Source organism: Myodes glareolus, chromosome 24, assembly GCF_982192425.1.
Source record: "Myodes glareolus chromosome 24, mMyoGla1.1, whole genome shotgun sequence".
Classification (NCBI taxonomy): Eukaryota; Metazoa; Chordata; class Mammalia; order Rodentia; family Cricetidae; genus Myodes; species Myodes glareolus.
Window position 1 is genome coordinate 38,668,406 of NC_142049.1, and position 72,089 is coordinate 38,740,494.

Below are 72,089 nucleotides of genomic sequence, written 5' to 3' on the forward strand. Positions count from 1 at the left end.
GCACTGTACAGCCTGGGAACATCTCTCTGTATGCTCTCCTGCCTACCTAAGCCTGTTTCTTCTGTCTGCCCAGGTGCAGACGGGGAGCACTGAGCCATTGGCATGGTCTCAGAGTACTTTCTTCCTGATCCCAAGCAGGCATACAAACATCCTAGTCCAGAAATAGCAGGAGATTGCACAGGCGGCAGGGCCCAGGAAGCCATGCTTTAAAATGGCGCAGCTTTTTTTCTGCCACTATCTCTACGGCACGTCCTAGCAAACAGCAACAAGCTGTCTTAAACTCTCTTTCCCTTTATGTAAAGCCCTCTCAGGTTTTCAAGTGGATTTAGTTACCACATTGTAGAGTCACTCTGTTGTAGAAGAAGCAGTGGGCCATGTTCCTGCCGCCCTGCTCCCCGGCTAGTTTACACCCTAATTAATTACATGGAAACTGTATTCTTTTAAACACTGCCTGGCCCATTAGTTCCAAACTCTTATTGGCTAGCTCTTACATATTGATTCAACCCATTTCTAATAATCTGTATGCCACCACAAGGTCATGGCTTACCAGGAAAGATTCAGCATGTCTGACCTGGTGGCTGGTTCCATGGTGTTTGCTTCATTGCCTTCTTCCCAGCATTCTGTTCTGTCTACTCCAACTACCTATGTCCCGATCTATCAGGCCAAGGAGTTTCTTTATTAATTAACCAATAAAAGCAACAGAAATACAGAAGACCCACCTACATCAGTATACAATATTGAAAAAGAAGAAAGTGGAGAGCAAAAACTGACTACTAGGGAAGAGATTAAAGTATGACCAAAACAAAAAAGTAAAAAAAAGAAATTGAAGGCCTTAGGAAGAAGCAACAGCATATGTAACAGTGGTGCTAAGTATGGCATATGGTTACATTATTTAAACCCTCTAGTGTATATTGTTTTCAAGTATCTGTCTTCTATAATTTCCATGGGATCAGTCTCATAGATATATCAGGAACAGTCTGCCTTGGATGGGACAACATACATAAAGGAGAGTTATTCTTCAGTCACCACATAATGCATAGCATCATGCACTTTTTATTCTAAATTTTCAAAATGTGGATTCCCACAATCATTGTACCATGCATAGATTTTGGCATGATGGTGTAGAAGAGACTTTTGTCTAAGGCAAAATGGAAAGACTGTTGCAATGGATTATGGAAAGGACAAAACCCTGTTATAATACAGGGTCAAGTGCATGTTTGTGTGTGAGTGTGTGTGTGTGTGTGTGTGTGTGTGTGTGTGTATGTGTTTTATAGAAAGAAAATGAACCTCAATGGCATCCTGAAAGTTTGGCGTAGTGAATTGACGAGAGGAATATCAGACTGGATGATATTGTAGCTGCTAGTACTCACCAAGAGAGAATGAATGGAGACTGCTGAAATTGTGTTCCTGAAACTCTGATGTCACCATACTGCAATCTGACAAATGAAGGAGGACAGAGAGATGGTTAGCGATTCCAATTTCTTGGTAGAACTGCTGCATAGATCACCCTGACATCTGTGAGTTTAATCAATCTAAATCCATCAAATGATTGTTGACTGGATGTTTGGCCATGTAAATTAAATATATCTTGGGACACAGAAGTTAACTTTGCAGTGCAGTGTTTTATCTGTTGATGAAGTAGAAGTCCTAGAGAACTGAGATTCAGAAATTTCCCTTCTGTGGGATAGAAAATTGATAAAACAATCAGACACTATTTTAGATGTAATGAGTGAATAAAATCACACATCAGCATATAAGAACATATAAGAAGGAATTTAAAATAGACGTTTCTGCTAATATTCAGAGTTCAAGGACTGTAGCAGCTGAAACACATCGATCAAAGATGATAGCAGCAATGTATTAGGATTCTAAGAGATGAAAAGACACCTATCCCACTATCACAAAAACATTTCCTTTCATTACAAACAATTTATAAGAATTGTAATTTAACCTATTGAGTTTTATTGTTAATATTCATAAAAAATTTTGGTATTGACCTGGAAATTTTTGAAATTACTTCTTTTCACAATGAAAATGTGTTATCATTTCGAAAATGGTTAGTGTGTGACCTATTGCTTACCCAGAGAAAACAGCCATCCTGCCCAGGGTTTCCTCGCTCTGTGGTTCCCATGCTACACTCAGCTAAGGTTGGTCTTCTTGTTCCTGTTTCATGAGTTGGACCTTTATAATAAGACAATATAGTTGCTGTATCTTGGAGTTAGCCTGGGGTTCTTTGACCTGTGTCATCAACAGAGGCAGGGAGATTTCTGTGAGTTGAGGCCAGCCAGATCTACAAATGTCAGTTATAGATCTCTAAGTGCCAGGACAGGTTCCAAATCTACAGAAAAATAATATTTCAAAAAGCAGAAAACATCAACAAATATCCTGCTAAAGGCAACCTGAATCAAATTGGAATAGGACATTCCAATTTAGCTACCCTTTACTTCTTGAGTTACTTTTTTACTAGGAGGTATTTTAGCTATAGAAATATTTGTATTGATAGACATTAATAGTTTGAGTTTATTTATCAAGTTATTTGTGAAGGCACAATGGGAATTTGACTCAGATGTATGTGGAACCAAGTTACACACTCTCCCTTAACCCTTTTAAAACAGAGTCTTGTAATAAATGAATAAGATCTTTCTCCATCCAGGCAAGCAAGAAAGGGCATGCATGACAGAATGTGTTTATCAATGATGAGTAGTAATATTATGTCGAAGAAGACAATCTAAGAACCAAACAGCTGCTTCTGCTGTTGCATTAATTAAATTGAAAAGAGTTCAGACCAAGTTTAGCATTTTCAAGGTTACATGACAGCATTATTTGACCTACGGTGTGGTGACTGATTGTTTTGCTAAGGCAAAATTAAATTTTGATCTAAAGTGTTTTCACTTGATATTTGGAGATGTGGTTAGGAGATTACTTTGTTAATTCTTTGTATCAAAGCAAGAAAGTCTTTACACTCCCCGTCCCCACATATTAGACTAGGGTATATAAGATATTTGTATAATAAATTTGAGGCAGATCACAGTATTCAGTGGATGACTTTCCAACTCTATCTGTTGTCTCTTGTTGATTTTTATCTTAATCTTCATCATTCTTCTCAATTGTGGACAAACAAGTCAACCAGGACCCTGAGACTTATATTATTAAAATACTGGGTAGATGCAGATATTTTTCAAAAATAGATTATTTGTAACTAGTTTGGTGCAGTTGTTTATTAAAATTATCATATGTGAGATATGTTTTGTTTTTCCTTTGGCTGGCATTTGCCAGTCTAGGGTAGCTAACAATGAATACTTGGAGAACTTCCTATTACCATAGTACTCTTATGTCCTGGAGTCAGATAATACCAGCATGCATGCCTTTGAAAATGAGCATTCTAAAAATATATTTTAGGTTTACATGTTTTCAAACAAGCATATTAAAGACTGGACTTTGCCTTGTTATCCAGAGTATATTCTTAAAATCAAACATAAAGTCACTTACTTGAGTATAACCCAAACACAATACTGCTATCTACTCTAAACTACACTGTAATACCATTCCTTCCTATTAATTATACAGTCCTCTGTGTTCCTCCAGTTTCCAATTCTGTTTTCTGAACAGTGGATATATAAATGATAGCAATGAGCAAAAGACAGGACTATTCCTTTACCATCCCTACACACTCAATGGTCTAAGAATGTGTCATAAAGTAAACTCCCCTATAAGGCAACTCAGAATCAGATAGATTTTGGTAATTAATACTGGAGTTAAGGCTTGAATTTTTTAACCTGTGTTAATTTGTGTGTCATTTTAAAGTACCAAGTAAATCACATATAAAGCCAAAAACAGTATTTTCATGCACCTTAGTATTAGTGAACTGTGGTTTCCTTGCATAATTAAATGTAGTAGACAGAAAATTTAGTAAAGTAATTTTTCCTGTTTTTCAAGTTATCGTTATCTCATTTAAATATTTATACTCACGGGGCATTTTACTCTTTGGAATTGTGTTCCTGTGTTTATATAACTCACTGAATGTGAGGGGCAGCATGAGCAAGACAAAAGATTTTAGAGGGTATTTTTAAAAAAATATTTGATATAAAAGTTGAGGAATGTAAAATGCATATTTTAGATAATGATATACTATGAGTTCAAACAACACATAACAATTTTATGGATATAATCTTTCAATGAAACTTAGCATAGCATCTAACTACAAAGAAATTTAAAACTGATTAGTTGACAGCTTCTTAGTCAGAAGTTCATACACTCCTTATATTTCTTACCCTATTAAGTGGAGTTATATTTATAATCTCCTGAGAGTACATAGCAAATTTTTCATATTGATATGCTTCCAAATACACATATTATATTCTAAATTTTATCCTATATATTAAGGCAGCTCTAGATCAAGTCTAAACCTGTAGCAGAAAATTAAGATTCCTGATTTATAAATGAAATATTTAAGGAATAATTATAGATATTTTAAACTAAACATACACATAAATTAATATTTCCCAAGTATTATTCTAAATACATTTTCATCATAAACTTGTTAAATATATGTAAGATTAGATTTGTGTATCTCAGTAGGCTTATAAATAAATTGCAAAAAAGGCATTTGCACGAAAAAGGCAAGACCATGGTGAACAATATTCCTTTAAAAAGTTTCAGTATATATTGCATGGACTGGTTTAATAAATAAGCTTTATGACTCATACATAGACATGAAAAATTAGTTGGGAGAATCAGACTAAGTGTCTTCTGTGGAGAAAGAAGAGTCTCAATATTGTGCAGTGATACAGAGAGAAGGATATGAACTTGTTATACTTAGAAAGTTAATAATTCATATGGTATAGCATAAATAAGAAAATGAGGGTTTACAATCTAGGGTGGAATCAGTAATAAGCATAGTCCATAGAAAGAGCATTTATAATTAATAACAGTCATTTTGTTGTTATTTGGGAACCATCTGGTGGAATAAATTTTCTACCAACAAATGGCATTCCTACTAAGGGCCGGACATTCAACATAAGACATAGAAAAGTATTAAGAAAGAGACAAACCACCCAAAACTGGATCCAAAAACAGTGTCTTGATAACAACTTTCCTTGGCTAAACTCAATCCTAACGGCAAACAGAGGAATGGCTCCTATCAGAGCCTGCTTCTAGGCTGAGTGCTGCTAACTAACACATGTATGGCTCTTTTATGAGTTTCTTGACAGAAAACTTAAATGGGATTAATGAACAATGGAAAAGAGTCTACTGTAGTCAGCATGGACCCAACAACTGCCCTGACCTACAGAGGTAATCAGGACTCCTTGATACCTCAGGCATAAAGTTAGACTCTCATGGACTATGAGAGAAGGATGCAGCGTGTAATGCCTCGTGTCAACACATATGTTAATCTGTATATTGTTAAATTGCAATTTGAGTATAACTCAGACACAACACTGTTATCTATTCTAAACTTCACTGTATTTTAAGATTTAAAAAATTTAGCTAACAGGAATATAAAATATCAACTAAATTATTTGACTTATATCAGTTTCTTCAAAATTCATTATTTATCAATATTAGCCTTTCCTAGGGTGTGACTGATTTGATACCAAAAGACATCTTCAAATTTTTCACTCTAACTTTTTCCAGTAATATAGATATATGTCATGGGCAGGAAGGCAATCTGTGCCAAATCTAACAAGCTAACCTACTCAATGTGGCCAGGTAGATAATGAGTCAACAAGCAGTATCTTTACCAGCAAATTCTATGAAGGAATATGGTTTCTCACTATGTTATAAATATTTATTGTAATACCCAAAGGCAACATTAGCACTACCTCTGAGTAAAAAAATATTTCATCATATTACAACAATATTGCAAAATTATCCATCTGTTCAAATAGCAAAAAAAAAATTGCAAGGTTTCCTCGATTTCTACCAGATCAAACCACACAAATCACCATTTTTCCTACAGTCAGAAAATATTGCAAGTAAAGGTCAGACACAATTTCATGTCATAAGAAATAGGATATCTGTGTGGCAACAGTGTCTTCTAAAAAAGACAAGGTATTAAAAAGAAAAGTTTAAAAGTCTTAAATTAGACAAAAAGTAAAAAATAAATAATAATAATAACAGGTTAGCACAATGACATCACAAATTCTACTTTCAACACAGATGGAGAACTTTCTTATTTTCCCACACTTAGGAGAACAGCCAAGGACAAATACCAGATTCAGATTAGAAATAATCTGATTCTGAGCTACAACAACATTGATAGTCTTTCAAATTCACAAGAATAATGATAATTATGGATACACATAATTGCCACAATGTGTATAGAGTGTGAGTTTGTTAGGTATATATTTCTATTGGCAAAAATAAAATAATTTTAATAAGTAGTTGTATTTATTCGACCATTTGTAGGTCATATATTGTATTGATATAGTTGATCACGTTGAGCACTGATTGTTTCATTGAAAGCCTGCTGGTTCATCCCAGCCACCCGGCTTGCTTAGCCCAGATATAACCAAACTGAAATTATATTAATGAAAACACTGCTTGGCCCATTTTCTCTAGCCTCTTATTAGCTAATTCTCACATCTTTACTTAACCCATTACTATCAATCTTTATATTGCTACATGGCAGTGACTTACCGGGAAAGATTCAGCATGTCTGACTCTGGTGACTCCATGGCAGCTCTCTCCTCTGCTTCTTTTCTCCCTGCATTTAGTTCTGTTTTCCCTCCTTACCTAATTTCTGCCCTATCAAAAGGTCAAGAAGTTTCTTTTTTCATTAACCAATGAAAGGAACACATAAACATAAGGACCTCCTACACCAAAATGTATGTATTTTTACAAAAAGATGTGTAATAATAAGGATATTTTCTAAATTGAAATTTATTTTAAAACCCAGTTCTGAACATGCAAAAGTTGCATATGGTATCTAACAATATCATGATAATTTAGCAAAAATTTGATGTTTTCATTTAGAAAAAAACACAATATACATATTTCCAAAATTTCACAATTGCCTGCATGCTTGTATTAGCGCTTTACATAAGTGTACATGTTTTGACATAGATTTCAGAGTAATAGTCTCAATTAATACTTTTGACCTGTTTTAAGTTATTTTTATATGAACATTTAAATTTTGATATAATACACCAGATTGCCCTCTCTAGATTTTCCCTGTAATCACCAATATCAGTTCTCCATCCTCATGTCATTTATCTGTTCTCTCTTTCAGTGACATCTGATTTCAGGGAAAAGGTGTGTGTGTGTGTGTGTGTGTGTGTGTGTGTGTGTGTGTGTGTGTGTGTTTGTGTGTTTGGATGTGTGTTTGGATATGGGACACTCTTCTAGCACATGGGCATCATTTCAAAGCTAGCATGCATGAGAATATCCATCTTTCTCCTTTCATCATTTCTTTAAATAATATAAGCCATTCTAATAAAATTTTGAAATAATAATGTTCTTCATAATACAGTAGAATATTCTCTGGATGTAATGAAAGAATTATATTTGCAAACTTACACAATTTAAATCAATAATACTAGTGTACATATACATAAATACCAATAAATTTCTGTTTCTATGTGTTAGTATAATAACATTTCACAGCCTTGAAATTTGCCATATGTGGACTGAAAACAGGCAAGTAAATTTCAGAGCTCCTGCATTCACTGCAAATGCCTTAGATCCTGGGAAAACATGATAATATCTGTATATCAGTTGTTTCCACATGTATATATTAGAAATAGATCCAGTTGTTAATATTTCAACTTACCCGTTCAGGAACAGACCCCTCTATAAGTCTGTGAATTTTTTGAACATAAAAACAGAAAATAACATAAGTATTATTATTACAGTAGACACTGATGCTTTTATATATAACTAACTACTCCACTACTTTAGTTCCTCTCATTATATATTTTCATTTTTACAGATTCAACTAAAACTGTAGGATCACTACAGTGTCTTTGCTGATTTTATATAATCCACACATATATCAAAGAAGAGCAACATTCAGGAGACTCCCAACATATCTACAAAGAATTAATAAAATTAAGTTTTGGTGTTTATCTTAAGAATAAGGATTTAATCAATATTTTACACTATGAGGATCTGAGAGTCAGTCTCTTAAACCATTATTATAGCTATAATTAAAATGATACTAATATGTTAAGTTCTGACCCACAACTAACAGGACTATAATATATCAACGTAAAATGCATGATTTCTTCAGCTAATTCAAATGTCATAATTTGGTAAAATTTAGCTCTTCAGAGGGTATTACTGGTTGAATATTTATACACATGTCAAATTCTTACTCTTAGATATTTTTTGGAAATGTAGATATATAACTGAAAGAAGGAAAACTATGCCAATTGCGACAATCAAGACTCTCTATATTGTTAGTGAGAGAGTGATAACACAGACAGAAACTTCTACTGCAACTTTTCTGAAGGAATATAATTTCTAACTCTGCCCTGAATATGTTATCCATAGACCCACAAAAGGTATTGTCTACAACTTCCAGAAAAAAAAATAAAGCAGATAAATTTAAGGTAATAAAGAGCAAAATTTTAGAAATATTAAATGTAAATTAAAGTTAAATAAAAGCAAAGAAACAAAAAAATACTTAGCAAAATAACATCCCCTACTGATATATCAAAAAAAGGTGGAAAACTCTCTAAAGTAGCACACTCAGCAGAAAAGTCACTGACAAATATTGGAGGCTAAGAGAGAAAGGATCATTTTTTTACTGTATAGTAATATTGATAGGCATTTGAAACAGAATTCGTCAATGCTTAATTGGTTATAAAAATTAACAACAGTGTTTACTCAGTAGGAATACTTATGTATTCAATTGTATTACAAAATAAAATATAATAGTTTTATTATGTATCAGAATTTATTTTTACACTTTTAATATAGATATTTTTTAAAGGAGGAAGAATGAACAGGAGATAAAATAGAGTATTCATGTATGAAATTCTAAACTATGTTAAGAAAGTGCACACATGCATGCATATGAATGTATAAATATAATTATGCATAGTCAATCTCATTCAGATGCACATACATGAACTTATATAAACATTAGAAAGTAATTGAGATGATTCATAGAATTTTAGGAGAGAGATTGTAAAACTGAACTCCTTATACTATAAAGGGTAAAAGATTTTTTTCACTCAGTTTCAAGTAGTCTGTTATTTCATTTGTTTATTGACCAAAGTCATGACTAGAAGTCAAAAATAGAGATACACAGACCATTTCAAAAAGATGCTTACAACTGCTATTATGATGGAAAGAACCTGTTCTGGAAGTTCCTACATACATTCATCATCCTCGAAAGTCAATTATTCTGCTGTTATTAGTAAATTTAATGGGATTACATATTTGGGCTACAATTGAAGATTAATCCTGAAATTAGCATGACCAAAATTCTCCACTCACATTAGCTACATGCCTAAAAAAAAATAGTAAGAAGTCTTCAGATATATATTTGTCATAGTGGCCAAAATATCAAGAAACCAAGTAAATATTGTTATTAAGACTATATGATGGAAGGTATAACTCATACAACTTTAATGGCTAGGAACCTAAGCCTACAATGAAGACAGATTACATAAAAATAATATGTTTAATTCTCCCAAACTCTAGGTCCTATGTTATGGTGTTTCAAGCCTTTAAAATTTACCTGGATGTCTCATACTCGTATATTTTAAAGATGGCAGAAATATTGTAACAGATTGAATTTGAGGCTCTTGATTCCAAAGTAACAATGTTTTTCAGCCTCAAAATTACTAGAAGACATACGCATTTAGAGTCTGAGATGAATGTTCAAGATAAGTGCAGCACTTTTTTAAAGCATAAAAAACAAGACACGCAATAACAAAGATATCTATTGTGTTAATTATTTTCAAGGGAAGTATGTAATACCTCATTGCCACCATCAATAAACACTGGATTTCCAAAATGCCCATGATGTCTGATTTCCTAATTAGGAATGGGCAAAATGTAAGAAAGTATCAGGTACAAGAGAATTTATAAGCAAATACAGAAAGACTATGTCAATCAAAACAGCAAATTTGAGACTGTGAAAATCTTAAAAGTAATAAGATTATAAGAAGTAGGTTTCCTCTTGTATACCTTATGCTATTCAGTCTTTGGTGACAGGCAGCATAGTGCGTTCACATGATACTGTGTAATATTGTCAATGATTCTCTTTTCATGAAAAAAAATGCAATGTCATACCAATTTTCACAAGGAAATTCAGAGAAAAGAGGAAAGGGTATCACGCCCCTTGACGCTGTCATATACTAAAATATTAAGGGAATTCTTTCTTTGCAGATAATGCTGTGTTCAAGATAGAGATAGTGGTGCCACAAGTATAGAGAAAGAGAGGTCTCAGAAGCAGGGACAGACATGATACGCAGACCATAACAGGTGACACCGAACTGTAATACTGGGAATGGGCCAGTACCTGACTGCTAATTACCCTGGGATTTTTCTCATATACTTACTAAGAGCAATCTGCCATGTCTGGGCCAAAATACATTCAGATTTCAGTTATAAATATTTGCAGCTGAAGGTGCCATATAGCCAGAGCCTGACTAGGAATGACCTACTTTGCTGACGATATTATTAGCTCTCCTTGCCTCTGACTGAAGGACTGTGTGAATTCAAATTTCCCCCAAACAATGAGAAGAATGATCTCAATTCCACCAATAGGAACACAGCCTGTGGTAACCATGGAGATCCGCATCAGAGCTGCTGACTCATTTCTCCCTCCGATCTCAATGTTTGCTGCGACAGAAAAATATGAAAGTGAAAGTAGACGGCAGGAAATAATGTAGTTTACCTAGGACCAGAATCCAAATATCAAGAAGGGAAATCATTGTGAGGTAACTAGGAGGTGAACATATCCGTCTTCTTGGGTTTGTATCCTGCCTTTCTACATGAAATTTTACATTCCTCGCTGCGGGTGACTGATTGTGATACTGTGGTGCCAATTGCAGCTTAATGTTATTGCATTCAGAAATGCCATGTCATAGTTCCTAACACTTATTGGGGAAGCTTACACTTGAAAAAAAATGTTCAGATTCTCAGGTGCCTCAGGCTATTTGCCAACATAGCAATTATCTTACTGAGGCCTCCAATGGCGCCTAAGATCAGTACATTCCAGTATTGTCATGTATAGACTTTCTAAGAAAATCATCATTTCAGAAAATACATAATCTAAAATGAACCTAGGAATTGCACAATTACGGCTTCAGATTAGAGTACATTTTCTGCACTGCGAACGAAAACGGGTGACTCTTCTCACAAATTCCATGCATTTCCTGTGGCTTCTCTATCCTGCAGGTCTCTGGGGCACATTTTCATCTCTGGTGTTTTTTACAGTGAGGCTTTGACTAAAGTCCAGCTTTCAACAGGACTTTAGTCAAAGCCCCACTGGCAAAATCCCTCAGTGCAGACCTTTTTATGCCATGTAGGAACCAATAAGCAGAGAGATCTCTAATCTAGGACCAGAAAGCAAGGGAATGCATTTAACTTGATGATCTCATCCAGAACTGATGAGTCATCTGTGTCTGCCTCCTTAGCGAGTATTCTGAAAAGAAGCAGAGCAACTGACAGGGGAACACAGGATGACATGCAGTTTACCATGCATTTTGCTTTATAGTTGACAGCAGACAAAACTGGCAAAATGTGACAGGTTGAGCAAGCTGGCATTTGCTTTTGCCTCGAATCTACCTATATACATGAAAGCCTCCTTTCCTGTCTGGAGATTTTTGATTGTGAATCTGTGCTGCCAAGTGTATTTGGCTTCTGATTCTTTCTGATTTTTTCTGTATTTACGTGCGTATTTTTTATGCAGTCAAATTATAATTAAACTTGTTACATATAATAAGATATTTTAAATTTTATACAAATAAGAAATATAAGTATAATTTTTCATGTAGTTTAATTATAATACATAATATATTTACGCTGATTTGAATGCTGTACAAAGAAGTGGGTGTATTGTAGAATTAAATGTATATTTGAAACCCTCTCCCATATAGAACCATCTGTAATACAGTAGCCCATAGTGTCTTAATGATAAAGAAATGAATTTAGTTTAATTGATATCAGGAAAAAAATTAAATATTTTTAAATTGTTAACATTTGTATTTGCTTGTTTTAATGTTTATAGTTATTTCCACATTTGCCTTTGCATGAGTCTGCCTTCATATTTTGGTTTCTTACATGCAATCAATATACATAAATATTGCCTAAATAATTATTCCTAATTATTTATTTAATAAAACACGTAGATTAATATATTAGAAGTTTTCTCTAAATCTCATAAACACTATTAAAACTGAAATACACACACATATACATATTTTTAAATACATAAATACTTAATAAGAGAATTTATTTAAGGAAGTTTGATGTCCACCAATTTCAAGCCATCTATTGTAACATAGCACATTTCATGGCAAGCCACTCTGAAAATAACTGTAACTTTACTTTTCAATTAGTTAAATATGCTTAATAGACCCTTTAATAAGGATTCAGTTTCATTTATCCTGCCATTAGGCATACTAGGATTTCTGAGCACTGGATAAATTAAAGAATAATGCATTTAGTTGCAGTTTTTGATATTTCATTGGGGAAGTGTTTTTTTTAAATATTAATCAAATGCTGATTTCATGCAGATGTTTCTTGGAACTAGAATATCTGAGAGTGGATTTCTCCTTTGACTGTAATGTGTGCCATTCCAGCATAGCTAACAATGAATACACAGAACTATTACAATACTGTCAGGTCGAAAAAATGAAAGTGAAAGTGGATGACAGGAAAAAAATGCAGTTTACCTCAGAACAGAATCCAATCATCAAAGGGGAAACAACTGTGAGATGATCAGGAGATGGTCATATATCCCAATTCTTGGGTCTGTATCCTGCGGATCGCTGATTATTATTCTTCGCTACCAATTGCACCTTACAGGTATCACATTCAGAAATGCCGTGGCATGTTCCCTAAACACATTGATTGTAGAATCTTCCACTTGAAATTTTCAGAATCAGGGATGCCTGAAGCTATTCCATAATGTAGCAATTATCATAGTAGATCTTCCAGTGCTGCATATGATCAGTACATTCCCAGTTTTTGTCAGGTATTGACTCCCAAAGTAAAATTCGTTTCCAGAAAATGCATAGTCAAAGGCTAATCAAGAAATCACAGATATTAATGTTGAAGCAGTAGATTTATAGATTGAAGCACAATCCCTGCACTGCCAACAGGAACAGGTGGCTCTTATCAGAAGCAGGGAGAATCTCAGAAATTCTTTGCTTTTACGAGGTATCTATTGCTTCTGTCTCCTGCAGGTCTTAGCAACAGATTTTGTTCTCTGAGTTTGTTTATAGCCAATCTCCTGACTAAATTCCAGCTAAAAGCTGGACTTTAGCCAGGAGCCTGGCTGGCAAAATCCCTCAGTGCAGACCTTTTTATGTCATCTAGCAACCAATAAGAAGAGAGTTCTCAAATGAAGGACTGTAAAGCACAGAACTGCATTTACCATGGTGACCACATTCAGACCTGATGATTTATCTGTGTCCCTCCTCTTTATGCTTAGTAAAAAGAAACAGAGCCATTTAAAGGGGAACACAGGATAAAATGTATTTTCCCTTTGATTTGCCTCCTGTTAACAACAGACAAACCTGGCTCATTATGACTGGTTGCCACAGCAACAATGCAGCTGCTTTTGCCTAGATTTTAGCTGTATACATGAAAGCCTCCATTTATATCTTTGGTGTTTTATTGTGACTTTGCAATGTCATGTCCATCTGGTTTACGAGTCTTTGGGATCTGCTTTTGTCTGTTTTTATGTGTATTTGTTTATGCAGTTGAATAATAATTAATTATGTTACATAGAATACATGTAACATGTATTATATCTTAATATAAGGTATGAATGCAATGATTCATGTAGGTAAATTACAATACACAATATATTTAATTGCATTAGAGTGTTGTATAAGGAGATGGATGGATTGTAGGAAGAAATGTTGATTTCATGTCCCGTTGAAAATGGACCCGACTGTAATAACGTATTTCATTGTCTCTTAATGATAAGAAAATGAATTCAAGTTAATTCAATTGTTGAACAAAATTTAAATATATTTATTTTCTTAACATTTATGTTTGACTCATTAAAGTCATTATAGATATATTCACCCCCACCATTGCAAGAGGCAACTTTCATAGTGTTTCTTATCATGTGTATTTAATATATATAATATGTGTGAAATAATATCTTAATAAATTTATATGTATTTGTTTTAAAAATTCAATAGATTCGAAATACTAAAATTTCTCCCAAAATTTCATAATCACTAGTTAATCTATACAAATTTTTCTATCTTTTATATATATAAAATATATTTAAGTAAGTTGAAGGACCATTAATTAGAAACCATCAATTGGTACATGATTTCCCTACCTGGCAATCTATGCTGATAATAATTCTAAATTTCTTACTCAATTATCTCAATACTACAAATAGCTGCGCTAATAAGGGTTTGACTTCATTGTCTTTCCTCTATGCATATTGTGCTTTTGAGTACTGGATATACTACAAGAATTATGCATTTTTCCAGTTGTTTGATATTGATTAGGGCAAAAGTGCTTACATATTATTCAAGTAGTGGATTGATGCAGATGTTTATTTAAACTTGTGTAATTGAGATAGGTTTCCTCCAGGGACTGAAATGTGCCATTCTACCGTAACTGGCCATGAATACTCAGAAAACTTTCTGTTGCCACACTTCTCTAATGTCCTGAAATTGATTAATACCAGCATTCCTGCATTAGAAAATCAGTATTATAAAAATGATTTGCAGGTCTTCAAATTTCCAAATTAGAATATTCCTGTCTGAAACTGCTACCTGAATATCTCAACTTTCAATGTAACCATGAAGGCTTAAAAAATAAGATAAGTATAAATCACAGACCACAGAGTTGACCACTCTAAAGATCACTGCATTATTTTAACTCACCAAATTTGATATGGTCCTCTGTAAAAAACAATGTTAAATCATATTTTCATAATTGTAGATAATAATGTCCAGAAATGCACAAATGTCTGTGTTCTTCCTGTACAGTTATTAAGCGTTTAATGTAATAAGAAAAACATGGAAGAAAATCCATGCCCGTTGATCGAAAATAGATTAAAAAAAATGAGGGCACATTTACACTATGAAGAACTACTCTGTGTCTAGTTAAAATAAAAAGAACTACTCAGCAGTAAAAACAAAGACATCTTGAAATTTTCAGGCAAATGAATGAATCTTTAAAAATCCATCTGAAGTGAAAAACCCAGACCAGAATCATAAAGATGGTTTGTACCAAATCATTGCTGAATAACAACTATAAAGCATAGAATAGGGAACCTATAGCCCAGGACCACAGAGAATCTAAGTAATAAGGGTACAATTAACTAAAAAAATTATAACCATGGGAAGAGGAATAAGACAAATATGATGAAAAATGGGAAAATATGGGTAAGGTTAACTGGAATGCAGAAAGTAAGGTCAAAAGTAGAAATGGAGAGGAAAGAACTGGAAGTAATAGGATTGAGAAGATTGGGGATGGAAAGAGACAGAGAGCAATAAAAAAGTTCTATCCATTGACAGAAAATTATGGGAAAAGCTAAACACTAGAATGGGAGGAATTCACAAAGATGATTGGTGTTGGACAATTCTGTATTCTGTCAATTATATTTTAAATAAACACTGATTGGACAGTAGACAGGCAGGAAGTATAGACAGGACAACCAAACAAAAAGAAGAGGTGGGTCAAGGATAACAACAAAATTCTGGGAAGGAGGAAGCCCATTTCTCCCCAGTCCTATTCAGACAAAGAAGCAGGATTTGACCTGCCGTGCTGAAAAAGGTACTGAGCCATATGGCTAACATAAATAAGAAAAAAAATGGGTTAATATAAGTTATAAGAGTTAATAAAATGCCTGTGGTATTGGGACAATCAGTTTATGATTAATATAGAACTCCGTGTGATTTTCTTTGGAACTTGATTACGGGAACATGGCAGACAGAATACCCATTAACCAGGCCACCATGATTCAGAGGATCACAACTAAGACCCTATGCAATAATGGAGAGGGTACTTGAACATCCCTTGCCTTGTATCAGATTGAGGACTATCTTAAATGTCACCATAAAACCTAAATCCAGTAAATTATGGAAGCAGATGCAGAGATCCACAGTTGATCACATGGCTGAATTCCTAGAATCCAGTTGAAAAACTGAAGTAGTAAGAATACAAGCAAAGAAAGCAAGGTCTTGATGGGAATACCCACTGAAACAGATTATCTGTTCTAATTGTAGACTACGAACTCTGTTCTGTCAGTAAGGGAACTAGCATTTGACAAAACTAAGCATTCTGAATGAGAGGGAGTGTTGTATGACTGGGGAAGACTGGAGGAGCAGGGACAGTGGGACCATGATTGATTCATCCTACAAGTTCTGATTTTTGGGATCCCGTTCTCTGGGAGGCTACCTAGAAAATTCTAGATTTAGTGGAAACATAATAAATTAAAAAATGGAACTATGATATGATATGAAATAAACACCTAATGAAATTACCTGTGTTAGTGGTGTGTCTTTTTAAGGCATCAGGTAAATCATATATAAACAAGCAAAAATAAAACAATAAAAATCAAAAGAGATTCTTTTTATATATCTTATAGTTATTTAAATGTGATTCAGCTTTTGAATAATTGCAAGTCATAGACAGAAAAAAATATGAGTACTGGAATATTTCCCTTAACTAGGTTTTCTTTATCTCCTCGAAACAATTAATCACAGTGTTTTTACCCTTTGAAATTGTATTATTTGCTTATCACAGAAAGGGAAGGGCATCCTGACTAAAAAGAAATGTGCCTGTTCATAAATTTCATTTTTTAAGGCAGTTGTAGATCACAGCCAAGTCTCTGGTAATATATTAAGCATCAGCAGAGTAGTTTAAATTCCATGGTCATGTGATAGTTCTTCAGTGTTTACACATGAGCACTGAGCATGAAATCACTTCTGACTAAGTGAAATATGTAAGGAATAAACATAGATATTTTATACTTATACATATATATATATCTATATATATCTATATATATATATATATATATAAAATAATACATACCAATACTTTTACGAATAAAGTTGCAGTGCAGGGAACCCTGACTGCTCTTAGGACTGGAGTGGGAGGGGATGCGGGAAGGGGAAGGGAAAAGGGAGGTGAGGAGGAAGTTGAAATTTCTTATAAATAATAAATGAATAAATAAGAAAAAAATTCTAAAGTGGATAGCAAAAATGGCAATTTATATCTACATCAATACATAAATATGGAAAAACAAAAGCCCTGGAAAGGCAAAATAATCCTATACAATAAGGAACTTGAGGTGGCATTACCATCTCTGTCATCAAATGCGGTTACAGACCTACAGTAATAAAAACAGCTTGGTATTGGCATTAAAACAGATTGGTGACCAATGGAATAGAATCAAAGACCTGGATATTAATCCGCAAACCTATGAACACATGATTTTTGATAAAGAAGCTAAAATAATACAAACTGAGAGGCTTCTGTAAAGCATAGGACACAGTCATTAAGACAAAAAGGCAACCTACTCAATGAAGAAAATCTTCACCAACCTTTCATCAGACAAAAGTCTGATTTCCAAAATATATAAGGACCTCAGGACACTAGACATTAATATTCTAAATAACCCAATTAAAAAATGTGGTAATGAACTGAACAGAGAATTCTCAACAGAATTTCAAATTGCCAAAAGATACTTAAGGTCATATTCAACTTCTTTCATGGTCAGGTAAATGTAAATCAAAACAATTTTCAATACCATCTTACATCTGTCAGAATGGATAAAATTAAAAACACCAATGATAGCCTATTCTGGAGAGGATGTGGAATATGGGGGAACACTCATCCATTGCTGGTATTAATGCAAAATTGTGCAACATTTTGGAAATCAGTGTGGCAGTTTCTCAAAAAATTCTGAATCAACCTACCTCAGGATCCAGCAATACCACTCCTGAGAATAGACCCAAGAGATGCCCAATCATACAACAAAAGCATTTGTTCAACTATGTTTATAGCAACATTATTTGTAATAGCCAAAACCTGGAAAAAACCTAGATATGTCCCTCAATGTAAGAACTGATAAGGAAAATGTGGCACATCTACACATTAGAGTACTACTCAGCGGTAAAAAAACAATGACATCTTGAATTTTGCATAAGATGGTTGGAAATAGAAAACACTATCCTGAATGAGATAACCCAGACCCAAAAATGTGAATATGATATATACTCATTCATTAGTTGATTTTAGCCATGAACAAAGGACATTGAGCCTCTAGTTCTTGATCCTAGAGAACCTAAGTACTAAGGTAAACCCAAAGAAAAACATACATAGATACTCCTGGAAATAGCAATCAGACAACATTGCCAGGCAAAAGTTGGGAACATGGGGGTGGGGGATGGGGGAAAGAGGAGAGAAGGGAGAAGGGGAGGGCTGGGGAATGCTTGGGAAATTGGGATCTTTGAGATGTAGGAAGGATGGATATGGGAGCAGGCAATAAGATATCCTAATTAAGGGAACCATTTTGAGGTTTGCAGGAGGCTTGGCTTTAGAGGAGTTCCCAGGTGTTAATGGTGATGTCCCCAGCTAGAACTCTGGACAGTGAAGGAGAGGGTGCTTAAACTGGCCTTGTCTGTAGGCAGACTGATGATTATCTTGAATATCACCATAGAACCTTCGACTGGCCACAGATGGAGATAGAAACAGGGACCCACATTGGAATACTGGACTGAGCTCCCAAATTCCACTTGGAGATATTTTAAAAGCCAAAGCAGCTCATGTGTAACAGTTTCAAGAAGAGAAATTTTTAGATTTTGTAGAGCAGTTCTGCCTTTGATTTCCCAAAAATGGTATCATGGAAACAGAAAAATTGAGGTGAAAACCCAAGATCATTATAATCTGGAATTAGCACAAAGTATTCTATTAATTTGTTGCAGTTTATAAGGGAGAGTTTGGATTCACACTATGATAGGTAAAAAGTAGTTCCCCTTGCAATGATCAGAAGTGATACAGAACACTCCTATGCACCACAGGAGCTGTTAGATGAGGAAACATTTATGGTACTGTTTGCTTATGATCAGCCTGTGTCTAGAGAGCTATAGAAAGAAGCCGCTAAGTAAAAGGATAAGGAGCTCTCAAGTCCTTTGCTCCTGGTGAGGAATGCTGAGAAGAAGAAAATGGTGGAAAATTAACCAGGAACTAAAAATCTTAAGAGATTTAGCAATATCACTTTCACAGAATTAGGAAAGTCTGTAAATCTCATCAGGAAAGCAGTGTGCTTCCTACCCAAGGGCTAGGTTAGATCAAGCAATACTGCAGAGACCTCCTGGAATAGAGTAACACCTCAGTGTTTGTTCTCTCTCTCAAGCTAGCTAGTTGCAACGAAGGTACCACCTGAGAAGAGGACGAACAAATGTTATTAGCAATAGAGGAAAGATATGTGTAGGACAAATAACAACTTAGGTGCCCTGAGTCCTTTTGAACAACCCAAAGAATCAAAGCAACATGGACATAACTTGCTTCAAATGGAGACTATCTGTTGTGGAAAAACCAAACATGCAGAAAAAATGTTGGTCCGCAGATGAGAGAAATCTGATCCAATAAATTCCCTTCTCTTTTTATATGCTTACTTGTGAGGGACTTCATAGAAAAAGAAATCTTCAATTAAATTTTGAAGTAGCAGCATATACCCAAGTTAATTCAACTGGAAAGAATGCCTGGAATAAACTTCTGTCTCCTGGAAAGCAGACTGAAGTCTTATATACATTTAGTCAGGGTCATGATGGACTATTCCAAGATGACACGCTAATCTCACAGATTAACTGGAGACACAGAAGCTGGACATTTGGGAGATGTATATCAAGCCAATCACAATACTATTGCAGTATAAGTTTGCTTAGAGACAATTTAGAAAGAAAGGTAAATATTTACTGATTACACTTGAGTATCTGCTGATATTGGACTCTCATGCAATCAGTGACATCTTCTTCAAAGGAAAAATATGTTATAGATGTTATCCCTATCAATGAAATCAGTAAATTGGAGATTGATATAAAATTCAAGAAGAGATAATTAGAGTAATTAATGCTTCCATTGCCTTCTCAATCATCCATAACAAAAGATACCTAAAATATTGTTTTAGACATGAAAGATTGTTTTTAACCTTTCCCTGGGTTCCCCAAAATTGTCAAAGAATTTCATTTACTGTTTGATCAGTTAATTTCCAAAATCAAATTAGAAGATACCATTAGAATATCTTGACTCAGGGTATGGTAAAAAATTTTACCTTATGCCAGAAATATGTTTCTCAGGCTACACAAATTATTAGACTTCAATAACCAATTTAAACAAGTTTATATTATATTATCCATTAAAGGATGATGACTTACTTCTCTTTGTTAATGACGTAAGTTTGTATGCAATATATTGTCAGCTTCAGCTGAATCTTGTCTCTGCAGGGGTAGAAATGACCACAGTGAAGTGGAAATTACATTTCTTGAATATTTGGGATATATGTTTTACCCAGAAAAAATTAAGTCAAAGAAATCAGAAATCAAGAGAAAAAATGACAAACTTGGGATGATTTTCAGAAATTAATATGAGATATAAAACCACGGTAGCTTCATGGCATCCACCAAATCCTCTGCTTATCTGTGACCTTTGTGAGGCTTGGTCTAATTTTGGGACAGTTGGCAGTGAGAGAATGAATTGTACCTGTGTCTTTGGATGTTACATAGAAAACTGTACCTCATTCAGGATTGCATTTTTCTGTGTAAATATAGGGAGAGGTGCCTGGTGTTATGCCCAGCTGTTATGCCAAGATTTCGGTTGTTCATGAGAAACCTCCTTCATACTGTGAAAATACTGTGGTGGAGCAGAGTCCAGAGTGAGAGCTGGGTCTAATGTAATTTTTCCGGTTACCAGATTTTCTTTATCTCTGTTAAGTATTTAAAGTCAGGGGAATTTTTCTATTTGAAATTTTGTTGCTGTGTTTAATTCATATCATAGAGTGGGAAGGGCAGCATGACGTGATAGAGCCAAAAATCACTCTAGAAACACTGCTCAGGATGCCTGCATTTCAAAATGCTGTGCTTTTCTTACTGCTATTGCTGTATCAGGAAACTGCTTTTAAAGGAGGTGCTGCAAGCCTCCTAGAAAAGACAGGCAAAAATGAAATCATGATCGAGCCTACTCTGTAATGTTAGCGAGGTAGTGATAACACAATCAGAAACTTCATCTGCAACTTTTCTGAAGGAATATAATTTCTAACTCTGCCCTAAATATATTATCCACAGACCCACAGAAAGCATTGGCTAAAAATTCCAGAAAAAAATTAAAACAGATAAAAGTTGGGAGCATGGGAGTGGTGGTAAGGGTGGGGGGGTCAGAAAAGGGAGAGTGGGAGAGAGAAGGGAGAAGGGAAAGACTGGAAAAATCTTGGGGGAGTGGGAGGGTGGAGAAGGAAGAAGGTTGGATATAGGAGCAGGAAAGAATATATCTACATTAAGGGAGCCATTTTAGGGTTGTCAAGAGACTTGACTCTAGTGGGGATCCCAGGTGTCCATCGGGATGTTCCCAGCTAGGTCCTTGGACAGCAGAGGAGAAGGTGCCTGAACTGTCCTTGCCCCACTATCACACTGATGATTATCTCGAATACCACCATATAAACTTCCTATGATGACAGAAGGAGATAGAGACAGAGACCCTCATCAGAGCAGTGGACTGAGCTCCCAAGGTCAGAAGGAGGGAGAAAATGAGCAAGAAGTCAGGTCCCTGAGGAACACCAACTCTTTCAGTGTGCCTGTTCTAATGGGTGCTAACCAAATCCATCTGGACTGTGAATGAATGAGCATGGGATCAAATTGGACTCTCTGTGGCTGACAATGGGGGCTAAATGGGAAGCCATTGATAAAGAAACTGGGCCTTGTTTTTAGGATATATTCTGGCTTTTTGAGACTCTAGTCTATTTGGATGCACAGCTTCTTGGCCTGGATGTAGAGTGGAAGGCCTTGGACTACCCATTGGGAAGGCTTCCTTGCCCTCTCTTAAGCAGGGAGGGGAGGAAGTTGGGTGTTTAGGAGAGTGGGAGGGGATTGGGAAGAGGAGAGGAAATGTATATATTTGAATGGAAAATTAAAAAAAATTAAAACATTTAAAGTTATGGTATTAAAGAATAAATTTTGGAAATCTTAAATGCCAATTAAAATTAAATTAAATCAAACAAACAGTGAAAAATGCCTAGCATAATAATATCTCCAATGAGAAAAAAAGTCTCTCAAAGTAACACTTTTAGCAAAAAAGCCACTGAAAAATATTGGAGCCTGAGAATGAAAGAATCATTTTTTCTATATAGTTATATTGATAGGCCTTTAAATTAGAAAAGATTAATGCTACATTGGTTACACAAAATCACAACATCTTTTACTCAGTAGGAATAACCATGTATCACAATAAAATATAATTATTTTATTATGTGGTAGGATTTATTTCATTCTTTTAATATAAACATTGTTTTAAATTAGAAAGAATGAGCATGAAATAGCATATATGAAATTTTAAATTTTGTGAAGAAAGTATACACTTGCATGCATATGTATGTGTAATTATAATTGTGCATAATCAATTTCATACATGTAGATATACATAAAATTATATATATATATTAGAAAGTAATTAAGGTGCTTCATAGTATATTAGGAGAGACATTGTAAAACTGAACTCCTTATCCTATGCGGGGTATCACATTTTCTCACTCAGATTCAAGTAGTTGTGTTATTACATTTGTTTATTGGCCAAATTCATGACTATAAGTCAAAACTAGAGATTCACACACCATTTCAAAAATATGCTTACAACTGCCAATACGGTGGAAAAAAAACTGTTTTGGAAGTTCCTACATACTTTCATCATCATAGCATTTCAATACTTCCGATAACATTATTAAATTAAATGGGATTACCTACTTGAGCTATAATTGAAGATTAATCCTGAAATTATCATGCCCAAAATTCTGTACTCTCTGCTACATGTCAGAAAAAAAAATAAAGAGTAAGAAGTCTTCAGATATATATCTGTCATAGTGGACAAAATACCAAGAAATCAAGTAAATATTGTTATTAAGACTATATGATGGAAAGTATAACTCAAACAGCCTTCATGGCTAGGATCCTAAGGCTACGATGATGACAGACTTACATTAAAATAATACATTTTATTCTCCCAGACTCTACTGCAATATTGATATGCTCATACATCTGAGCATCATTTGACCCTCATCAAAGATTTTCCTTTGTCCCTATTTGGAAAACAGCATGATGATGTGCAGGGAAGGTCTTTCTATAAGAAAAAAGAGCCTGCGTGGTCCTATGTTATGGTGTTTCAAGTCTTTAAAATCTACCTGGAAGTCTCGTCCATGCATATTTTAAAGATGGCAGAAATATTGTAACAGATTGAAATGGAGGCTTTTGATTCCAAAGTACCAATGTTATCCAGTCTCAAAATTACGAGCAGACATATGCATTTAGAGTCTGAGATGAATGTATAGGATAAGTTCAGCACTTTTTAAAAGCATATAAAATAAGACACACAATAACAAAGATATCTATTGTGTTAATTATTTTCAAGGGAAGTATGTAATACCTCGTTGCCATCATCAATAAACACTGGATTTCCAAAAAGATCATGCTTTCTGATTTCCTAATTAGGAATAGGCAAAAATTGAGAATCATGCACAAGAGTATTGATAAGCAAATACAGAAAGACTATGTGAATCAAAACAGCAAATTTGAGACTGTGAGAACCTTAAAAGCAATAGGATAGTAAGAAGTAGGTTCCCTCTTGTATTCCTTATTCTTTTCAGAGTCTTTACTGACAGGGTAGCATAGGGCTTTCATATGTTACTGTATAATATTTTCAATGATTCTCTTTTCGTGAAAAAAAATACCATGTCATACCAAGTTTAAAAATGAAACTCAGAAGAAAAAAAATTGGAAAGGGTATGACTCCCCTTGACACTGTCATATAGTAAAACGTTAAGGGAATTATTTCTTTGCAGATACTGCAGTGTTCAAAAAAGAGATAATAGTGCCTCAAGTTTAAAGAGAAAGAGAGGTTTCAGAAGCAGGGACGGACATAAACCACAGACCAGAGCAGGTGACTCAGAACTGTAATACTGGGAATATAACAGTACCTGACTGTTAATTACCCTGGTAATTTTCTCATATAGTTGTCAAGAGCAGTCTGCCATGTCTTGACCAATGTACATTCAGATTTCAGTTATAAATATTTGCACATGAGAGCTGGCATATAGCCAGAGCCTGACTAGGCATGACCCACTATGCTGACGATATTATTAGCTCTCCTTGCCTCTGACTGAAGGACTGTGTGAATTCAAATTTCCCCCGAACAATGAGAAGAATGATCTCAATTCCACCAATAGGAACAAAGCCTGTGGTAACCATGGAGATCTGCATCAGAGCTGCTGACTCATTTCTCCCTCCCATCTCAATGTTTGCTGTGACAGAAAAATATGAAAGTGAAAGTAGATGGCAGGAAATAATGTAGTTTACCTAAGACCAGAATCCAACTATCAAAAAGGGAAATCATTGTTAGGTAAGTAGGAGGTGAATATATCTGACTTCTTTGGTCTGTATCCTGCATGTGTATCTTAAATTTTCCATTCCTCCCTGCGGGTGACTGATTGTGATACTGTGCTTTCAAATGCAGCTTACTGGTATCACATTCAGAACTGCCATGTCACTGTTTGAAATTGTGTTGCTTTGTTTATTTCATATCATAGAGTGGGAGGGGCAGCATGACTTGATTGAGCAAAAGGTCACTCTAGAAACACTGCTCAGGATGCCTGCATTACAAAATGGTGTGCTTTTCTTACTGCTATTGCTGTATCAGGAAACTGCTCTTAAAGGAGGTGCTGCAAGCCTCCTACAAAAGACTGGCTAAAAAGAAGTCATGATCGAGCCTACTCTGTAATGTTAGCGAGGTAGTGATAACACAATCAGAAACTACATCTGCAACTTTTCTGAAGGAATATAATTTCTAACTCTGCCCTAAATATATTATCCATAGACCCACAAAAAGCATTGGCTACAAATTCCTGAAAAAAAAATTAAAACAGATAAAAGTTGGGAGCTTGGGGGTGGTGGTAAGGGTGGGAGTGGATGTCTGAAATGGGAGATTGGGAGAGAGAACGAAGAAGGGAAAGACTGGAAAGAGCTTGGAGGAGTAGGAGGGTGGTGATGGAAGAATGGGGGATATAGGAGCAGGACAGAATATATCTACATTAAGGGAGCCATTTTAGGGTTGTCAAGAGACTTGACTCAAGTGGGAATCCCAGGTGTCCATGGGGATGTCCCCAGCTAGGTCCTTGGTCAGCAAAGGAGAGGGTGCCTGAACTGTCCTTGCCCCACTATCACACTGATGATTATTTTGAATACCACCATATAAACTTCCTCTGACTGACGAGAGAAGGAGATAGAGAAAGAGACCCTCATCAGCGCAATGGACTGAGCTCCCAAGGTCCAGTTGAAGGGTAGGAAGGTGATGCTATGTTAAAATGAAAGCCTTTCTTTTTTGTTTAAACATAAAAAGGGAAAATGATGGAGGAGGGTTATCTGTCTATTGTGTTATTTTCATTGGTCAATAAAGAGACTGCCTTGGCCCCTTGATAGGACAGAAAATTAGGTAGGCGGAGTAAACAGAACAGAATGCTGGGAAGAGGGCTATGAGCCAGACGCCATGGAGCCAGCCACCAGGTCAGACATGCTGAATCTTTTCCAGTAAGTCACTACCTCGTGGTGCTACCACAAGATTATTAAAAATGGGTTAATATCAAGATATGAGAGTTAGTCAATAACTAACTCTCTAGAGATAATGGGCCAGGCAGTGCTTAAATGAATACAATTTGTGTGTTGTTATTTCTGGGACTAAGCTAGCCATGCAGGAGCCAGGCGGGATGAAAAGCAGGCCTGCCCGTAGCTCCTTTCTACAGGAAGGAGAAGATGAGAAGGAAGTCTTGACCATAAGCTCCACCAACTGAGGCAGTGTGCCTGTTCTAATGGGGGCTAACCAAATCCATCTGGACTGTGACTGAATGAGCATGGGATCAAATTGGATTCACTGTGGCTGACAATGGGGGCTGAATGAGAAGCCGTTGATAAAGGCACTGGGACTTGTTTTTATTGCATGTTCTGGCTTTTTGAGACTCTAGTCTATTTGGATGCACAGCTTCTTGGCCTGCATGTAGAGGGGAGGGCCTTGGACTACCCATTGGGCAGGGTTCCTTGCCCCACACAAGCAGGGAGGGGGAGGAAGAAGGGTGAGTTGGGGAGTGGGAAGGGATTGGGAAGAGGGGGGAAGTGTATATTTTCAAATGGAAAAATAAAAAAAAACTTAAAACACATGAAGTAAAGATATTCGAGAGCAAATTTTGGAAATCTTAAACTTAAAGGCCAATTAAAATTAAATGAAACAAAGAAACAATGAAAAATGCTTAGCATAATAATATCTCCTACTGAGGAGTCAAAAGAGGTATAAAAGACTCTAAAAGTAACACTCTTAGCAAAACAGCCACTTAAAAATATTGGAGCCTCAAAATGAAAGGATGATTATTTTCTGTATAGTTATATTGATAGGCATTTAAATTAGAAAAGATCAATGCTAAACTGGTTACTCAAAATCACAACAGTTTTTATTCAGTAGTAATAACCATGTATATAATTGTATTACACAATGAAATATAATTATTTTATTATGTGGTAGGATTCTTTTCATACTTTTAATATAAACATTGTTTTAAAGGAGGAAGAATGAGCATGAAATAACATATAGTACTCATGTATGAAATTCTAAATTATGTGAAGAAAGTATAACATGCATGCATACAATTAGGCATAATCAATTTCAAACATGTAGATATACACAAAATTATATAAATATTAGAAAGTAATTAAGGTGCTTCATAGTATATTAGGAGAGACATTGTAAAACTGAACTCCTTATACTATGCGGGGTATCAGATTTTCTCACTCAGATTCAAGTGGTGGTGTTATTACATTTGTTTATTGACCAATGTCATGATGATAAGTCAAAACTAGAGATTCACAGACCATTTCAAAAATATGCTTACAACTGCCAAAATGGCGGAAAGCACATGTTTTGATGTTCCTACATACTTTCATCACCATAGAATGTCAATACTTCAGATATTATTAGTAAATTAAATGGTATTTACCTACTTGTGCTCTAAATGAAGATTAATCCTGAAATTAGCATGACCAATATTCTGTACTCTCATTAGCTGCATACCTGAAAAAAGAAAAGAGTAAGAAGTCTTCAGATATATCTTTGTCATAATGGTGAAAATATCAAGAAATCAAGTAAATATTGTTATTAAGACTATATGATGGAAGGTGTAACTCAACCAGCTTTAATGGCTACGAATCTAAGTCTACGATGATGACAGACTTGCATTAAAATAATACATTATATTCTCTCAGACTCTACTGAAATAAAGATATATTCATATATCTGAGCATCATTTGACCCTCATCAAAGATTTACCTTTGTCCCTAGGTGGAAAAGAGCATGATGATATGCAGGGAAGCTCTTTGTATAAAAAATAAGAGCCTGCGTGGTCCTATATTATGGAGTTTCAAAGCTTTAAAATCAACCTGAAAGTCTCGTACATGCATGTTTTACAGATGGCAGAAATATTGTAACGGATTGAAATGGAGGCTTTTGATTCCAAACTACCAAAGTTTTCCAGCTTCACAATTATTAGCAGACATACGCATTTAAAGTCTGAGATGAACATACAAGATAAGTGCATCACTTTTTTAAAGCATAAAACACAAGACACACAGTAAAAAGTTATGTATTGTATTAATCATTTTCAAGGAAAGTATATAATACCTCGTTGCCACCATCAATAAACCCTGGATTTCCAAAAAGATCATGCTTTCTGATTTCCTTATTAGGAATGGGAAAAAGTGAGAATCGTGCACAAGAGTATTTATAAGCAAATACAGAAAGACTATGTTAATCAAAACATCAAATTTGAGACTGTGAGAACTTTAAAAGCAAGTCAACCTCCCTCAGGACCCAGCAATTCCACTCTTGGGAATATACCCAAGAGATGCCCTATCATACTACAAAAGTATTTGTTCAACTATGTTCATAGCTGCACTATTTGTAATAGCCAGAACCTGGAAACAACCTAGGTGCCCCTCAATAGAAGAATGGTTAAAGAAGGTGTGGAACATATATACATTAGAGTTTTACTCAGCGGTAAAGAACAATGACATCTTGAATTTTGCATGCAAATGGATGGAAATTGAAAACACTTTACTGAGTGAGGTAACCCAGACCCAAAAAGAGGAATATGGTATGTACTCACTCATAAGTGGATTCTAGCCATAGTTAAAGATATTTTGGTCTATAATTAGTGATCCTAGAGAAGATAGATAAGAAGGTGAACCTGAAGAAAATTTATATAGTTATCCTCCTGGATAATAGAACTAGGCAAGATTGCCAAGCAAAGTCGGGTGCATGGGGGGTGGGAGGGGTGGAAGTAAGGGAAGATGGTTAGGGTGAGGGGAGTGGGCAAGAATTGGGGATGGCTTGCGGGAATGGAAGGGGGGAGGGAGGAAGGATGTTATGGGAGCAGGGAAGTTTATATCTCAACTAAGAGAGCCATTCTAGGGTTTGCAAGAGACTTGATTCTTGAGGGGTTCCCAGAAACAATTAAATAAAAAAATAAATAAATAAAAATAAAAATAAAAAAAAGAAAAAGAAAACGCTTTACTGAGTCAGGTAAGCCAGACCCAAAAAGAGGAATAAGGTCTGTATTCACTCATAAGTGGATTCTAGCCATAATTAAAGGTCTTTGAGCCTATTATTCGTGATCCTAGAGAAGCTAAATAAGAAGGTGAACCTGAAGAAAATTCAGGTAGTTTTCCTCCTGAAGATTGGAAATAGACAAGAGTTCCAGGTAACCAAGGGTGCATGGGGGGTTGGGAGGGTAGTTGGAAGGGTAGGAGGTTAGAGAGAAGGGAGCAGGGGAGGAATGGGAAATGCTCAGGGGACTGGGAGTGGGGGAGGGAGGAAGGATAGATATGGGCTCAGGGAAGAATATATCTCAACTATGGAAGTCAGTTTAGGGTTTACTAGAGACTTGACTGTAAATGGGATCCCAGGTCCAAGGAGAGATCCCCAGATTGTTCTCTGGACAGAGGAGAGGGTGCCTCAACTGGCCTTGGCTCATAACCGTACTGATGAATATTTTGCTTATCACCATAGATCCTTCATCTGGCAATAGATGGAGATAGAGATGGGGTCCCATGTTGGAACACTGGACTTAACTCCCTAGGTCCAACCGAGAAGCAGCAGGAAGACGAATGTGAGCAGGGAGGGCAAGATCAGAGGGAACCTTCATCAGGCAATGGATGGCGATGCAGACGGAGACCCACATTGGAACACCAGACTGAGCCCCCCAAGGTCCAAAGGAGGAGCAGAAGGAGGAAGAACATGAAAAAGCAAATCAGAACCACAAGGGGAGCGATCACCCACTGATACAAGGCGACTGATCTAATGAGAGTTCACCAAGGCCAGTTGACTGGGACTGAAGGAGCGCTTGATCCAACCAGATTCTCTGGAGGAGGCTGGATTCTCTGAATGTGGCTGGCCCGAAGTCTTTCTAAAAAGCCATTGACAATGACTCTGGGACTTGTTTCCTCTGCATATTCTGGATTTTTGGGATCCAGTCTGACTAGATACTCACCTTCCTGGTCCTGGAGGGAACGGGGAGGAACTTGAACTACCCACAGGGCAGGAAACCCTGACTGCTCTTAGGGATGGAGAGGGAAGAGAATAGGGAGTGGGGGGAGTGGGAGGGTGTTGGGAGGAGGGGCGAAAATGGAAACTTTTATATTTTAATAAACTTTGAAAAAAATAAAAAAAAATAAAAGAAAGAAAGAAAGAAAGAAAAAAAGCAATAGGATGATAAGAAGTAGGTTCCTCTTGTATACCTTATTCGAATTCAGAGTCTTTATTGACAGGCAGCGTAGTGCTTTCATATGTTACTCTATAATATTTTCAATGATTCTCTTTTCATGAAAAAAATCTATGCCATACCAATTTTTACAAAAATCCTGAGAAAAGAGGAAAGAGTATGACTCCCCTTGACACTGTCATATACTAAAACCTTAAGCTAATTAATTTTTTGCAGATACCAGTGTTCAAGACAGAGATAATAGTGCCACGAGATTAAAGAGAAGTAGAGGTTTCAGAAACAGGGATGGACAGGATTCACAGACCATAACAGGTGACACCAAACAGTAATACTGGGAATGGGCCAGTACCTGATTGATAATTACTCTGGGATTTATCTCATATACTTGTCAAGAGCAGTCTGCCATGTCTGGACCAATGTACATTCAGATTTCAGTTATAAATATTTGCAGCTGGAGCTGGCATATAGCCAGACCCTGACTAGGAATGACCCACTATGCTGACGATATTATAAGCTCTCCTTGCCTCTGACTGAAGGACTGTGTGAATTCAAATTTCCCCCAAACAATGAGCAGAATGATCTCAATTCCACCAATAGGAACAAAGCCTGTGGTAACCATGGAGATCTGCATCAGAGCTGCTGACTCATTTCTCCCTCCCATCTCAATGTTTGCTGCGACAGAAAAATATGAAAGTGAAGGTAGACGGCAGGAAATAATGCAGTTTACCTAGGACCAGAATCCAAATATCAAAAGGGAAATCATTGTGAGGTAAGTAGGAGGGGAACATATCTGATTTCTCGGGTCTGTATCCTGCATGTCTACCTGAAATTTTCCATTCCTCCCTGCGGGTGGTTGATTGTGATACTGTGCTACTGATTGCAGCTTCCTGGGATCGCATTCAGAAATGCCATGTCATAATTCCTAAACACTTATTGGGGAAGCTTACACTTGAAATTTTCAGGTTCCCAGGTGCCTGAGGCTATTTGCCAAGTTAGCAATGATCTTATTGAGGCCTCCGATGTCGCCTAAGATCAGTACATCCCAGTATTGTCATGTATAGAATTTCTAAGAAAATCATCATTTCAGAAAATACATAATCTAAAACGAACCTAGGAATCACAGATTTTACGGCTGAATCAGTGGCTTCAGACTAGAGCACATTTCCTACACGGCAAACAGAAATGGTTGACTCTTCTCACCAATTCCTGTGTTTCCTATGGCTTCTGTATCCTGCAGGTCTGTGGGGCACATTTTCATCTCTGATGTTCTTTACGAGGAGGCCTTGACTAAAGTCCAGCTTTTAGCAGGACTTTAGTCAAAGCCCCACTGGCAAAATCCCTCAGTGTAGATCTTTTTATGCCATGTAGGAACCAATATGAAGAGAGATCTCTAATCAAGGACCGGAAAGCACAGGACTGAATTTAACTTGATGATCTCATCCATAACTGATGTGTCATCTGTGTCTCCATCTTTAGCGTGTATTGTGAAAAGAAGCCGAGCAATTGACAGGGGAACACAGGTTGAAATGTAATTTACCCTGCATTTTGCTTACAGTTAACAGCAGATAAAACTTGGCAAAATGTGACATGTTGAGTGAGCTGACAGCTGCTTTTACCTCGAATCTACCTATATACATGGAAACCTCCTTTCCTGTCTGGAGATTTTTGATTGTGAATCTGTCCTGCCCAGTGTATCTGGCTTCTGATTCTTTTTGATTTTTTTCTGTTTTTACGTGTGTTTTTTTTTAATGCAGTCAAATTATAATTAAATTTGTTATATATAATAAGATATTTCATATTTTATACAAATAAGAAATGCAAGTATAATTTCTCATGTTGTTTAGTTATAGGGCAAAATATATTTAAGTTGATCAGAGTGCTGTACACGTAAGTGGGTGGATTGTAGAATGAAATGTATATTTGAAACCCTCACCCTTATAGACCCAACTGTAATATAGTCGCCCATAGTGTCTTAATGATAAAGAAATGAATTCAGTTTAACTGATTTCTGGAAAAAATTAAATATTTTAAAATTTTTAACATTTGTATTTGCTTGTTTTAATGCTTAAAGTTATTTCCACATTTGCCTTTGCATGAAGCTGACTTCATAATTTGGTTTCTTACATGCAAACAATATACATAAATATTGTCTAAATAATAATTCGTAATCATTTATTTAAAAACAAGTAGATTAAAATATTAGAATCATAATCACAATTAAAACTGGAACACACACATATGCATATATATATGAATATTTAATATAGTAAGAGAATTTATTTAAGGAAGTTTGATGTCCACCAATTTCAAGCCATCCATTGTAACATAGCCCATTTCATGGCCAGCCACTCAGAAAATAACTGCAACTTTTCTTTTCAATTAGTTAAATTCGTTAAATAGCCCCTTTAATGAGGATTCAGCTTCATATGTCCTGCCATTAGGCACACTAGGATTTCTGAGCACTTCATTAATAATGGGTTTAGTTTCAGTTCTTGAAAGTTCATTGGGGAAGTGGTTTTTTTTTTTACATTAATCAAATGCTGGTTTCATGCAGATGTTTATTGGAGCTAGAATATCTGAGATTAGATTTCTCCTTTGACAGTAATAGGTGCTATTCTTGCCTAGCTGGCAATGAATATGCAGAAATCTTACAATACTGTCAGGTAGAAAATATGAAAGTGAAAGTGGATGAGAAGAAAAAAAATGCAGTTTACCTCAGACCAGAATCCAATCATCAAAGGGGAAACCACTGAGAGGTAATCAGGAGATAGTCATATATCCCACTTCTTGGGTCTGTATCCTGCCTATCTTCCTGAAATCCAACTTTTCTGCCTGCGGATTGTTGGTTATTATTCTTCGCTGACAATTGCAGCTTACGGGTATCACATTCAGAGATGCTGTGGCATGTTCCCTAAACACACTGATTGTGGAAACTGCCACTTGAGATTTTCAGAATAAGGGATGCTTGAAGCTATTCTGTAACATAGCAATTATTATAGTGGGTCTTCCAATGGCGCATGCGTTCAGTACATTTCCATTTTCTGCCCGGTATTGACTCCCATAGTAAAATTTGATTACAGGAAATGCATAATCAAAGGCTAATCAAGAAATCACAGATATTAAGGCTGAAGCAGTGGCTTCAAACATTGAAGCACAATCCCTTACTGCAAACAGGAACAGGTGGTTCGTATCAGAAGCAGGGGGAGTCTCAGAAATTCTTTGCTTTTACGAGGTATCTATTGCTTCTGTCTCCTGCAGGTCTCAGCATCAGATTTTGTTCTCTGAGTTTTTTTATAGCCAATCTCCTGACTAAATTCCAGCTAAAAGCTAGATTTTAGCCAGGAGCCTGGCTGGCAAAATCCCTCAGTGCAGACCTTTTTATGTAATCTAGGAACCAATAAGAAGAGAGATCTCAAACGAAGGACTGTAAAGCACAGAACTGCATTTAACATGGTGATCTCATTCAGAGCTGATGGTTCATCAGTGTCTCTCTCCTCCCTATGCATAGTTAAAAGAAGCAGAGCCATTTAAAGGAAAACACAGGATAAAATGTATTTTCCCTTTGATTTGCCTCCAGTTAACAATCGACAAACCTGGCTCTTTATGACTGGTTGTCACAGCAACAATGCAGGTGCTTTTTCCTAGATTTCAGCTGTATATATGAAAGCCTCCATTTATATCTTTGGTTTGTAATTACACCTTTGCTATGTCAAGTCGATCTGGCTTGATTCTCTGTGATCTGTTTTTGTCTGTTTTTATGTGTGTTTGTTTATGCTGTTGAATTATACTTAATTATGTTACATATAATAGATGTAATAGGGTGGGTATGGGAGCAGGGAAATAAATATCTTAATTAAGGGAGCCATTTTAGGGTTTGCAAGAGAATTTATTCTTGAGGGGTTCCCAGGCCCAAAGAGAGGTCCCCAGATGGTCCCTTGGGCAGCAGAGGAGAGGGTGTCTGAACTGGACTTGTCCCATAGACACTGATGAATATCTTGCATATCACCATAGAAACTTCATCTGGTGATGAATGGAGATAGAGACAGAGTCCCACATTGGAGCACTGGACTGAGCTCCCAAGGTCCAAATAAGGAACAGACGGAGGGAGAAAATGAGCAAGGAAGTCAGGACCACGAGGGGTGCTTCCACCCACTGAGACTGTGGGATTGATCTAGGGGGAGCTTACTAAGGCCAGCTGGACTGAGAGTGATATAACATGTGATCAAACTGGACACTCTGAATGTGGCTGGCAATGAAGGCTGACTGAGAATCCAAGGACAATGGCACTGGGTTTTGATTCTACCACTTGGACTGACTTTGTGGGAGTCTGGTTTGTTTAGATGCTAACCTTTATAGACCTGGATGGAGGTGGGAGGACCTTGGACTTCTCACAGGGCTGGGAACACTGACTGCTCTTCAGATTAGAGAGGGAGGGGAAAAGGGGAAGTGGAGGGAAAAGGGAGGCAGGGAGGAGGTGGAAATTTTTAATAAATAAATGAATAAATTAATTATTAATGAAAATATAAGTCATTCTCATATTTTGAATTCATAATATTCCTCAGAATACAGTAGAACATTCTCTGGATTTTGTAATGAAACAATTACATACACAAATTTACACAATTTAAATTCAATAATACAAGTATACATAAACATAAATATAAATCAGTTACTATTTGTATGTGTTAGTATAATAGCAGGCCACAGCCTTGAAATGTGACACATGTGGTATGAAAACAGGCAAAAAAATCTTAGCGATTCCTTCATTCACTGTATATGCTCCATGTCCTGGTAAAATATGATAATGTTAGTATACCAGATTTTTTTACACGAATATATTATAAATAGATCCAGTTGTTAATATTTCAAATTACCAGTTTATGGACAGAGCCTTCAATGCGTCTGTTACTTTTTTGAACATAAAAGCAGAATATAACATAAGGGTTATTATTTGGAGTAAACAAAGATGTTTTTATATAAAACCCACTTCTCTACAACTTCCTTTCCTCTGATTCTATTTTTTGCATTTTTACAGATTCTACAATTTTTGTCTGCCTCCTGAACTAAAACTGTAGGATCACTACAATGTCTTTGATGTTCTTATATAATCCACACATATAACAAATAAGAGCAACATTCAGAAGTCTCCCATACAAAAATACATAGAAGGAAATAAAATGAAGTTTTACTGTTTATCTTAAAAATAAAGTATTTAAATAACTGTTTACACTATTAGAATCTGAATGTCAGTCTCTTAAACCATGATTATAGCTATAATTTCTACTTATACTCATCCTAAACTATTACTGTCAAAACCACAACTAACAAGAATACAACATATCAAGGTTAAATGTGTGATTTTCCAGTTACTTCAAATGTCATAATTTGTCAAAATTTAGCTCTTTGAGGGTATTACCGATTTCATATACATAGACATGTCTAAATTTTTACACTTATATTTTTTAAAGATGCAGATATATAATTGACAAAGGGAAAAATTAGCCAAATGCAGTAATCGAGCCTACTCCATATTGTTAGGGAGATAGTGGTAAAAAATAATAATAAACTTCCTCTGCAACTTTTCTTAGGAATATAATTTCTAACTCGGTCCTAAATATCTATCCGTAGACCTACAAGACACATCGGCTATAACTTGCAGAAAAAAAAAAACAGATAAAGTTAAAATATTAAAGAACAAAACTTTAGAAATCTTAAATGCCTATTAAATGCCTAATAAATATTAATGTATTTTAATAGAATACAATGAAAAATAATTTCATTGTTTAATAGAAACAATGAAAAATGCTTAGCACAATGACATCCCTCATTGAAATGTCAAAAGAGATGGAAAACTCTCTAAATTAACACAATTACCAGAAAATGACAAATGTTGGAGGCTAAGAAGAAAGGATCATTTTCTACTGTATAGTAATATTGATAGGCTTTTTTTTATTAGAAAGGTCAGTGTTAAATTAGTTATATAATATCAAAACAGTAAGTATTCAGTATGGAATTCTGATCTCTACAATCATATCTACACAATAAAATATAATAATTTTTGTGTGGAGAGTTACTGCTCCCTGATTCAGTTTCGCACATCTGTGGTGCTTGGCTTCTCATGCTGCTCTGATCTGTCAAATACTAACTCTCCAAGTGGTTAGGCTTCATTGTTCCCATGTCCTGAATATTCTGAGTTTTCTTCTTGTTGCTATTAGGGACTTTATTCCTGACCCTAGTTATTATCTAGTATGTTGCCTAATTAACTATGTACATGAGGAGAATTTCCTCCTTTCCCTTATCCTTTATTTACCTGGATTTTTTCCCTTGAATAAAGAAGACTTGATCAGAATCCTGTCTTGTCTCCATCTCCTGTGTCTCTTGTCCCATCTCATTCTCACTTCCCCTCTAGGGACGCATTGACTGAAGGTGTGTCAGGGTAAATTGGTGCCCATCGTTTGGCTGGAACACAGGGGATTCAGTGAAGAAGCTGTTCAGAGACACACATGTAAAGTGAAGAATAAGTAAGAGGAAGAGAAGCACAGGAACCTGCTGTGTGCTCTAAAACTCGGTAAGCAGAACACCGATCACGGGACAATAACTTAGCATGAAATGAGACATGCATTCAAGACATGGGGTGGGGGGAAATATTAAAATTAAAAGTTAAGGTTTTTTGAGTACATAAAAGATGTTTATAGATGAGAAAAATTGATAGAGAGTTAGAGAGGCTCATAAACATTACTATTAAGCATTTGGGCCAAGAAATTTCCCTATAACTGCCTATTTTATTAGAATTAATAAATTTTAATTTTAGAGGCATTGTGATTTTATAGCTGACAATGTTATGTGGATAGAAGAGAAAGTATTATTAAAAGATAAGGTATAGAAAATGAATAAAAAGGAGCCTAAATATTTGCAATGGCAAATATGGGTTTTTAAATTTGAGAAGGCTCAAATTAATACAGCCAGCAACAATCCTATGCTAAGGGAAATTATTTTTCCTGTGTTAACAGGCAAGTGGAGCTTGTAATAACCCTAATCATCAGGCTAATACTGCAGTTGAAATACATAAATTACTGAGAGAAATAGGCATGGAAGCATTGGAGCATCTTTGCCGCATGGGAGAGAACTATGGTTGTTGGATTATAGTCATCCAGAAATCTAATGAGCCTTATATATTGAATTCCTAGCTCACCTAAAACAAACAGTAGAAAGAACTCTAATTGGAGAAGAAGCAAGGAAATAACTTCTTAAAATGCCAAGCATATAAAAATGCCAATGTGTGTTATAATGAGCTAAGCTATCAGTTTAGGAAACAGGAACTATTAATAATTATAGGAATGAATGAAAAGACATTCCATCTGAAAGTAGAAAACTGCAATTGGTTGCTGAAACTATGACCACCATTTATTATAATCTGCAAAAAGAAAATAAAAATTTAAAAGATTTAAAATGTTTGGAAATGGACAAATCAGTTTCTTACCAAAGAAGCTAAGGTAAAATTAAAGTTAGTTAAAGAGGATATTCAAAATGCCTTTTGAACAGTTTATAACCTCTGATCACATGCAAAATGTCTAGAGATCTGACATTTAAAAATTTGGAAATGCTCTAAGGGATCATTGGTAACTTTTTCCTATTTTCAAGAGGAACGTGTACATTTACATACTAATGCTAATCATCCATATGTTCAATAGAAAATTCCATTTTGAGAAGCAAATCATAGTTTAAAGTACATTACATTTTAATACAGAAAATTGAAATTTTAAAAAGGAAGATTTTTGTATGGAATTAATTTGAGATATTTGGAAGCATTAGGGCAACTTTACATTAATTCATATTAAATTTCTCAAATCTGCCCCAAAGGGATATTCTCACTAGGGTAGAGAAATATTTTGCTTATACTAATGTTCAACTAGCAGAAAAATTGCCAAGATGCTGAATAGCATTCTGCATTGCTAATGGAGAAAGGGAGATGGTATCGCAATCTCTCTCTGCAGGATGAGTAACAATTATGGATCCTGAAGAAGACATTCCAATATAGGCCATGGTAAAATTATATTCATGGAAGCTAAATTGACAACATTGGTCTTCACCACGATCACAAACTTGGGGTCAGGTGAAATCTCTTGTACCCTATGTTCAGATTATTGTCCAGCAGTACAAAAGATGGGTTACAGCCGAAAATTGTTTTCTGACTGTATGTGCTCTGTTAATTGTCTCTTCTGTTCAGGGATCGGGTATAAGTTATTGTGTTTATATCCCTTGTACACCTAGGTTAAAGCCTGTCTTTTGGTGAGATACTGATGTTTTAGTGTATAGTACTGTAAGTATCCTCTCTCCTCCTTGAAATGACTTGACTTATCTGAATAAATTGATGGGACCTCTTATAATACTACTTATAAGGATGATAGAAAGCCAATAAGCTTTGGAAATTGTCCTTGTTTATCAGTGGGATTACATTATTACAACGTGGTATTAAAATAGGCATATATCATACTTGTCTTCAAAGACTTTCAGCATGGTCCATTAATAAACCTGGGAAAATATTATTGAAAATTACAAATTATCATATCCTGTATGTCCAGATATTATGTATCATGGTTTAAAATATCAGCCATTAATTTGGTAGACTTGTTTGAGAAAATTTGGCAAAATAGTTCAAAATAAATAGATCCATTGGGGAGCATATGGTCAATTTATTAACACATGTTATGAATGGAATATTATCACTTGTAATTTGCTTAATGCTACCAGGTTGAATTGAGCCGAGAATGAAATGATAACTGGAAGACATCTTCTGGCACGGAGAGATAGAGGAATCAGTGATAATCGCATTGCCTTACTCACAGCTCCTACTGCTATTCAGAAGATTGTTCCTGCCTTAATACATGTTCAGCATTTAAATGGCTCATTTTTTGCAACAGTAGTATCTACTACTACTTACAAATTTCCCTTATTTGGAATTACTAATATTACTGATTGTTTGCCAATACAACATGTATTTTTTCTTGGAAGAATTAATTCTACAACTGCAATTGATTGTTATGATTGTCAACTGCATTTATATATTATTATCTCTGATGAGTTTAGCCATCCTAATGAATTTCTTATGATATTACAACAGCATACACATATTTGGCTGCCTTTTACTAGGGTCATTCTTGGGCTCCAAATTCTCTGGCTAATATTGTAAAATTCTTCAAAAAGATATTAAAAAGAATAAAGCACATGTTCAGTATAGTAATAGCTGTAATTCTTAATCTTATTGCTGTTGTTGCTTCTGCTTCTGTGGCTGGTTTTGCTTTACATATGTCCTTGCAGACAAAACACTTTGTAGAGCAATGACATAAAGACTCTCATGTACTCTGGATAGAGAAAGCTCAAGTAGGTGCTCGGCTTCAGACAGAGATTGATGTATTTAAGAAAACAATGAGATGGTTGAGAAAGAAATATCTATCTTTACAAGAACAAATTGCCTTGCATTGTGATTGGAAATCAACCATTTTTTGCATTACTGATTTGTCTTACAATGATTCTTTACATAATTGGAAGGTTATTCAAGCTTATCTTTTGGACAATATCTCTACTCAATCTCACATTGATCACTCACGTGATGATATAGGATTTACATTTGGTAAATCATATCCTGATTTCGATGCCTCCACCATTGCACAAATTTTTGCTGACAAATTTACATATCCTAAAAGAATTTTAGAAAGTATTCTTCATATCTCCAGTTGTATGCTTCTTGTAATCATTTTCATGTTTCTTTTATTCTTGATTATAAATGAATATTTTATACAACCAATAAATATGCAAAAATTTACATATTTTATGGTTAAAACATCATTTGACATCGAATAAAAATGGGGAAGGAGAAAGTTCTGGGAACACAATTGGCCTAGAGTGCAAGATCATCCTGAGACAGATGCGAGGAAGTAGGGAAACAGTTGTCTGTCAAATACTAACTCTGCAAGGAGTTATTGATCCATTGTTCCCATGTTCTGAACATTGTGGCTGTTCTTTATGTTGAATTAGGGATTTTTAAGCCTGAAGATTGGATCATGTTTAGGTTGCCAATGTGTTGCTTAGTTACTCATGTTCACAAGAAGAATTTTCTCCTTTCCCTTACCCTATATTATTCCCTGGAATAAACAAGACTTGATCAGAATCCTGTCTTGTCTCCAATGCCTGTGTCTCTTGTAGCATCCCATTTTCACTAACTCCTATAGGGTCTCATTTGTTTTACCTGAATGGCAGTGCGAAATTTGTTATATTGTAGGGCTTATTCTGATAATTTTAGTATAGATATATTTTCAATGAAAAAACAGAATTGAGTATAAAATAACATAAATACAGTACTCATGTATAAAATTCTAAACTACATTAAGAAAGCAAACACATACATGCATATGTATGTATAAATATAATTATGCATAATCAGTCTCATACATGTGCATATACATAAACTTATATAAACATTAGAAAATAATATAGGCTTCATAGTATTGTAGGAGAGACATTGTCAAACTGAACTTCTTATACTCTGAGGCATATCAGCTATTTCTCACTCAGATCAAAATAGTGTGTCATTATATTTGTTTGTTGGGTGAAGTCATGGCTATAGGTACAAAACTAGACATTCAGAGAGCATTTAAAACATATGCTTATAATGATAATAAAGTGGAAAGAACTTTCTTTGGAAATTTCTACATACACCGATCAGTATAGAATGTTAATACATTTCCTATTATGAGTAATTTAAATCGGATTGATTTTTTGTTCTATGATTGCAGATTAACCCTCCTATTAGCTACATGACAAAAAGAGAAAATAGTAAGAAGTCTTCAGAAGTATTTTCATCATAAAAGTCAAAAAATCAGGACAGAAATCAAGTAAATATTGCTATTAAGATGATATGATGGAAAGAATAACTCAAATAGCCTTAATGGCTAGGAATCTATGACAGATTTTATAATAATAATATATTTTATTCTTCCATCATCTAATGCAATATTGATATGCTCATATATCTGAGAATCATTTGACCCTCATAAGAGATGTTCTTTCATACTAGTAGGAAAATAGCATGTGCAGGGAAGATTTTTCTATAGAAAATAAAATGCTATGTAGTACTATGTTTTGATGTTTCATGTCTATAAACCTACTTGAAAGCTTCATACACTTATATTTTAAGGATGGCAGAAATATTGTGACAGATTCAAGTGGAGGGTTTTGATTCTAAAGTACCAATGTTTTCCAGTCTCAACATTACTAGCAGACATACAGGTTTAAAGTCTGAGATGAATTTACAAGATAATATATCCACTTTTTCAAAGCATATAAAAACAAGACACACAATAACAAAGAAAACTATTCTGTTAATTATTTTCAATTGAAGTATGTAATACTAGCACCCATCATCAGTAAACACTTGATTTCCCCAAAAGATTATGCTGTCTGATTTCCTAATTAGGAATGGGAATAAATTATGAAAATATCATGTACATGAGAATTTATATGGAAAATCACAAAGAATTGTTCAGCCAAAGCAGGATATTTGAGCGTGTGAGAACCTAAAATGCAAGAGGATGATAAGAATTATGTTTCCTCTTCTTTTCCTTATTCTAAATTCATAGTCTTTGGTGACTGATACAGAAGTGCTTACAGATTTTACTATATAACATTTTCAATGAGTCTAAGTTTTTACATAAAAAACCCTGCAATGCCATACCCATTTTCACAATGAAACTCCATAAATAGAGTAAAGGGCATGACTCCCCATGACACTGTCGGATACTGAAACCAGAATTGATATATTTTCTTGTAGATACTGCAGTGTTTCAAAACAGAGAATGTGGTACCACAAGTTCAAAGAGAAGGAGAATTTTCATAAACAGGGATAGACATGATGCACATTCAATAACAAGTGACTCAGAACGTAAAAGCAGGAATAAACCATTACCTGACTGCTAATATCCCTGGCCTTTTTCTCATAAATATGTCAAGAGCAGTATGCCGGGTCTGGGCCCTGTACATTCAGGGTTCAGGTAAAAACATTTGGAGCAGAGAACTAGCAAATTCCCAGAGGCTGACTAGGAAGGGCCTGGCAATATTGTTATCTCTCCTTGTTTCTGACTGAAAGAGTGTGTGCGTTCAAATTTTTCCCTTAACAATGAGGAGGGTGATCTCAATTGCACCAATAGGAACAAAGCCTGTGGTTACCTTGGAGATCTCCATCAGAGCTGCTGACACATTTCTCCCCTGATCTCTATGTTTCTTCTGACAGAAAAAATGAAAGTAAAGTGAAAGACAGGAAAACAATGTAGTTTACCTAGGACCAGAATTCAATTATCAAAAAGGGGAAATCATTGTGAGTTAACTAAGATGTGATCACATATCGGAATTCTTGGGTCTCTATTCTGCCTATCTACCTGAAAATTTCCATTTCTCCCTGCTGATGGCTGATTGTGATACTGTTCTGCCGATTGCGGCTTCCTGGTATCACATTGAGAAATGCCATGTCAGGACCCCAGCATAGTGATGGGAGAATCAGACCCTTGAAATTTTCATATTCCCAGGTACCTGAGGCAATTTACCGACATAGCATTTATCCTAGTGTGGCCTCCAAAGATGCATAAGATCAGCACAACCCGGTTGTTGTCCAGTAGAGACATTTTAAGAAAATCTTCATTTCAGGAAATACAGAACCTAAGGCTAACCTAAGAATCACAGATTTTATGGCTGAATCAGTGGCTTCACACTAGAGCACATTTCCTGCACTGCAAACAGAAAAGGGTGACTCTTCGCAAAAATTTCTTGCTTTCCCCAATGCTTCCGTATCCTGCAGTTCTCTGCGACACATTTTCTTCTCTGGTGTTGTTTTCGATGAGGCTTTGACTAAAGTCCAGCTTTTAGCAGGACTTTAGTCAAAGCCACACTGGCAAAATTCCTCAGTGCAGACCTTTTTATGCCATGTAGGAACCAATAAGGAGAGCGATCTCAAACCAAGGACAGGAAAGCACAGGACTCCATTTAACATGATTATGTCATCCAGAGCAGATGAGTCATCTGTGTCTCCCTCCTTCCCGTGTGCTGTCAAAAGAATCAGAGCAGTTGAAAGGGAACACGGGATAAAATTTAATTTACCCTGGTTTTGCCTCTAGTTAACAATCTACAAAACTGTCAAAATGTGACAAGTTGAGGGAGCCAGCAGCCGTTTTTGCCTCGATCTGTCTCTATACATATAGAACTTCCTTCTTGTCTGGAGATTCTTGATTGTGAATCTGAGCTGCCTATGTATCTGTCTTCTGATATTTTGTGATTGGTTTTTATGCCTGTTTATGTGTGTGGTTTTTATGCAGACGATGTATAATTCAATGTTACTCATAATAAGATATAATGAATTTTATACAAATATAATATACAACTAAAACCAAATTTTGAAGTCAAGATATCTTTAAAATATATATATATATATATATCACCACATATTATGAAATCCCCCTCCCTCTGTACTTAACTCATTTAAAGTCTGTTGTGACAGTTCTTTCTGTTTGTGTGTTGCATTCATTGCTAATGAATAAGGAAACTGCCTTGGCCTAGTTGGTAGGACAGAACTTAGGTAGGCAGGGAGTAGACAGATCTGAATTCCGGAAAAGGGGAAGAGTGAGAGATGACATGGATCTCCTGCCTGAGGCAATGCTGGTTAGAATCTTGCTGGTAAGCCACAGTCACGTGGCAATATACAGATTTAATAGGAATGGATTAAACTAATATGCAAGCATTACCAATAAGAAGTTAGAGCTAATCGAACAGGCAGTGTTTAAATCAATACAGGTTTGGGTGATTATTTCAAGTAAAAACAAGATGGCCGGCCAGGATGTAAAAAAGGGGCTCACTCTCCATGCAACAACAGTCAAAAATGAAAGAAAAGAGGGCCTTCCAAGGGGTGAGTTGATCCGGGCCACGGCAGGGGCCCCGACGAGGGGGAGCTAGGACTTTCCCCGACCCCATAGACTCCCAGGTCTGCCTGCCCTGCTGGCTCCACCCAGCTAGCTTCCCGCCAGCCATTCCAGCTTCCATCCAGAGGGCCTTCCAGGGGTGAGTTGATCCGGGCCACAGCAGGGGCCCCGGCAAGGGGGAGCTAGGGCTTTCCCCGACCCCATAGACTCCCAGATCTGCCTGCCCTGCTGGCTCCACCCAGCTAGCTTCCCGCCAGCCATCACAGCTTCCATCCAGAGGGCCTTCCGAGGGGTGAGTTGATCCGGGCCACGGCAGGGGCCCCGACGAGGGGGAGCTAGGACTTTCCCCGACCCCATAGACTCCCAGGTCTGCCTGCCCTGCTGGCTCCACCCAGCTAGCTTCCCGCCAGCCATCCCAGCTTCCATCCAGAGGGCCTTCCGAGGGGTGAGTTGATCCGGGCCACGGCCGGGGCCCCGGCGAGGGGGAGCTAGGGCTTTCCCCGACCCCATAGATTCCCAGGTCTGCCTGCCCTGCTGGCTCCACCCAGCTAGCTTCCCGCCAGCCATCCCAGCTTCCATCCAGAGGGCCTTCCGAGGGGTGAGTTGATCCGGGCCACGGCAGGGGCCCCGACGAGGGGGAGCTAGGACTTTCCCCGACCCCATAGACTCCCAGGTCAGCCTGCTCTGCTGGCTCCAACCTGCTAGCTTCCCGCCAGCCATCACAGCTTCCATCCAGAAGACCTGCGGAGTGGTGAGTTGATTCGGGCCCGCGGCAGGGGCCCGGTGAGGAGGAGCTAGGACTTTCCCCGACCCCATAGACTCCCAGGTCAGCCTGCAGTGCTGTGTCCACACTGCTAGGCTCTCCCGCCTGCCATCCCAGCTTCCATCCAGGTACAAATTTCTATATTTCTCCCCTCCCACTGAGGCCATAAAATTTCCCCAGTTCAGCTGCCTTGCACACTGGGCCTGCTCTGTAGGGGCATCCCGGAAAGAGGGAGTGCCTGTGCTTCAATACCCTGCCTGGGGAAAGGTAGGCATTCTATCAGTGAACTCCCTGCCCAACAAGGGAACCTGACCCGATACCAGAAGTTCCAATAGAGAGCATTGGATCGAAGAGATGGGCAGACGCCAAGGCAAGACCTCCTCCAACAATCTGAAAAACAACATGAAAATATCAGATCCCAACGACCCTACAACAGAAGGATTTGAACACTCTAACCCAGATGAAGTGGAAAAAAGTGCCATTATGAAAGCAATAGAGTCCCTTAAACAGGATATGAATAACTCCCTTAAGGAACTGGTCGAGAAGTATAACAAAAAGTTTGAAGAAATAAGTAAATCCGTGAGTGATACCCTGAGAAACCAAGAAAAAACAATCAAACAAGTAAAGGAAACAGTCGAAGAATTGAAAACTGAAATGGAGGCAATGAAGAAAACACAAAACGAGAACCGGCTGGATATGGAAAACCTAGGTAAACGAGCGGAGACTACAGAATCAAGCATAACCAATAGAATACAAGAGATAGAAGAATGAATCTCAGATTCTGAAGATACCATAGAGAAAATAAATGCTCTGGTCAGAGAAAACGGCAAATCCAACAAATTCTCTTCACAAAACATTCAGGAAATCTGGGACACAATAAAAAAACCAAATCTAAGAATAATAGGGATTGAAGAAGGAGAAGAACTGCAGATCAAAGGCCCAGAAAATATATTCAACAAAATTATAGAAGAAAACTTTCCCAACCTAAAGAACGATATTCCTATGAAGGTTCAAGAAGCATACAGAACACCGAATAGATTGGATCAGAAAAAAACATCCCCGCGTCATATAATAATCAAAACACAAAACATAAATATTGAAGAAAAAATCTTAAGAGCTGCAAAGGAAAAAGGTCAAGTAACTTATAAAGGTAAACCTATCAGGCTTACACCGGATTTCTCTATGGAAACCATGAAAGCCAGAAGATCCTGGATAGAGGTACTGCAGAAACTAAGAGACCATGGATGCAAACCCAGACTAATATACCCTGCCAAGCTACTGTTCACTATCAACGGAGAAAACAAAATATTCCAGGATAAAAACAAATTTAAACAATACGTAGCTACTAATCCAGCCTTACAGAGAATATTAGAAGGAAAATCACTACCGAAGGAATCCAACATTCCCAACACGGCCTACAATAACTCGAACATCTAGCGACCATTCACAAGCACAAATTAAAGAAGAAAAACACATATACTCTACTACCTAACAAAAAAAAATGACCGGAGTCAACAACCACTGGTCATTAATATCACTTAATATCAATGGAATCAATTCACCTATAAAGAGGCACAGACTTAGAGATTGGATACGAAAACAGGATCCAACATTCTGCTGTTTACAAGAAACACACCTCAACCACAAAGACAGACACCTACTCAGAGTAAAGGGTTGGGAAAAGGTTTTCCAAGCAAATGGACCTAAGAAACAAGCGGGCGTGGCCATTCTAATATCTAACAAAATCGACTTCAAACTAAAATCAATCAGAAGAAATGGAGATGGACATTTCATACTCATAACTGGAACAATTCATCAGGAGGAAGTCTCAATCCTGAATATCTATGCTCCTAATATAAAGGCACCCACATATGTAAAAGAAACTCTTCTAGAACTCAAGGCGGTCATCAAACCACACACACTAATAGTAGGAGACTTCAACACTCCTCTCTCACCAATGGACAGGTCAATCAGACAGAAACCAAACAGAGAATTGAGAGACCTATTGCAGGTATTAAATCAAATGGACTTAACAGACATCTATAGAACACTCCACCCAAATAGGAAAGAATATACCTTTTTCTCTGCAGCTCATGGAACCTTCTCGAAAATTGACCACATACTCGGTAACAAAGTAAACTTCCACAGATACAAAAAAATATTAGTAACTACCTGTGTCTTGTCAGATCACCATGGACTAAAATTAGAATTCAACAACAATGCTCCCCCCAGGAAGCCAACAAACTCATGGAAACTGAACAGTCAACTACTAAATCACCCCTGGGTCAAGGAAGAAATAAAGAAAGAAATTAAACTCTTCCTTGAATTTAATGAAAACAAAGACACAACATACTCAAACCTATGGGACACTATGAAAGCAGTGCTAAGAGGAAAGTTCATAGCACTAAGTGCCCAATTAAAGAAAGCGGAGAAAGCACACATTGGAGAATTAACAGCACAATTGAAAGATCTAGAAAAAAAAGAAGCTGATTCACCCAGGAGGTCTAGAAGACTGGAAATAATCAAACTGAGGGCTGAAATCAACAAAATAGAAACAGAGAAAACAATCCAAAGAATCAATGAATCAAAAAGCTGGTTCTTGGAGAAAATCAACAAGATTGACAAACCCCTAGCCAAGTTAATCAAACGGCAGAGAGAGAACATGCAAATTAATAAGATCAGAAATGAAAAGGGGGACATAACCACAGACACAGAGGAAATTCAGAGAATCATTAGATCTTACTATGAAAGTTTATATGCCACAAAGTTGGAAAATGTAAAAGAAATGGACATTTTTTTAGATAAGTACCATATACCAAAGTTGAACCAAGAACAGGTGAACAATCTAAATAGACCTGTTAGTCGCGAAGAATTAGAAGCTGTTATCAAAAATCTCCCTACCAAAAAAAGCCCAGGACCAGATGGTTTCAATGCAGAATTCTACCAGAACTTCCAGGAAGAGCTAATACCTATACTCCTTAACGTATTCCACAATATAGAAACAGAAGAGTCATTGCCTAACTCCTTTTATGAAGCTACAGTTACCCTAATACCAAAACCACACAAAGACACAACCAAGAAAGAGAATTACAGGCCAATCTCACTCATGAACATCGACGCGAAAATTCTCAATAAAATACTGGCAAACCGAATCCAAGAGCACATTAGAAAAATTATCCATTATGATCAAGTCGGCTTCATTCCAGAGATGCAGGGCTGGTTCAACATACGCAAATCTATCAATGTAATCCATCATATAAATAAACTGAAAGAAAAAAACCATATGATCATCTCACTAATGCTCAAAAGCATTTGACAAAATTCAACACCCATTTATGATAAAGGTGTTGGAGAGACTGGGGATACAAGGATCATACCTAAATATAATAAAAGCAATATACAGCAAGCCGACAGCTAACATCAAACTGAATGGAGAGAAAGTCAAAGCCTTTCCACTAAAATCAGGAACGCGACAAGGCTGTCCACTCTCTCCATACCTCTTCAATATAGTGCTTGAAGTTCTAGCAATAGCAATAAGACAACATAAGGAGATCAAGGGGATTCGAATTGGAAAGGATGAAGTTAAACTTTCGTTATTTGCTGACGATATGATAGTTTACATAAGTGACCCCAAAAACTCTACCAAAGAACTCCTACAGCTGATAAACACCTTTAGTAACGTGGCAGGATACAAGATCAACTCCAAAAAATCAGTGGCCCTCCTATACACAAAGGATAAAGAAGCAGAGAGGGAAATCAGAGAAGCATCACCTTTCATGATAGCCACAAATAGCATAAAATATCTTGGGGTAACTCTAACCAAGGAAGTGAAAGACCTATTTGACAAAAACTTTAAGTCTTTGAAGAAAGAAATTGAGGAGGATACCAGAAAATGGAAAGACCTCCCCTGCTCTTGGATTGGGAGAATCAACATAGTAAAAATGGCAATTCTACCAAAAGCAATCTATAGATTCAATGCAATCCCCATCAAAATCCCATCAAACTTCTTCACAGACCTTGAGAGAACAATAATCAAGTTTATATGGCAAAACAAAAAACCCAGGATAGCCAAAACAATCTTATATAATAAAAGAACTTCTGGAGGCATTACCATCCCTGACTTCAAACTCTATTATAGAGCTACAGTATTGAAAACAGCTTGGTATTGGCATAAGAACAGAGAAGTCGACCTATGGAATCGAATAGAAGACCCAGATATTAACCCACAAACTTATGAACACCTAATTTTCGACAAGGGAGCTAAAGGTATACAATGGAAGAAGGAAAGCATCTTTAACAAATGGTGCTGGCATAACTGGATGTCAACCTGTAAAAAAATGAAAGTAGATCCATATCTATCACCATGCACAAAAATCAAGTCCAAATGGATTAAAGACATCAACATTAATCCGTCCACTTTGAACCTGATAGAAGAGAAAGTGGGAAGTAGTCTACAAGATTTAGGCACAGGAGGCCTCTTCCTAAGCAGGACCCCAGCAGCACAGACAATAAGAGAAACAATGAATAAATGGGATCTACTGAAACTGGGAAGCTTCTGTAAAGCAAAGGACACTGTCAGTAGGACAAAAAGGCTGCCTTCTGACTGGGAGAAGATCTTCACCAACCCCTCATCAGACAAAGGTCTGATCTCCAAAATATACAAAGAACTCAAGAAACTAGGCACTAAAACTCTAATTAACCCAATTAAAAAATGGGGTACTGAACTTAACAGAGAATTCACAACAGATGAACTTCGAATGGCCAGAAGACACTTAAGGTCATGCTCAACCTCCTTAGCGATCAGGGAAATGCAAATCAAAACCACTTTGAGATACCATCTTACACCTGTCAGAATAGCTAAAGTCAAAAACACCAATGATATCCTATGCTGGAGAGGATGTGGGGTGAGGGGAACACTCATCCATTGTTGGTGGGAATGCAAACTCGTGCAGCCACTGTGGAAATCAGTGTGGCGGTTTCTCAGGAAACTGGGAGTCAACCTCCCTCAGGACCCAGCAATTCCACTCTTGGGAATATACCCTAAAGATTCCCGATCATACTACAAAAGCATTTGTTCTACTATGTTCATAGCAGCACTATTTGTAATAGCCAGAACCTGGAAACAGCCTAGGTGCCCCTCAATAGAAGAATGGTTAAAAAAGGTGTGGAACATATACACATTAGAGTTTTACTCAGCGGTAAAAAACAATGACATCTTGAATTTTGCATGCAAATGGATGGAAATAGAAAATGCTTTACTGAGTGAGGTAAGCCAGACCCAAAAAGAGGAACACGGTATGTATTCACTCATAAGTGGATTCTAACCATAATTAAAGGTCTTTGAGCCTATTATTCGTGATCCTAGAGAAGCTAAATAAGAAGATGGACCTGATGAAGATTATTTAGCTATCCACCAGGAGGTAGGAAATAGACAAGAGTCCCAGGTAACCTCGGGTGCATGGGGGGGAGGGAGGGTCGATGGAAGGGGAGAAGGTTAGAGAGAAGGGAGTAGGGGAAGAAAGGGGAAAGCTTGGTGGCCTGGGATGGGGGGGGAGGGACTAAGGATGAATATGGGATCAGGGAAGATTATATTTCAACTAAGGGACCCATTTTAGGGTTTACAGGAGACTTGATTATATATGGGATCCCAGGTCCAAGGAGAGATCCCCCAGATTGCTCTCTGGACAGATGAGTGGGTGCCTGAATCGGCCATGGCCCATGTCCATACTGATGTATATTTTGCTTATCACCATAGATCCTGCATCTGACGAAGGACGGCGATACAGTCGGTGACCCACATTGCAGCACCGGACTGAGCCCCCCGAGGTCCAAATGAGGAGCAGAAGGAGGAAGAACATGAAAAACGAAATCAGTACTGCGAGGGATGCTATCACCCACTGATACAAGGGAACGGATCTGATGAGAGTTTACCAAGGCCAGTTGGACTGGGACTGAAAGAGGACGTGACCTAACCAGACTCTCCGAATTTGGCCGGATTCTCTGACTGTGGCTGACCCGAAGTCTTTCTGAAAAGCCATTGACTATGACACTGGGACCTGTTTCCTCTACATATAATGGATTTTGGGGATCCAGTCTGTTTGGACACTCACCTTCCTGGACCTGGAGGGAGGGGGAAGGAACTGGAACTTCCCACAGGGCAGGAAACCCTGACTGCCCTGGGGGACGAAGAGGGAGGAGGAGGGGGAGGAGGGGGAGTGGGAGGGTTTTGGGAGGGGGGGTGGAAATGGAAACTTTTATAATTTAATAAAATTTACTAAAAAAAAAAATTAAAAAAAAATGAAAGAAAACACAATAATATACATAATTCAGACTCCCTGTGTATTTTTTATCTTTACATGACTTATTCTTCTTTGCTCATTTATTCTATTACTATCTATACTCTGTCTATTTAAAGACTTTGTTTTATTTATTTTCAATCTGATATTTCTTTTTATAGCTTAACTGTTTTCTGACTAGGAGCATTTTTATATGCTATGTAGGCATGGCTAGGACTAATTCTGCCATCTTGCCTGTCAGTTCCACTCTAAAGATCACTGTATTCTATTTACTCACCAAATATGATATGGTCTTCTATAAACACCAATGTTTCTTTAATATTTATGTTTTGTGTTTTGATTATTATATGACGCGGGGATGTTTTTTTCTGATCCAATCTATTCGGTGTTCTGTATGCTTCTTGAACCTTCATAGGAATATCGTTCTTTAGGTTGGGAAAGTTTTCTTCTATAATTTTGTTGAATATATTTTCTGGGCCTTTGATCTGCAGTTCTTCTCCTTCTTCAATCCCTATTATTCTTAGATTTGGTTTTTTTATTGTGTCCCAGATTTCCTGAATGTTTTGTGAAGAGAATTTGTTGGATTTGCCGTTTTCTCTGACCAGAGCATTTATTTTCTCTATGGTATCTTCAGAATCTGAGATTCGTTCTTCTATCTCTTGTATTCTATTGGTTATGCTTGATTCTGTAGTCTCCGCTCGTTTACCTAGGTTTTCCATATCCAGCCGGTTCTCGTTTTGTGTTTTCTTCATTGCCTCCATTTCAGTTTTCAATTCTTGGACTGTTTCCTTTACTTGTTTGATTGTTTTTTCTTGGTTTCTCAGGGTATCACTCACGGATTTACTTATTTCTTCAAACTTTTTGTTATACTTCTCGACCAGTTCCTTAAGGGAGTTATTCATATCCTGTTTAAGGGACTCTATTGCTTTCATAATGGCACTTTTTTCCACTTCATCTGGGTTAGAGTGTTCAAATCCTTCTGTTGTAGGGTCGTTGGGATCTGATATTTTCATGTTGTTTTTCAGATTGTTGGAGGAGGTCTTGCCTTGGCGTCTGCCCATCTCTTCGATCCAATGCTCTCTATTGGAACTTCTGGTATCGGGTCAGGTTCCCTTGTTGGGCAGGGAGTTCACTGATAGAATGCCTACCTTTCCCCAGGCAGGGTATTGAAGCACAGGCACTCCCTCTTTCCGGGATGCCCCTACAGAGCAGGCCCAGTGTGCAAGGCAGCTGAACTGGGGAAATTTTATGGCCTCAGTGGGAGGGGAGAAATATAGAAATTTGTACCTGGATGGAAGCTGGGATGGAAGGCGGGAGAGCCTAGCAGTGTGGACACAGCACTGCAGGCTGACCTGGGAGTCTATGGGGTCGGGGAAAGTCCTAGCTCCTCCTTGCTGGGCCCCTGCCGCGGGCCCGAATCAACTCACCACTCCGAAGGCCCTCTGGATGGAAGCTGGGATGGCTGGATGGAAGCTAGCAGGGTGAAGCAGGTAGAGCAGGCTGACCTGGGAGTCTATGTGGTCGGGGAAAGTCCTAGCTCCCCCTCGCCGGGGCCCCTGCCGTGGCCCGAATCAACTCACCACTTGGAAGGCCCTCTGGATGGAAGCTGGGATGGCTGGCGGGAAGCTAGCAGGGTGGAGCCAGCAGGGCAGGCTGACCTGGGAGTCTATGGGGTCGGGGAAAGTCCTAGCTCCCCCTCGCCGGGGCCCCTGCCTTGGCCCGAATCAACTCACCACTCCGAAGGCCCTCTGGATGGAAGCTGGGATGGCTGGCGGGAAGCTAGCAGGGTGGAGCCAGCAGGGCAGGCTGACCTGGGAGTCTATGGGGTCGGGGAAAGTCCTAGCTCCCCCTCGCCGGGGCCCCTGCCGTGGCCCGAATCAACTCACCACTCCGAAGGCCCTCTGGATGGAAGCTGGGATGGCTGGCGGGAAGCTAGCAGGGTGGAGCCAGCAGGGCAGGCTGACCTGGGAGTCTATGGGGTCGGGGAAAGTCCTAGCTTCCCCTCGCCGGGGCCCCTGCCATGGCCCGAATCAACTCACCACTCGGAAGGCCCTCTGGATGGAAGCTGGGATGGCTGGCAGGAAGCTAGCAGGGTGGAGCCAGCAGGGCAGGCTGACCTGGAAGTCTATGGGGTCGGGGAAAGTCCTAGCTCCCCCTCGCCGGGGCCCCTGCCGTGGCCCAAATCAACTCACCACTCCGAAGGCCCTCTGGATGGAAGCCTGTTTTTTTTTTTTTTTTGTAATTTTATTAAATTATAAAAAGTTTCCATTTACGCCCCTCCTCCCAACGCCCTCCCACTCCCCCCCTCCCTCTCCTCCTCCCTCTTTGTCCCCTAGGGAAGTCAGGGTCTCCTGCCCTGTGGGAAGTCCAAGTTCCTCCCCCCTCACTCCAGGTCCAGGAAGGTGAGCATCCAAACAGACTGGATCCCAAAAATGCAGTATATGCAGAGGAAACCAGTCCCAGTGTCATTGTCAATGGCTTCTCGGAAAGACTGCAGGCCAGCCACATTCAGAAAATCAGGCCACATTCTGAGAATCTGGTTGGATCACATGCTCGTTCAGTCACGGTCCATCTGGCCTTGGTAAACTCTCATTAGATCCGACCCCCTGTATCAGTGGATGATAGTATCCCTCGCAGTCCTTCGTCATTTTCTTCCTCCTTTTGCTCCTCGTTTGGATCTTGGGGGGCTCAGTTCGGTGCTCCAACGCGGGAATCCATCTGTATCGTCATCCAACGCCAGATGAGGGATATATGGTGATAAGCAAAATATTCATCAGTATGGTCACGGGCCAAGGCCGGTTCAGGCACCCCCTCCTCTGTCCAGAGAACAATCTGGGGATCTCTCCTTGGACCTGGGATCCCATATATAATCAAGTTTCCTGTAAACTCTAATATGACTCCCTTAGTTGAAATATATTCTTCCCTGATCCCACATTCATCCTTCCTCCCTTCCCCCCATCCCGGTCAACCGAGCTTTCTCCATTCCTCCCCTACTCCCTTCTCTCTAACCCTCTCCCCTTCCAACAACCCTCCCACCCCCCCCATGCACCCAAGGTTACCTGGGACTCTTGACTATTTCCTACCTCCTGGCGGATAGGTAAATAATCTTCATCAGGTTCGTCTTCTTATTTAGCTTCTCTAGGATCACGAATAATAGGCTCAAAGAACCTTTAATTATGGTTAGAATCCACTTATGAGTGAATACATACCGTGTTCCTCTATTTGGGTCTGGCTTACCTCACTCAGTAAAGCGTTTTCTATGTCCATCCATTTGCATGCAAAATTCAAGATGTCATTATTTTTTACCGCTGAGTAAAACTCTAATGTATATATGTTCCACACCTTTTTTAACCATTCTTCTATTGAGGGGCACCTAGGCTGTTTCCAGGTTCTGGCTATTACAAATAGTGCTGCTATGAACATAGTTGAACAAACGCTTTTGTAGTATGTTTGGGCATCTCTAGGGTATATTCCCAAGAGAGGAATTTCTGGGTCCTGAGGGAGGTTGACTCCCAGTTTCCTGAGAAACCTCCACACTGATTTCCAAAGTGGCTGCACAAGTTTGCATTCCCACCAACAATGGATGAGTGTTCCCCTCATTCCACATCCCCTCCAGCATAGGTTATCATTGGTGTTTTTAACTTTAGTTATTCTGACAGGTGTAAGATGGTATCTCAAAGTGGTTTTGATTTGCATTTCCCTGATCGCTAAGGAGGTTGAGCATGACCTTAAGTGTCTTCTGGCCATTCGAAGTTCATCTGTTGTGAATTCTCTGTTCAGATCAGTACCCCATTTTTTAATTGGGTTAATTAGAGTTTTAGTGTCTAGTTTCTTGAGTTCTTTGTATATTCTGGAGATCAGACCTTTGTCTGATGAGGGGTTGGTGAAGATCTTCTCCCAGTCAGAAGGCAGCCTTTTTATCTTACTGACAGTGTCCTTTGCTTTACAGAAGCTTCTCAGTTTCAGCAGGTCCCATTTATTCATTGTTTCTCTTATTGTCTGTGCTGCTGGGGTCCTACTTAGGAAGTGGCCTCCTGTGCCTATATCTTGTAGACTACTTCCCACTTTCTCTTCTATCAGGTTCAAAGTGGACAGATTGATGTTGATGTCTTTAATCCATTTGGACTTGAGTTTTGTGCATGGTGATAGATATGGATCTATTTTTATTCTTCTACAGGTTGACATCCAGTTATGCCAGCACCATTTGTTAAAGACGCTTTCCTTCTTCCATTGTATACCTTTAGCTCCCTTGTCAAAAATTAGGTGTTCGTAGGTTTGAGGGTTAGTATCTGGGTCTTCTATTCGATTCCATAGGTCGACTTCTCTGTTCTTATGCCAATACCAAGCTGTTTTCAATACTGTAGCTCTGTAATAGAGTTTGAAGTCAGGGATAGTAATGCCTCCAGAAGTTCCTTTATTGTATAAGATTGTTTTGGCTATCCTGGGTTTTTTGTTTTTCCATATAAACTTAATTATTGTTCTCTCAAGGTCTGTGAAGAAGTTTGATGGGATTTTGATGGGGATTGCATTGAATCTGTAGATTGCTTTTGGTAGAATTGCCATTTTTACTATGTTGATTCTCCCAATCCAAGAGCAGGGGAGGTCTTTCCATTTTCTGGTATCCTCCTCAATTTCTCTTTTCAAAGGCTTAAAGTTCTTGTCAAATAGGTCTTTCACATCCTTGGTTAGAGTAACCCCAAGATATTTTATGGTGTTTGTGGCTATCGTGAAAGGTGATGTTTCTCTGATTTCCCTCTCTGCTTCTTTATCCTTTGTGTATAGGAGTGCCACTGATTTTTTGGAGTTGATCTTGTATCCTGCCACGTTACTAAAGGTGTTTATCAGCTGTAGGAGTTCTTTGGTAGAGTTTTTGGGGTCGCTTATGTACACTATCATATCGTCTGCAAATAACGAAAGTTTCACTTCATCCTTTCCAATTCGAATCCCCTTGATCCCCTTATGTTGTCTTATTGCTATTGCTAGAACTTCAAGCACTATATTGAAGAGGTATGGAGAGAGGGGACAGCCTTGTCGTGTTCCTGATTTTAGTGGAAAGGCTTTGAGTTTCTCTCCATTCAGTTTGATGTTAGCTGTCGGCTTGCTGTATATTGCTTTTATTATATTTAGGTATGATCCTTGTATCCCCAGTCTCTCCAACACCTTTATCATAAAAGGGTGTTGAATTTTGTCAAACGCTTTTTCAGCATCCAATGAAATGATCATATGATTTTTTTCTTTCCGTTTATTTATATGATGGATTACATTGATAGATTTGCGTATGTTGAACCATCCCTGCATCTCTGGGATGAAGCCTACTTGATCATAATGGATGATTTTTCTAATGTGTTCTTGGATTCCGTTTGCCAGTATTTTATTGAGAATTTTCGCATCGATGTTCATGAGTGAGATTGGCCTGTAATTCTCTTTCTTGGTTGTGTCTTTGTGTGGTTTTGGTATTAGGGTGACTGTAGCTTCATAAAAGGAGTTTGGCAGTGACTTTTCTTTTTCTATATTGTGGAATACATTAAGGAGTATAGGTATTAGCTCTTCCTCGAAGTTCTGGTAGAATTCTGCATTGAAACCATCTGGTCCTGGGCTTTTTTTGGTAGGGAGATTTTTGATAACAGCTTCTAGTTCTTCACGACTAACAGGTCTATTTAGATTGTTCACCTGGTCTTGGTTCAACTTTGGTATATGGTACTTATCTAAAAAAATGTCCATTTCTTTTACATTTTCCAACTTTGTGGCATATAAACTTTCGTAGTAAGATCTAATGATTCTCTGTATTTCCTCTGTGTCTGTGGTTATGTCCCCCTTTTCATTTCTGATCCTATTAATTTGCAAGTTCTCTCTCTGCCGTTTGATTAGTTTGGATAGGGGTTTGTCAATCTTGTTCATTTTCTCCAAGAACCAGCTTTTTGCTTCATTGATTCTTTGAATTGTTTTCTGTATTTCTATTTTGTTGATTTCAGCCCTCAGTTTGATTATTTCCAGTCTTCTACTCCTCCTGGGTAAATCAGCTTCTTTTTTTTCTAGAGCTTTCAAGTGTGTTGTTAAGTCTCCAATGTGTGCTTTCTCTGTTTTCTTTAGGTGGGCACTTAGTGCTATGAACTTTCCTCTTAGCACTGCTTTCATTGTGTCCCATAGGTTTGAATACGTTGTGTCTTTGTTTTCATTATATTCAAGGAAGACTTTAATTTCTTTCTTTATTTCTTCCTTGACCCAGGGGTGATTTAGTAGTTGACTGTTCAACTTCCATGAGTTTGTTGGCTTCATGGGGGTACCATTGTTGTTGAATTCTAATTTTAATCCATGGTGATCTGACAAGACACAGGTGGTCACTAATATTTTTTTGTATCTGTGGAAGTTTTCTTTGTTACCAAGTATGTGGTCAATTTTCGAGAAGGTTCCATGAGCTGCAGAGAAGAAGGTATACTCTTTCCTATTTGGGTGGAGTGTTCTATAGATGTCTGTTAAGTCCATTTGATTCAGTACCTCCAGTAAATCTCTTATTTCTCTGTTAGGTTTCTGTCTGATTGACCTGTCCATTGGTGAGAGAGGAGTGTTGAAGTCTCCTACTATTAGTGTGTGTGGTTTGATGACTGCCTTGGGTTCTAGAAGAGTTTCTTTTACATATGTGGGTGCCTTTATATTAGGGGCATAGATATTCAAGATTGAGACTTCTTTCTGATGAATTGTTCCTGTTATGAGTATGAAATGTCCATCTCCATCTCTTCTGATTGATTTTAGTTTGAAGTCGATTTTGTTAGATATTAGAATGGCCACACCCGATTGTTTCTTAGGTCCATTTGCTTGGAAAACCTTTTCCCAACCCTTTACTCTGAGTAGGTGTGTGTCTTTGTGGTTGAGGTGTGTTTCTTGTAGACAGCAGAATGTTGGATCCTGTTTTCGTATCCAATCTCTAAGTCTGTGCCTCTTTATAGGTGAGTTGAGACCATTGATATTAAGTGATATTAATGACCAGTGATCGATGACTCCGGTCATTTTTTTGGGTAGTAGCATGTATGTGCTTTCCTTCTTTGAGTTGTGCTTGTGGAGGGTCGCTAAATGTCTGAGCTAATGTAGGCAGTGTTGGGAATGTTGGATTCCTTGGGTTGTGATTTTCCTTCTAGTATTCTCTGTAAGGCTGGATTAGTAGCTACGTATTGTTTAAATTTGTTTTTATCCTGGAATATTTTGTTTTCTCCGTTGATAGTGAACAATAGCTTGGCTGGGTAAAGTAGTCTGGGTTTGCATCCATTGTCTCTTAGTTTCTGCAGTACCTCTACTCAGGACCTTCTGGCTTTCATGGTTTCCATAGAGAAGTCTGGTGTAAGTCTGATAGGTTTACCTTTATAAGTTACTTGACCTTTTTCCTTTGCAGCTTTCAATATCCTTTCTTTAGTCTGAATGCTTTGTGTTTTGATTACTATATGACGAGGGGATGTTTTTTTCTGATCCAGTCTATTCGGTGTTCTGTATGCTTCTTGAACCTTCATAGGAATATCGTTCTTTATGATGGGAAAGTTTTCTTCTATAATTTTGTTGAGTATATTTTCTGGACCTTTGAAATGCAATTCTTCTCCTTCTTCTACTCCTATTATTCTTAGATTTGGTTTTTTTATTGTGTCCCACAGTTCCTGAATGTTTTGTGATGAGAATTTGTTGGATTTGCTGTTTTCTTTGGACAGAGTGTTTAATTTCTCTATGGTGTCCTCAGAGTCTGAGATTCTTTCTTCTATCTCTTGTATTCTATTGGTTAAGCTTGTTTCTGAAGTCTCTGTTCGTTTACCCAGATTTTCCATAGCCAGCCGGCCCTCGGTTTGTGATTTCTTCATTGACTCCATTTCAGTTTTCAAATCTTGAACTGTTTCTATTACCTGTTTGATTGTTTTTTCTTGGTTTCCCAGAATTTCATTTACGAATTTACTCATTTCTTCAAACTTTTTGGTATATTTCTCTTCCATTTCTTTACTCATTTCCTCAATTTTTTTGTTATACTTATCTTCCATTTCTTTACGGCAGATTTTCACCTCCTGTTTAATTTCCTCTATTATTTTCATAAAGAAGCGCTTAGAGTCAATTTCTTCTATTTCTTCTGGCGTAGGGTGTTCAATTCTTCTAGTTTCGAGCTCCCTGGATTCTGGCGGTGTCATGTTGCCTTTCAGGTTGTTGGAGGAATTCTTGCATTGGCGCCTGCCCATCTCTTCCACTCTGGATGAAACTCCTCAGCACTTTCTGGATAGAACTCCTCAGCACTCTCTGGGTAGGACTTCACAGCACTCTCTGGATAGAGCTTCTCAGCCCTCTCTAGGAAGAACTGCTCAGCAGGGCAACAGGGCTAGCTGGTCTTCCCAGGACCTGGGAGACAAAGGGCCCGCAGCAGTGGGGGGAGGGGAGGGTCCCTTGGAACACCAAAGACCCTGCTGTAGATGCTGGGGGGGGGGGGCTGTGCTCTCTTCCTGGGCAGTGGTGAGCACCCACTCACCTCTCTGGGAAGAGCTGCTCAGCAGGGCAACAGGGCTAGCTGATCTTCCCAGGACTCAGGAGACAAAGGGCCCGCAGCAGTGGGGGGAGGGGAGGGGTCCCTTGGAACACTGAAGACCCTGCCGCAGAAGCTGAGGGGGGGAGGGCTGTGCTCCCTTCCCAGACAGGCAGGCAGGCTGCCCAGGCTAGCACCCACTCACCTCTCTGGGAAGAACTGCTCAGCAGGGCAACAGGGCTAGCTGGTCTTCCCAGGACTCAGGAGACAAAGGGCCCGCGGCAGTGGGGGGAGGGGAGGGGTCCCTTGGAACACCGAAGACCCTGCCGCAGAAGCTGACGGGGGGAGGGCTGTGCTCCCTTCCCAGACAGGCAGGCAGGCTGCCCAGGCTAGCACCCACTCACCTCTCTGGGAAGAACTGCTCAGCAGGGCAACAGGGCTAGCTGGTCTTCCCAGGACTCAGGAGACAAAGAGCCCGCAGCAGTGGGGGGAGGGGAGGGGTCTCTTGGAACACAGAAGACCCTGCTGCAGAAGCTGAGGGGGGGAGGGCTGTGCTCCCTTCCCAGACAGGCAGGCAGGCTGCCCAGGCTAGCACCCACTCACCTCTCTGGGAAGAACTGCTCAGCAGGGCAACAGGGCTAGCTGGTCTTCCCAGGACTCAGGAGACAAAGGGCCCGCAGCAGTGGGGGGAGGGGAGGGGTCCCTTGGAACACCGAAGACCCTGCTGCAGAAGCTGAGGGGGGGAGGGCTGTGCTCCCTTCCCAGACAGGCAGGCAGGCTGCCCAGGCTAGCACCCACTCACCTCTCTGGTAAGAACTGCTCAGCAGGGCCTAACGTTCACATCTTGATTAACCCATTTTTCTGATCTATGTGAGCCATGTGGCTCAGTACCTTTTTCAGCGGGGCAGCTCACATCCTGCTGGTTCGGTGATCTGGGCAGGAGTGGGAGGAATCAATTTCCCCCTCCCCAGAATTCTCCTACTCTCCTTGCGTCATTTTCACTTCCTGTCTGTTTTCCCACCTAAACCTCCTGCTTGGTCAATCAGCATTTATTTAAAACATGATTGACAGAATACAGACAATTCTCCCACACCACTTCCCCCTCTTTTTTAAAAAAAAAAACAAAGGAAAATATCCATAGTCCATTTTTGGGAATGTGGGCCTAGTATTCCAGACTACTTCCAGCTGGTTGGGGGCGCTGATAATCTTATGGGGACTTAAAGAAAGTTTAGAGTTATGATCAAGTCCTGACTGAAGTATCCTGTGAGTCCTGATCATCTCAGGCAGCATCTTGAACCTATTTTGGATGAAGAACGCTGATATCGGGCCATCTGTTTCTACCTGAGATTGCTCAGGTGGTCTCCCGTGGCCAAGGATGATTTTTCTTAACTATGAATAAATCCAGAGCCTCTCATTTTCTGTGGAAACAAAAGCAAAATCTCTTCTCCAAAGAAACATACCTTTTGGCTTCAATTTTGAAGCCAAGGTATTTTCAAAATATCTATCTTGGAATAATTCTGCAGCATCTATAAGTAAATATCTTTTATCAGCTGTTGCTCTTTCCTGAGCATTTAAACAATTCAAAGAGAGCATAATAGTATACAGTATCAAGATTCTCTGTGTATTTTCCGTCTTTACGTGGCTTTATTTTAACCTCTATTTTTTTTTATTTTTAACTTTTGGCTTTTTGAGACAGGTTCTCTGCATATCTTTGTCCTGGAACTCCCTCTGTAGACCAGGCTATCCTTGAACTCCCAGAAATCTGTCTATCTCTGCCTCTCCAGTGCTGGGATTAAAGGTGTCTGCCATCACACCTTGAATTTACAGAGGGCTGTCTGCCTCTGCCTCCCAAACCTTGGGATTAAAGGTGTGTACCACCATATCCAATTACTCTCTTTCTTCCTTCCTTTTTTTAAGGACTTTAAATCATTTAGAGACTTTTTTTTAATTTCTCTTTACTGTATCTCTCTCTCTTTTTCTGACCATGTGGGTCTTTAATTTGCTAAGCAATATGGAGAAAACAACACTCAAAAGCTCTTAAGGCTTTTCAAGGTCCTTGCTAGGAAGCAAGCTGCAACATTGTGTCCATAGTCTGGACTGCCTGCTTGAAGGAGTCAGAGTTTTCCCTGGCAGGACAGCCCAGAAAGCCGACATTTTAAAACAGTGCAGCTTTTTTCCTGCTACAGCTGAAAACTGAAATGCTTTACTCTAGGTCTTTCCCAAGCTTTCTGAGGCTTTCTGTGGATGCAGTTATCCACGTGGGTGCCATTCTGTAACATGAGGGGGCCTGTTAGTTTGTTGGGGGTTTCTGTCCCGCCCAGCTCCCCAGCTATTTATTCCCAGAGAAAAATCACACAACAGATCCCTATAAGTTATAAAGCTGATTGGCCCATTAGGCCTGGCTACTTATTAGTTAACTCTCTCATCTTGATTAACCCATAATTCTGATCTATTTTAGTTTCTCCTGAAACTGAGAAGCTTCTGTAAAGCAAAGGACACTGTAAGTAAGGCAAAAAAGCGAGCTTCCAACTGGGAGAAGATCTTCACCAACCCCTCATCAGACAAAGGTCTGACCACCAAAATATACAAAGAACTCAAGAAACAAGACACTAAAACTCTAATTAACCCAATTAAATTTGGGTTACTAAATTTGGGTTACAGAATTCTCAACAGAAGAACTTCGAATGGCCAAAAGACACTTAAGGTCATGCTCAACCTCCTTAGCGATCAGGGAAATGCAAATCAAAACAATTATGAGATACCATTTTACACTGGTCAGATTAGCTAACTCAAAAACACCAATGATAGCCTATGCTGGAGAGGATGTGAAGTGAGAGAAACACTCATCCATTATTGGTGAGAATGCAAACTTGTGCAGCCACTGTGGAAATCAGTGTGGCGGTTTCACAGGAAACTGGGAGTCAACCTCCCTCAGGACCCAGCAATTCCACTCTTGGGAATATACCCAAGAGATGCCATATCATACCACAAAAGCATTTTGTTCAACTATGTTCATTGCTGCACTATTTGTAATAGCCGGAACCTGGAAACAACCTAGGTGCTCCTCAGTAGAAGAATGGTTAAAGAAGGTGTGGAACGTGTATGCATTAGAGTTTTACATTGCAGTAAAAGCAATGACATCTTGAATATTGCATGCAAATGGATGGAAATAGAAAATGCTTTACTGAGTGAGGTAACCCAGACACAAAAGGTGGAATATGGTATGTACTCACTCATGTGTGGATTCTAGCCATAATTAAAGGTCTTTGAGCCTCCTAGTCGTGATCCTAGTGAAGCTAAATAACAAGGTGAACCTGAAAAAAATCATGCAGTTATCCTCCTGGATCTTGGAAGTAGACGAGATTGCCAGGCAACCTTTGGTGCATGGGGGGGGGAGGATGTAAGGGGAGATGAGTTGAGAGAAGGGAGAAGGGGAGGATTTGGGAAAACATGGGGAGTGGGATGAGTGGGATGGAGGAAGGTTGGATATGGGAGCAGGGAAATTCATATCTTAATTAGATTAGCCATTGTAGGGTTTTCAAGAGACTTGATTCTAGAAGGGTTCCCAGGTCCAAGGAAAGGTCCCGGGATTGTTCCTTGAGAAGCAGAGAAGAGGATTCCTGAAATGGCCTTGTCCCATAGCCACACTGATGAATATCTTGCATATCTAGGTTGCATATCACCATAGAACCTTCATCTGGCAATGATGGAGATAGAGACAGAGACCTCCATTGGAGCACTGGACTTAGCTCCCTAGGTCCAAATGAGGAGCAGAAGGAGGGAGAACATGAACAAGGAAGTCAGGATCACGAGGGGTGAGTCCACCCACTGAAATGGTGGAACTAATCTAATGGGAGCTCACCAAGGTCACCTTGGACTTCCATGTGGCAGGGAACCCTACTGCTCTTTAGACTAGAGAGCGAGGGGGAGGTAGGGAGAGATAGGGAAAAGGGAAGTGGGGAAAGGTGGAAAATTTTTAATAAATAAATAATTTAATTAAAAATAGAAATAAAAAAGAAATTGTCAATGCTCAATTGGTTATAAAAATTAACAACAGTGTTTACTCAGTAGAAATACTGAGGTATACAATTGCATTACACAATAAAATATAATAGTTTTATTATGTAGTAGAATTTATTTTTACACCTTAAATATAGATATTTTTTAAAGGAGGAACAATGAACATGAGATAACATAGAGTACTGATATATGAAATTCTAAACTATGTTACAAAGTGCACACATGCATGCATATGTATGTATAAATATAATTATGCATAGTCAGTCTCATACCTATAAACATACATGATCTTATATAAATATTAGAAAGTAATTGAGATGATTCACAGTATTTTAGGAGAGAGAATGTAAAACTGAACTCCTTATACTATGAGGGGTATATGACTTTTGGCACTCAGATTCAAGTAGTGTGTTACTACATTTGATTATTGGCCAATGTCATGACTATAAGTCAAAACTAGAGATTCACAGACCATTTCAAAAAAATGTTTGCAACTGCTAATATGATGGATAGAACATTTTTTCGAAGTTCTTACATACATTCATCATCATAGAATGTCAATACTACTGCTATTATTAGTAAATTAAATGAAATTATATACTTGGGTTATAATTGAAGATTAATCCTGAAATTAGCAGGATCAAATTCTTCACTCTTATTAGCTATATGTCTGAAATGAGAAAAGAGTAAGAAGTCTTCACATATATATTTGTCATAGTGGCCTAAATATCAAGAAATCAAGCAAATATTGTTATTAAAACTATATGATTGAAGGTATAACTCTAACAGCATTAATGATTAGGAATCTAAGCCTACAATGAAAACAGACTTACAATAAAATAATACATTTTATCTCCCAGACTCGACTGAAATATTAATATGCTCATATATCTGAGCATCATTTGACCCTCATCAGAGATTTTCCTCTGTCCCTAGGTGGAAAATAGCATGATGATATGCAGGAAAGCTCTTTCTATTAAAAATAAGAGCCTGTGAGGTCCTATGTTACGGTGTTTCAAGTCTTTAAAATCTACCTGGAAGGCTCATACACGTATATTTTAAAGATGGCAGAAATACTGTAACAGATTGAAATGGAGGTTCTTGATTCCAAAGTACCAATGTTTTTCAGTCTCAAAATTACTATCAGACTTACGCATTTGGAGTCTGAGATGACTGTTCAAGATAAGTTCAGCACTTTCTAAAAGCATATAAAAAATACACACAATAACAAAGATATCTATTGTGTTAATTATTTTCAAGGGAAGTATGTAATGCCTTTTATTTTCAAAGGAAGTATGTAATACCTCACTGCCATCATCAATAAACACTGGATTTCCAAAAAGATCATGCTTCCTGATTTCCTAATTAGGAATGGGCAAAAAGTGAGAATCATACACAAGAGTATTTATAAGCAAATAAACAAAGACTATGTCAATCAAAACAGCAAATTTGAGACTGTGAGAACCTTAAAAGCAATAGAATGATAAGAAGTAGGTTTCCTCTTGTATACCTTATTCTATTCAGAGTCTTTGATGACAGGTAGCGTAGTGCTTTCATATGTTACTGTATAATGTGTTCAATGATTCTCTTTTCATGAAAAAATTGCAATGTCATGCCAATTTTCATAATGAAACTCAGAGAAAAGAGGAAAGGGTATGACTCCCCATGAAGCTGTCATATACTAAAACCTTAAGCGAATTAATTTTTTGCAGATACCAGTGTTCAAGACAGAGTTAATAGTGCCACAAGTTTAAAGAGAAGGAGAGGTTTCAGAAGCAGGGATGGACAGGATGCACAGACTATAGCAGGTGACACCGAATGTAATATTGGGAATGGACCAGTACCTGACTGCTAATTTCCCTTGTATTTTTCTCATATAGTTATCAAGAGCAGTCTGCCATGTATGGGCCAATGTACATTCAGATTTCAGTTATAAATATTTGCAGCTGAAGTTGACATATAGCCAGAGCCTGACTAGGAATGACCCAATATGCTGACGATATTATTAGCTCTCCTTGCCTCTGACTGAAGGACTGTGTGAATTCAAATTTCCCCCAAATAATGAGAAGAATGATCTCAATTCCACCAATAGGAACAAAGCATGTGGTAACCATGGAGATCCGCATCAGAGCTGCTGACTCATTTCTCCCTCCCATCTCAATGTTTGCTGCGACAGAAAAATATGAAAGTGAAAGTAGATGGCAGGAAATAATGTAGTTTACCTAGGACCGGAATGCAAATATAAAAAAGGGAAATCATTGTGAGGTAAGTAGAGGGTGAACATATCTGACTTCTTGGGTCTGCCTCCTGCATGTGTACCTGAAATTTTCCATTCCTACCTGCGGGTGGCTGATTGTGATACTGTGGTGCCGATAGCAGCTTTCTGGTATCACATTCAAATTTGCCATGTCATAGTTCCTAAACACTTTTTGGGGAAACTTCCACTTGAAATTTTCAGGTTCCCAGGTGCCTCAGGCTACTTGCCAACATAGCAATTAGCTTACTGAGGTCTCCAGTGCCACATAAGAACAGTACATTCCAGTATTGTCATGTATTGACTTTCTAAGAAAATCATCATTTCAGAAAATACATAATCTAAAACGAACCTAGCAGTCGCAGAATTTACGGCTGAATCAGTGGCTTCAGATTAGAGTACATTTCCTGTACTGCAAACAGAAACGATTGACTCTTTTCACAAATTCCTTGCTTTTCCTATGGCTTCTGTATCTTGCAGGTCTCTGGGGCACATTTTCATCTCTGGTATTCTTTACGGGGAGGCCTTGACTAAAGTCCAGCTTTTAGCAGGACTTTAGTCAAAGCCCCACTGGCAAAATCCCTCAGTGCAGACCTTTTTATGCCATGTAGGAACCAATAAGAAGAGAGATCTCTAATCAAGGACCGGAAAGTACAGGACTGCATTCAACTTGATGATCTCATCCAGAACTGAGGAATCATCTGTGTCTCCCTCCTTAGCGTGTATTGTGAAAAGAAGCCTAGAGATTGACAGGGGAACACAGGATGAAATGTAATTTACCCTGCATTTTGCTTACAGTTAGCAGCAGACAAAACTGGCAAAATGTAACAGGTTGAGCGAGCTGGCAGCTGCTTTTGCCTGGAATCTATCTATATACATGGAAACCTCCTTTCCTGTCTGGAGATTTTTGATTGTGAATCTGTGCTGCCAAGTGTTTCTGGCTTCTGATTCTTTCTGATTTTTTTCTGTTTTTACGTGTGTTTTTTTATGCAGTGAAATTATAATTAAATTTGTTACATATAATAAGATATTTTAAATTTTATACAAATAAGAAATCTACACATATAAAAGGAAGCCTCCATTCCTGTCTGGAGATTTTTGATTATGAATCTGTGCTGCTAAGTGTATCTGGCTTCTGAAACTCTGTAATTTTTTTCTCTGTTTATTCTTGTGGTTTTTTAATGCAGTCAAATTATTATTAAATGTGTTAATAATAATATGATATTATAAATTGTACACAAATAAAAATTGCAATTATAATTTTCATGTAGTATAAATATAATACATAATATATTTAAGTTGATTAGAGTGCTGTACAAGGAAGTGGGTTTATTCCAGAAAGAAATGTATATTTAAAACCCACTTCCATAAAGACAATATGATAGCCCACAATATGATAGCCCACAGTGTCTGGAAAAGAAATTAATTCAGTTTAATTGATTACAGGAAAATATTAAATATATTTAAATTGTTAACATTTGTATTTGCTTGTTTTCATTCTTATAGTTTGCACAATTACCTTTGCATGATGCAGACTTCATATTTTTGTTTCTTACATGCAATCAATATACATAATATTCTCTAAAAATTTATAATTATTTGTTTTATAAAACAAGTTGATTCAAAATATTAGAAGTTCTCCCTAAATCTCACAATCACTCTTAATGCTGAAATATGTATATATATATGTATATATACATAATTTTTAATATAAAGAGTACGTATTTAAGGAAGTTGTATGTCCACCAATTTCAAGACATCTGTTGTTACATAGCACATTTCATGGAAAGCTGCTCTGAAAACAATTGTAACTCTCCTTTATAATTAGTTCATTACACTAAATAGCCCCTTTAATAAGGGTTCAGCTTCATTTACCCTGCCATTAAGTATACTAGGAGTTTTGAGCACTGAATATACTACACAAAATTTGCATTTAGTGCCAGTTTTTGAAATTTCATTTGGGCAAATATTCTTTTATATTATTCAAATACGGGTTTCATGCAGATGTTTATTGGAACTAGATTTGAAATTGGACTTCTTCTTTTTACTGTAATGTGGCATTCTTGCCTAGCTGGCCATGAATACTCAGATATCTTTATCTTTCTACACTTATCTAATATTCTGGAATTGTATAATACCAGCATGCTTGCTTTAGAAAATGAATATTGTGAAAATGTTTTCTAGGTTTCTAAATTTCCAAATGAACATGTTGCTGTCTCAGGTTACATTGTAACCATAAAAGCAAAAAAATATGAAAAATAATATAACTTACAGACTACACTGTTTACCACTCTAAAGATCATGTTATTCAGCTTACTCACCAAGTGTGATATGGTTCTGTAAACACCAATATTAAATTATCTTTTCTGAATAGCAGATGATAATGTGAAAATGGCCCAATGTCTGTGTTCGTCCACTATCATCCTTATCCATATAGTATACTTAGAACAGCACAGAGGTAAATACATGCCAATCAAACAAAACTGAACAAAAAAATTGTAGGTATATTTAACCAATGGGGTACCTCTCTTTGGTAAAAGACAATGACATCTTGAAATTTTTTAGGCAAAAGAATGAAACTAGAAAACTCCATTTTAAGTGAGTTAACACAGAACAGAATGATGAGGATGGTTTGTACCAAATCATAGGTGAACACCAAATAAAGCAAAGAGTAGCAAACCTATAGCCCACGACCCCAGACAAGCTAAGTAACTAGGGGAACATAAGGGAAACAAACATTCATCCTTTGACAGCACCAGTCTATTCCCCAGAGCATGTGTGGCACTGATGACATCTACTAGGAGCTGGGCAAAACTGACCTTTGGGCAAAGAACTTCCCATGTCTTGACACTGAAAAAATGCACAATGTCTGAACTGGACAATTATGATCAAAGAGAAGGGATTGCGAAACTTTGCCAAGACAGGAGAAGATGAATTTAAAACTTTTCCTGCCTCTCAAAATGGTCTGTCAGTAACTCTAGGTCTCAGGAAATGTTACTTGCTCCAGGATTGAAATGGTATTTGGCTGATTGCCTACAAAGCTAGTTTTCTCTGCCATTTATTGCACATTTGAAAGATGATTCTTTGTCCTTCATGTTTACTAAAGTAATATTATTTTCCTCTCAGGTTTTCAATTGGGTTGAATACTAGCTGGTCATAATTACATTCCTCTCATGACTTGGCCCAGTCATTACTAATATAAAACTTAGAATCCTTAGGAAAGGATATTTATTGAAACATTTAGGATACATTTCTTTCTTGATATTGTTTATGATGGGTGTAAATCTATTTTTTTTGGTTTTTCAAGCCAGGGTTTCTCTGGTAATTCTAATTTTTATACTCGATATCTGTTCTTATTGTATATAGTTTTACATTGAGTTTAAAACTCTCTTATTTAAACAAAAGGTAGAGGTTCTCTGGATACTTATTAAGACAATGGCTTTGGATGCTGGGCCTCTTAGCGGTGGTCTTGGCATACTAGAAAAACAGATCAATAAACATGTTTTTTTCCCTCTTGGCAGCATGAATCTGTTTCATGTTCTCTGCTCAGGCAGAAGACTGTTGATCTGAGAGCCTACCCCAAATTAAGGATCCTTTATTATACTCTACGCCAAAGTGATGTGGGATTATTTTATCTTGATGCTCTAAAAATAACATTTTTACTGGACTGTAGTATACATTTAATCCAATAAGAACTTTGCTTTTTTGCAAAATTTAATTGTTATGAAACATGGAAGATCCACAAATAATGATTATGACATGGTGATTAATGTTCATAAATTCATCATTAGTTCCTATTGAACAATAAGGTCCAGCTCAAAGAGAGGAATATTTCAGGCAATTATTTTCTCAGCTATCCAGTAATACAATAAAATTCAATGAGTTTCTTATCATAATAAATATATATTTTATCCTGGAATGCATTTGATAAATATCACAGCACTCTCTATATATTTAAAAGTTTGTAAATCCTATGTGATCAACAATTAATTGAAATATAAGACCTGTATTTTATAGCCTTCATTATTGACAAAGTTGTAGCCTCAAAAATTATTCTTTTATACTTTAAGCACAGTTTAATATTTACAGGCAAAATCTTTTTGGAAACTTTCCAAATCCCCCTGGTGAATTCCATTTCTGTCATACTCTATTATAAAATCCTCAATGATATTTATATACTTTATGAATAAATTTTCCACATTTCTTAAAACACACCTGAATGCATCTTAATAAAGGTTGTGAGGATGATCTACTTGTGTCACCCCTGATAATAGGAGAAGGTTCTGTCCTTGCTGTTGGGCTGGTGCTCTGTAACTTGCTCCCCATACTGGGTAGCCTTACATTACCTAAATACAGGGGAAGTATTGGCCTTATTATTGGGGATATGTCATGTGGTTCTGGCATCCATGAGAGGCCTGCTCCATTTCATGTGAACACTGTGGAGGAGTTGATTAAGGGGGCTAAGGGAGGGAGTTGGCAAGGCGATAGAGGTGGAATCTGTGGTCAGGTCTGACACAAAAGTTTCATAAATGAACAAATGAATGAATGATCTTATAAATAGATATAAAGGTCATTTGCATGCCATAAAGGTAAAAAATAAAAATGAGAAACCAGATGCTTAAAAAATAGAAAATACAAAAATGAGATAATAATAGAAAGTAATTATGCCCTGTAAGTTAAAATTAAACTACTTTTATGAACCAATAATAATAATGATTAGCTCTGTGAAGAAATATTGAAAAAAATTATAAAAATTTTCAAATTATTACCACACAACCTTTGCTTTGCTCTGCTTTGTTGTGTCATTGACAGTGGGCATGTTTCTTACTCTTGTCAGTCAGGCATTGCCTGCCAATATTACCCCTCAGTAATGCTAACTGTTACTCTCAACAAGACTTTGACAAATTTTTGAGCAGTAGTGAGTTTCATTAGGGTTTAGCTTTCATTGTAACAATTTTGATGTTTAATAACTTAACTTGGTAAAAGTGTCTCCTTTTTTTCTCAAAATCAGTCTTCATCTGAGGGTGAAATCATTTAACTAAAATTGCTTCTTTCTATAGAGATCCATTTAAAACTCATAATATTATTCTTTGTAACCTAGTTAAGGTTTCATTAGCTTAACATGGCTGGAGGTATTTTTGGTTATTAAAAAGCATTTTCTGTCCAAATTTATCCACACATCTTTGGATATGGATGCACGTTCCGCAATCTACAGATAATTCACTAATTTCAAAGTCTTCACCTCCTGCATGCAGTTAGCAAAATGCAATCTTTGTTAGATATAGCTGCTCTTTGTTAGATATTAACCCTCCTTTAAAAAGCCAGCATCCTGGAATCAGGCTTCGTGATAGAGATCGCATGTCCATTTTCATCCAGAGCTACATAAGAAATGTCATACACTGTATGAGTTTTTTCACCCAGGGGTTTAGCATGGAGCTTTGTGTCTTTGATTTGGAGTGCTTGATTTGAAAATAATCAAACAACTATAAAACTTACACAAAGAAAAAATGAGAGAATATAAAAACAACTTGTAAGGAAAATTCTAAAATTTGAAGTATGACCATAACAAGAAAAGTTAAAATTTTCTGAAAACTGATGTCTTTATGAGAAAGCAACAGCATTGTAATGTTGAGGGTAAGCATACTGGTTAATATGCACTAGAGTGTTAGACATTAGCTTTTTATGCCATAAAAACATCATTTTACAACAATATTACTCATGCACATTTGTACAAAGAGCTAAATTTGCAGTGTTTCTTCTAATTACACCTTAATAATACATACTACTTACCATTATTCTTGAACTTTAAAATATTTCATGCCATATGTAGATTCCATCTGTGTCCCAAAGAAAAGGATATTTTATTTGAAGACAGCATATCATAAGCAGAAGTTGATGGCTTGTATCCTAATGCCCTGACTTGAAATAACCAATCAGAAACTATATTATTTAAACTACTTTCTGGCCAATTGCTTAAGAGTATTGCTAGCTAGCTTTTATATCCTAAACTAACCCATCTCTACTAATCTGTGGACCACTATGAGGTCGTGGATTACTGGCAAATTTCAGCAGGCTCCAGGAAAGGCATCTGTTTCTGGCAGCAGCTTCATGACTTCTCAGTGACTCCTCCTA

At 37.6% G+C, this 72,089-nt stretch overlaps 1 long non-coding RNA gene across 2 annotated transcripts; it reads left to right on the forward strand.

Moving 5' to 3' along the window:
- The first annotated feature begins 30,776 nt into the window (after positions 1-30,776).
- Positions 30,777-40,349, forward strand: LOC146889960 (uncharacterized). Of its 2 annotated transcripts, XR_015736274.1 has the most exons (4): positions 30,777-30,950; positions 36,591-36,749; positions 38,453-38,501; positions 38,933-40,349. It is a non-coding gene; the product is annotated as an uncharacterized LOC146889960 (long non-coding RNA). The 2 variants fall into 2 exon arrangements; XR_015736273.1 differs by lacking the exon at positions 38,453-38,501 and having other exon boundaries at positions 30,785-30,950.
- The last annotated feature ends 31,740 nt before the right edge of the window (positions 40,350-72,089 follow it).